General features: G+C 52.5%; 1 protein-coding gene across 1 annotated transcript; it reads right to left on the reverse strand.

Annotated features, from left to right (window-relative positions):
- On the reverse strand, positions 5,679-59,506 carry APCDD1L (APC down-regulated 1 like). The gene is made up of 4 exons (XM_021077840.1): positions 56,162-59,506; positions 16,490-16,628; positions 13,247-13,799; positions 5,679-8,494 (listed from the first exon to the last, which is right to left on the reverse strand). The coding sequence occupies exons 1-4, from the start codon at positions 56,208-56,210 to the stop codon at positions 7,724-7,726; spliced, it is 1,512 nt and encodes a 503-aa protein (XP_020933499.1). The 5' UTR covers positions 56,211-59,506; the 3' UTR covers positions 5,679-7,723.

Consider the following 70,433-nt stretch of genomic DNA (forward strand, 5'->3'; position numbering starts at 1 on the left):
GAGGGACTGAGAATGGTGGTGATCCTGAAAGGGTTAAAAGCCAAGCCTCGAAATAGAGGCCCTTCTACACCACAGCAAAAGGTGCTGTTGTGAGGAAGTAAGGACACCAATTCACCATCATCTGTCATTCGTGCTTTAGAAGATAGATCTGCTCCCTCAGGGTTTGCCAGGGTCCTGTCACGGGAGTACCAGCAACTGAGGGTACCCCCGGGAAAGTGCACGTGCAGTAGAGACCCGTTTTCTTTTGTCGTTGTTGCTGTTTTGAGTTTTTAAGAACCGTCTGTTTTCTTAGTAATGTTTGACCACTGTGATCACTCCAGAGGGGAAAAGAAATAGGAAAACTTTGGAGAAACACAGAATTAGTGTTATGGGCTTTCTGACAAATAGACCTTGGTGTTACTTCAGAAATGCCAGGAAGGTGTGCACGGAACCAGGAGGCTTTGCAGAGCGAGGCCAAGACCCGCTGCTGTATTTGAAGCTCCTCCTTGCGGGGGCTCCAGGACAGAAGACAGGACCTCCCTTTAGTTTATGTGATAAAACCATCAAAGAGTAGCTGTGTGTCCCTGTGGTCCTGTCCTACTCTGGGTGGTTTCCCCTCCGTCCCAGCCATTGAGGAAAGCCTGGTTTGCAGGCTGAAGATGTTACCATTGTCCACCAGCTGGGACTGGCCGCCCTAGGGCCACCCCACCCCCCACCCCCGTCCCGTAATGCATTTGAAACCCTTCAGCCAGCCCTTTACTGGAGTAAAAGCAATTTGAGGAGGAAGTTCTAGGTTTTGCTCTTGGATTTGGTCTTGTGGTATTTTTAGTTTTATTGTTTAACCCCAGTGTTTCATGTCTGTGGTATAAAAAGCCGGAGGTCTAACAGGCTCATAATGAAAACCAGCAGACCCCCAGCACTAAGGCTTCCCCTGCCTAGAGGCAGCCGTTTTAGCATTAATTTCTTCTGGGTATTAACCTCTATATTTCTGAATAATGTGCTTAAATTACTTTTTCTTGATTTTTTCACGTCTAGATATTATCTATTGATTTCCTTCTGAGGAAGATAAGGATTGAGCGCCAGTAACCCTTCCGCCCCTATCTGAAGCACCTCTCCTTCCTTCTCCCTCTCAGAGTGTTCTGTCATCATTTCTGGCGATGTCAGCATCCTTTTGCCTGATTAAGACTGCTTATAATTGGGAGTTCCCTGGTAGCCTAGCGGTTAAAGGATCTGGTGTTGTCACTGCTGTGGTGCAGGTTTAACCTCCAGCCCCGGAACTTCTGCATGCTGCAAGTGCATAAATATCACTCACAGCTCTGCCTTGTGTATTCTTTGGTTATATTTCCCTTTGATCCCTCATGCTTCTCCCCCGGAGCAACTAAATCACAGTGTTTTGTTGGTTTAGTTTAATATGGAGCTATTACCGATCCAGCCCCAGACTGACAGCATTGCCACTCTCTTCTGTACATTTACACATCTGGTAGCCTGTGATTTTGACATCTTTTTTTGCAGAAAGGCCACTCCTTGGAGCTCTGCCTTCTCTTGCAACTCCCTGGACTGATTGCTCCCCAGACCAGCTGTGTGGTTTTCATTCTAGGAGGGCCTTTCGCTCACTTTCGTCTTGGGAATCCCTTTGTTCTCTCCTGGGTTAGGTTTCTTCTCTTCTGGGATCTCTAGCTTTCTCTTTCCTGCTTTATGACCTCATTTTGGGGGTGCACAGCCTTTAGCGGGTTTCTGATGGAGGAGTGTGTGGGAGGAAATTTACAAATCTGGATTCCGCCCTCCCACTTGGTTGACAGTTGTACTGGGTATAAAAATCAAGGTTGGAAATCATTCAGAGGATTTTGAAGCATCGTTCACTGATTGCCAGTTTCCACTGTTGCCCATGAGAAGTCTAAGGCCATTTTAATTCCTGATCCTTTTTTTCTATTTCTGGTGAAATTCTTCAGCTTTATAATTTCCCTCTTTCTTTCTTTCCTTCTTTCCTTTCCTTTCCTCTTTCTTTCTTTCTTTTCTTTCTTTCTTTCTTTCTTTCTTTTTTTCTCTTTCTTTCTTTCCTTCCTTCCTTCCTTCCTTCCTTCCTTCCTTCCTTCCTTCCTTCCTTCCTTCCTTCCTCTCTCCCTCCCTTGCTCCCTTCCTTCTTTCTTTCTTTCCTAGCATATTTATCACTTTGAAGAATTCTTTTTTTCCCCCTGGTACTATCACTTGTTTGCAGCAACCTGCTCTTGCTAGATGTGTATATTATTTTCTTTTCACAGAGGATGTTAGAATCCTCTAGGGGTTGTTCTAGAAAGGCTTGTTTTGTTCAGAAAGAGGGACTAAAAGGTGATGATGGTCTCTTAAAGGTTAACATTCTCTTCACTGAGGATAGTGTATTTCTGTTGTTCTGTCACCTGTGTCATCTGCTGCCTACTAGCCGATTTGTCCTAGGTTTGTGTCTCCATATTTTAAAGGCTTTCCTCAGAGGCCTGGTGATCCTTGACTGTCCTTAGGTATTTATCAGTGAAGCACCTTAAAGGTGATGGGAAGCTGTAGGTTGGGTTTGTTGACTGGTGGCTTTCTTGAAAGCTAACTGGGTGGGGACCTAAGGGACATTTCCTTGGAGAATTTTCTAGCTTTCAGTATCTGTGGTTGGTTTAGCTTGGCCTCCAATCTTCCGGTCTCCCACCTAGTAACCTAAGTCTAAGTCTTATCTCTCAGGAAGGAGGAGACTTTGCAACCTCACTGTTTCAGACCTAGTGTTGTCTTCACTACCTCTTTCTTCAGCTTGATAACCTTGCCCTGGATGATCTCCACATGCAAAGGTCCCTTATTCAACTGCTGATTGTTGGAGGGATTAGAGAGAGGATCTGGGGCTAAAACTCCTTTTATAGACTTGCAAACGGTCCTCCTGTTTCCACCCTAATGCTCTCCCACCCCGGAGGGGCTGTGGGCCGCAGATTCTAAGCCCTCAGGGCACGAGTGGACTTGCCTCTGAGCTCTTCCCCTTGACCCACCTGCAAGCCCTTTCCTTCCCTCTCTCTGTAGCCTGCTGTCAGTGCTAAGGTGCCCATCAGCTTTCCAGATTCCAGAATTTTGCTGACATCTCCTATTGGCTGTGTCCTCTTTCCCTTTTTTGTTTATCCGTATGGTTTTATGCCTGTTTATTCTCTTCCCACTCCCAGAAGGGAGTGGAGGTAAAAGCATGTATTTTACCTGGACATCTTAGCCAGAAGTTTGGAAGATCTTCCTCCCAAGGCACCCAAGATAGTCCTTGGCTCATGGTGTGTGTGCTAAGTCGTTATATGTCAGTCTTATTAAACTGACATGGCTGGGAGTTCCCATTGTGCCTCAGTGGTGATGAACCCAACTAGAGTCCATGAGATTGTGGATTCAGTCCCTGGCCCCACTCAGTGGTTTAAGGATTGCTTGTTGCTGTGAGCTGTGGTGTAGGCCACAGACGCAGCTTGGATATGGCATTGCTGTGGCGTAGGCCTATAAGATCTCTAGCCTGGGGACGTCCATTGCTGCAGGTGCAGCCTTAAAAAAGCAAACAAAACAAAACAAATGTGAGAGGAAGAGTCATGGGTTATTCACGAATAACCATTAGGAAATAAACACGACACCACTGAGAAAAGACCCATCCTCTCAAGAGATTCCTGGTTCAAAGCCATTGCTCTTAGGATATGTCCTTGGTTCCTCTTGAATCACGTGCCAGTTCGGCCTTTCTGGGTGTGGATGCTGGACGGCTCCAGGAGTCATCAGGTGGTGGGGACTCTGAAGCTGGGGCTTCCATAGCGAGAGGGTAGAGAGACCTGGTGTCTGTGTGAGGCTGCGGGTCCCCGTCTCCCTGACCTCTGTTAAGTGTGAGAAACCTGAGACGGCCTCGGGGGCCCCGCGGCCCCCTTCCTGGGATGGCACTTGTCCCTAGTGTCCGAGAGAGCCTGGCCAGTAGGCAGCAGGCATCAAGTTCACGGTTCTGGGTCTGCTCTGCCATCTGATGGAAAGGAACATCAACATTCCAAGCTGGCACTGGGTTATTATCATCTTGCTGCTTGAGTTCAGAGCCATCCCAGCCAGTTCTCAGAGCATTCATTCATCTAATCCGTGTTTACTGAGCCCCTACTCTGTGCCAGGCTCCGTTCCACACCCAGGGGCACAGGGGGAGCCAGGCGGACATCAAGGGACCCATGATCTAGAGGACAAGGGCCGACAAGGAAGAGGGAAACGGACGAAGAGGGCGTTTGAGACCCTGAAAACTGAAGTGGAAAAACAACAAGGAGGCTGCCGTGGGCACTGGGCCTGGGGTGGGCAGAGAGCGGCGGGCAGGGGCCCTGGGAGGAACCAAGTTCGTGTGATTTCCAACTGCAGGGGGGCCTCCTGGCTGGGGAGGACGGCAGGTGGGGGCTTCTGGGCATCGGGGTTTGCAGGAGGGCCCGCCCGGAAGCTGAGCAGGCGAGCCTGGCAGGTCAATTACTCTATCTGATGGGGGTTATGTGCGACGAGGAAGCAGCTGTCTGTCACCTAAGGCCATCACGGGCGGATTGGAGGTCGCACGCTGGGGCCCAGGTTCCCCCCCCCCGCCACCCCCCGTGAGCCAAGCAGCCCCTCCCCGTCGGGCTCCACGAGTGGCCGAGAGGAGGCCCAGGCCACAGCCCTTGTGCCCGGCCTCCAGCGACAGGAGGCTCTGCCCCTCCCCCACCTCCGGCCTGAGTCACCAGCCCCAGGGACCAGAGCCAGGGTGGCACAGCCCACGACACCTGGAGCCGCTGTCGCTCAGGCCAGCAGCACTGCTGGGAGATTGAACAGGTTCACTTAGAGAAAGCAAAGAAATAACTTCTTTTGATAACCAGCATCTGTTAGTTAATGGGCCTCTGAGAGCTGTATACAATTTAAACTTTTTATTAAAAAAAAAAAAAAAGCTCATTTACCCTCCTGGGAGCCTGCGCTATGAAATTATAAACTGTGCGAGGTTCTTTTTCTTCCCCTTCTAAACGTGACTGAACATACAATGGAGAACATTAATTTTGTTTTGTTTTGTTTTGCACGAGGACCGTGGGGTTTCCTCTCCTCTTCTGATTAAAGCTGTCTTGGGTTTTCTGCGGAGATAAGGAGCTTCTCCATCCCTGCGGCAGCCCGTCAGTCCTTTGGCCCCAGACCCACCCTTCACGGGAGCCCAGGACCTGGGCAGCGTGGCTTCCTGCCTGGGAGAAGGGACCTGATGTTTTCTGCAGCATCGCCTGCTCCAGGACCAAGAAGCCCAGGATGGGGGGCACCTGGTCCTGTCAGTGGTGCCAGGCAGTGTCTTTCTTCTTCAGCGTCGACCTCCTAATTCACAGAGGCTCAGCCACGTTCCAGAAAGCAGCTCTGAATGGCTTTCCCCAAATACAGCCACGAATCCCACCCCTGCCAGGGGACCAGGCCCTGGAGGGAGTGCCCACGACTGAGGCTCAGCTGGCCCCTCGCCCGCACTGAGCCCTCTGTTCTCTCTGCACGTTGCAAGGTCACACCCTACACGGCGGGGCCGCCTCACAGGGCACCACACCTGGCACATGGCAGCGACTTCTTCGTTGGCGAAGGTTCACCGGGATCACGAACCCTGGTTTACCCGGCCGTACTCACAGGCCTGGCTGAACTTGCTGGAAAAACCAGCAGAGAAAAAACGTGAATAAGTCCATGATCCGTAAGCATGAGCAAGAAGTTAAAGCAGAGTGGTGGGATGGAGAGACAGGAGGGGGGGTGCAGATGGTGGGGCTCCTTGAGGAGGTGACACTGGGTCTGAGGCTTGAATGGAAAGAAAGAGCCAGGCCTCTGGAGATCTGGGGGAAGTGGGGTTGGGCAGCAGCAATGGCATGTGCAAACGTCCTGAGGCAGGAGAGAGCTTGGTGTGATCAAGCAAAGGAAGGCAGGTCAGTGCAGCCGGGGCAAGGAGGGGGCTGGACCTGATGGACGCGTGACCGGGGGCAGGGATCTCACCCCCTGTGCACCTGACGCCCCCAGAGACTCTTCAGCTGAGCTGCAGGTGTGTCGCAGAGACAGCGGGCTTTACCTCCACCGGTCTGCTCTCCCTCACACATTCTCTGCAAGACACTTCAGTTCCTTTCTTTAGAACCATAATCCCCTCGGTTGACTTTAATAACCAGCGGGAACGTTTCTCAGGCTGTTTAATTTTATTAAAAGATTCAAATTTGATGATAAACGGTGGTATGGTTGCCTCGAGCCTCAGATACAAGACTTGCTCAGCCATGGACGCCTTCTCGCCACCCACCCTCGTTCATCCCCACCGGGAACACGCCCCCCCGCCCCCCCCTCCTTGCAGTCGCAGCCCGTAAATAATCTAATTATTTCTTGTACTTTGGTAAATATGCCAGGAACACTCATAGCTCTCTGAGACCTACAGAGAATAGTAACTTGGTGATTTTTTTGTTTTTAAGAATGGGAAGATAAGCTCGGGCAATTTCAGCGGGCGGATCGAACCCCACACAGTCTAAGGGAGGACAAGGACTTCCCTCTGAAAAAGCATCATTAGCTTCCCAGACAGTTGTGGGTCAAGATCTGTGAGAAGAGGCAGAGACAGGACTCGGGCGGAGGAGGGCGCGGTGGGGGAGGCAGTTTGAATCATCGGCACCGTGGCCCGGAAACCTGTGAGCCCACCAGGGTGCCAGTTAATTTCACAGCGCACAGACACGGCCCTGGGAACACCGGCAGGGTTCCCTGGGGAGGCACCGCCTGTGCCCACCTGAGCCCCTCTGCGCGGAGACCTCAGCACGTCGGCATGGTGGCCAGCAGGCCGGGCCAGGCGAGGCCGTCTCCTCCGCCAGACGTCCGGTGTAGCCAGTGACCTGACCTCCCTGGACGATGGTCCCAAAGATGCACCAGCGGTTCCTCTTCCTCCTTGTCAGCCAAGTACTGGGAGTATTGAAAAGCCAGGGCACCCGTGTAGGGCTAATTACAGAGCACGTTAGTATCACGCCGTCCTTAGTGTGAATTACCGTCCAAGGCTGGAAATGCCGCTTTCCCCCACAGACGTGTCCCCAGCCCCGCGCACTGGTGTTTGGTGTGGGCCAGGGAGGCCGAGCTCCTCGGCGCGGGTGGGGCCGCCTTTATGCGCGTGCGGGCCCCAAAGGGCTGGATTTACCCGCACGAGGAGTTGACAGCTTGAGGCCCAACTTGCAGAAGCGCAGGCAGGCGCAGACACACGCCGGCAGTCACAACTCAAGAAAGCCGAGCTGCCCCCAAAGAGCCGAGCCCCTTCCAGAGAGCTGAGGCGCGCAGAAAGCCCGAAGCAGCATCTTTAATTCATGGCTCTGCTTTGAGCTCGTATTGCTAAATTCGAATTAATAATCTTTAAACAACAACCCCCAGACTCGGGGGAGCCGTGGCAGCATATGCCTGTGCAGACCCGCGTTCCCATGTCGCTGAACCCCAAGAGCGTAGGAAGAGAACTGGGGCGCAGCCAGGCGGGGAGGCTGTGTGGTCTCTTCCCCAGCACTGATGCTCAGACGACCCGGGGAAAAGAGGGGCGAGCATCAGGAAACTCAGAACCTTGGACGCTGCTGCGATGCCCAAGTTCACGGTCATGATGCGAATTTGCTGGCCTTGGTGTGGATCTGGAGGGTGCCAAGCCACGGGGACCCGGGCCGAGCGGGCACAGCCGGGCTGTGGAACCGGCCAGGACAGAGGCCTGGGTGGAGGAGGCCGTGCCGGGGGGAGTCCATGGGGTGGGCAGGGTCCCAAGGCGCCGTCCAGGAATCAAAGGCCAGTTTCAGAGCCACTGGAGGATGGCCAGCCCTAGAGCCAGGAGCAGAGGGCAGAGAGGGGCCTCTTGGGGACATGGCCCCTTGGCACGGACAGGCTTGTGTGGCAGAGGCTGGTGCTGAGGGGCCCTGGAGAGGCCCCAGGCCACCCCGTCACAGGGCACCAGGGGCGCTTGGTAGGACGTGGGCCGCTTCTCGGGGGTGTCTGGACTTGACCCGTCGCTGGGCCTCTGCCCGATGAAGAGCAGGTTCCGCCCAAGGGGGTCTCGCTCCATCTTGAAGAGCTCGTACTCCACGTGGGGGAGCCTGATGCCCAGCGGCAGGCACCCGTTGGTGGCCGTGACATCCCGCTCTGCTCCCAGGGACCAGAGCCCTGGGCCCCCGCAGCTGCTCGGCTCAGAGAAGTTGAGCATGGCCGTGGTGACCTGGTCCCTAGGGGTCACACGGGCGCGGGTGACCTGGAACACCAGCTCGGTGCCGCCCCGAACCTTGGCCGACGGCGTGCCCTTGGTGTAGCGGCCGGCGGCGTAGACGGTGAAGGTGGGCTGCTGGCAGGTGGGGTCAGAGAAGTGGTGGTAATACCCTTCCCAGGAGCGGTTGTGCCCGTGGAAGGTGAAGAGCCTGGTGAGGAAGAGCACGGCGGGGCGCACCTCGCACCCGGGGCTGACCCACCGGCCCCCCAGGCGCAGGGGCAGGGCCACCTGGGGGGGCAGCACGGGCGGGTGGTGCTCGTCGGAGCGGGCGATGAGGCTGCAGGCCGGGCAGGGCCGAGCGTGGTGCTGGCGAGACAAAGAGAGGGGGTGACTGCCCGAGGTGGACAGGTGGCCTACAGCCCCCCCGGGCACCGTCACTTCCTTCACTCCTGCCTCCAGCCCCAGTGGCCACTTGACTCTTCCTGGGCCTCAGTCGGCTCCATCCTCCAGCCTCTGCACCTGCCTCTCCCTGCAGCCACCTCCCCCTACCCCCACGTCACCTGGCCATCTCCTTCCTAGGGGCCACGTGGCCCCTCAGAGCCGGGCCTTAGCGAGGCTTTTCCTGACCTTCCGGCATCCCGCTATCTTTGCCCGTCCCCCCCCCGCCCCCGGGCCAACATGGGATAGAAAGCTCCAGAAAGCCCAACTGCCCGTCCCTCTGGGGCTGCCCATCTCCAGGGCCAGGTTGCAGCAGGTGTGCCGGGTGAAGGGAGGAGAGACCAAACGTGTCTCCTGGGAGTTGAATGATGCTGCCCGTTCCCCGCCCGGCCTGCTTGGTCCTGAAGCTGCACCACGGACATTTTCTGTCTTTCTCCTTGCGTGCCGTTAACGCCCCCACCCCCAGCCCACCCCCCCAAGTGCTTCCCAAGGACGGGGGCTGGGCTGGGCACTCCTCGGGCACTGAGAAGCTGAGGCTGAAACGGAGCCCGCCAGGCTCTCCACTCTGGACATGGCAGACTCGAGCCGAAACCACTGACCCCCGGGGTCAAAAGCCTCCCTCTGCCCACATCGGCCTGCGTCTCCACGGTGGGTCAACAAGAGAGGCTTTTGTCTTCAGAAATTGCGCCTTGGGGAGGTCCCGTTGTGGCTCAGGGGAGAAGAACCTGACTCATATCCATGAGGATGCAGGTTCGATCCCTGGCCTTGCGCAGTGGGTTAAAGGATCCAGCGTTGCCGTGAGCCGTGGTGTAGGTCGCAGATGTGGCTCGGATCTGGCGTGGCTGTGGCTGTGGCCGGCAGCTGTAGCTCTGATTCGACCCCTAGCCCGGGAACCTCCATATGCTGCGGGTGTAGCCCTAAGAAAGAAAGAAAGAATTTCACCTGGGAGGGCACGCGTCACCCCCTCCACTCCTGCAAGTGGATGTGGAACCGGGGTGAAGAGCCACGACACTTCTCACGCCTTGGGAACCCTGGGCTCAGGGTCTGTGCTGAGGAGCCGCTGGAAAAAGCTGCAGAGAGATTCTGCACAGAGATGTTCACTCGTGTGTTATTTAAAGTCGGGAACCCAGCCCGCGCTGCCGTGTCAGGTGCGGCCACGTCCTCACTTGCCCCGGCTGTGGTCTTGTTTTCCTCTCGCTTTGGCCTTATTTACAGGTGCCACTGCCTTATAAATTCTCATGAGCTAGGTTTACAGCAAAACACGTCAACAGGAAGCAGATGCTAAACCAAATTGCGTGGGAGCAGTCGGTCTGCATTTTGGAGTGAAAAAGCTCAGTCCAGGCCAAAAAGAAACCAGATACACACATCTTGGCTTTTTTTTTTTTTTTCCTCTCTCTTTTTTTCTTTTTTTCTTTTTTTTTTTTTTTAAGGGAGACGCTGCCCAGAATTTAGTTCAGAGCATCATTCTGAAAGATAAATATCCTGGAACAGCCACTTGTCAAAGCAAGCAGCCCAGGTTCTGCCATTCCAGAAGGAAATTGGGGGCCAGGGATGCACACAGGACAGGCAGGGGGAGAAGCATCGTGAGGGCCCAGCTGGGGGAAAAAAAAAAACAACAAAAAAAAACAGCTCTGATTTTTTTTCTTGCAAAAAACAAAAGATTTCCACAGATTGCTGATGGATGAGTTTCATGCCAAACAAGGGGCGTTTGGGAGTTCTGGTTTAGAAAGAAAATATTGGATGACTGAGAACAGTTTTTTCCTTCTTCTTTCTATTTTGTATTGCTACACTAAAAGCTCTTATCTCTATGATGCACCTAAGTCGTCCTGATTTCCATACCATAGAAAATGAAATTATTTTTTGGTTTGGGGGACTCTGACCCAGAGAGCTCGAAGGCGCTTGCAAATAAATGCGAATAAATGGCTACAGAAATGTTTGTGATGGGAAGAGGCAAGAAATCGGCATGGTTAGCTGGAGTGCCAGTAATGGGAATGCTGGCTGATAAGAGTCTTCTCTAATTTAGGCATTTTAACCCACGTTCCAACTGTCGTCACGCTAATGCGTATTGACAGGCCATGATGCATCACAGCAAAATAATCTCGGGGCTGCCTTTCTTCCTCAAAGGAGGTGCCTTCTGCGGACAGAAGGACCTCAGGGGTGCTGGCCGGGGACCTGGGGCCGGCAGTTTGCTGCCTGGTGGAAAACAAATGGAGAGCTGGCCACATGTTAAGGCGAGAGAGGGAAGAGAAACAAGCATTTCCTTCTCCGATGCTTTGGGAGGGATGAAGGACCCGCCTCTCTGAGAAAAGCTTCCAGGCCTCATTCGAGCACGGGTCCAGAGCTGCACGTGTTCCTAAACAAGGCCCCGGCCAGCAGAATTCACACTTGTGCGCAAGCCAAGCCCTTGCTGGTTCAAGCCTGTTACATAAAGTTGTTTCTCAAACAGCACATAACCGTTTCTAATTAACCCCCAGAGGTGACACCAGCCTTAGATGATTTTGGTCGAGTGTTGGCTGATTGATGAGGAGTCTATGTCCAGGCAGTGAATTTGGGGATCAAATTGGTTTTAAATTAACTTCCAACAACGCTCATGTTTTTACCATCTGGTTCGGATTGTGGGCAAGGCTTGGGCCCCGAGAGCATGAGGCAGTGACTGAGCCCTTACTGGGGGGTCATCTGCAGCGCTGCCTCCGTTGAAATTATTGTCCTTTTTCTTTTTTTCGGAGGAGGGGCAGTTGGTGAGCGGACATTTAATTTAACATCCGTACACGTGGCCCCGCCGGTCCAGGCTCACATTTCTGTGTGTCCTGCTTGGCGACTGCACTGCCGGTTGTCCCGGCCGCCCTGGCTGCTCAGACAGCAGGAGGCCGTGGCCCCAGAGTCCTTCCCTGGGGAGACATGACCTTGTCACCGTCAGAGCAGGGTGCCCTCCTAATGAGGTAGTGGGTGCCAGGGATCACCCCACCGCCAGCGCCTTCTCTGCCGTGAGAATGAACATCAGACCAGCCTAGGGATTGGCAGCCAAGAGGGAATTGTTTCGAGGTCACTGAAAGAACTCGGGCTGATTTTCTGATGAGAATGTCTTGCCGTGCTGCTTCTCTGCTGCCCAGATCCTGGGTTGGGAGGAGGGCAGTGGGAGAAGGAGAGAGAGCAGATGGGCTCAAACCTAGTGCCCCCCCCCACCCCCGCCACACACACTGGGGGTGCTTCGATAAGCGGCTGCTCTCGGGTGAGATTTGCCCTAGGCTGGTTTAATTCCTTGAGGGTCTCATATACAGCAGGTACTTAATACATGCTGAACTCCTCCGTCCTCCATTCATTCATTCTCCCTTTTGAAAACCGTTCCTTGCGCGTCCCTTACAGGCATCCTTAACCTGGGGTCCTAACCTCGACTTCACCTTGACTAATCTCTATCCGAAGGTGAAAGTTTCTTCTCACTGTGAAGAGCGGCGACAAACCCCAGTAGCTTCTCTGGAACCTTCTGCTTTGTGGCTGATCTCACGTCTTTTATATGTAGATATAATATCTACAATATCTATATCGTAATATATACCTTGACGCATATCTATTCACATGTAGGTAAGTATTGTTGACACACGTCGCTACTTTGAAACTAGGGAGAGTAAAGCAATTCACATTCGCAGTGTTCCTGTGTCACAAATGAGTGTTTAAAGACTTGGGTAACTGTTTTCATTGAGCTGGTTTCTGTTTAAATCCCACATATATTTTATTTCGTGCTTCTATGAACATTTTTCTGACGTGAGGTCCTGGGGTTTCACCAGCCTCAGTGGAGAGGTCGCCGGGCCCTAGCAGTGGCTGGCAGACTCTGTGCTTGGTGCCAGGAGAGTACTGCACACATCAAGTTCAGTTTCTTCCTGCCTGAGTGCTCATCGGACCAAAAAGGGCTGTGAGATCTTCCTCCACCTGGGGAAGTGTGTCTGTGGTGTCGTTAATGTAAAGTCTATAGGTTAATCAGCTTAAGTGAAATTCACCCCGGGGCGGGGTAGGCGGTGCATCTCAAAGAGGCCAGCTCCCTTTGGACTGCGGCCTCCTGCTCAGAGAGAGGTCCGTGGACCCCCCGGGAGCCTGTTAGAGATGCAGAATTCCAGGCCAGACTGTGCCTGCTAGAAGATGCCCAGGTGGTGACATCTTGAGAGCGCTCGGAGTCGGAGCAGGCGCTGCGCTGCGCTGCCTGGTGTCAGCATGGAGGGGCAGGCCCAGTGCCTCTGGCCCCGGGTTGGCAGTGGGGTCCGCATAGAGCTTCTAAGTGGGCCTCCAAGGGCCACCGCTGCCTGGCAGGGGCCTGGCAGGGGCTGTGCTCCCTCGTTCATTCAGCGTCTCCTGGCCCTGCCCGAGTGCCAGACCCTGGGCCAGGTGTGGGGACACAGAGAGGGGTCTAGGGTTAGTGGGAGAAGGCAACAAAGCAGTCATCAGTGCAGACCAGGGGTGCCACGGGCTGGAGCTATGCAGGGTGGGGGCTGGAGGGGGCTCTGAGCTGAGAACTGAGGGAGGAGGACGCCGGGGCCCGCTGGGATGTCAGAGGGCTCACCGGGAGTTCCTCCTGGAAAAAACCGGTCCTGGCCAGACCCAAGGAAAGATGTCTCCAGCAGGTGCAAGTGTCCTGAGGCCAGCAGGCCAGAGTGGGGGGGAGGGGGGCGGGGGCCCGGGCCCCAGACTCACCAGGGCGCTCTGCAGCGGGCGCTGGTAGCCGGTGGGCCGGTAGTGGCGCCTCTCGGCCCAGTCGGTGTGGATGTCGCCCAGGTAGAGCTCCTCCACCAGGCGCGGCGCGGCCTGGGGCTTGGGCTGCAGGCGGCGCTGCACGCGGACCAGGCTGAGCTCGTGCATGGTGAAGCCCAGGGCGGCCGCGCAGTCCCGCTCAGCCCGGGCGCTCAGCAGCTCGTACAGGGCCCCGGGCAGCCAGGCCCGGGCGGGGGGCAGCCGGCGCGCGCAGGCCCGGCCGGCCCGGCTCTGGTCCAGGCGCGCGGCCACGTCGAGCAGGGCGCGGCGGCTGTGGAAGACGACGCCCACCTTGTGCAGGTGGTAGTCGGCCTCGGTGGCGCCCCGGGTGACCCAGGAGGCGCGGCGCAGGCGCACCTTGCCCTTGATGAGCAGCGAGTGGGCCGGCTCCCGGCAGGCGGCGTCGCGGTAGTAGAACTGGTAGGCGCGGAAGAGGCGGTTGGGGAAGAAGGTGTAGGAGCGCGTCAGGAACTCGGGGCCCGGGCGCACCTCGCAGCTGCGGGGAAGGTGGGTGGGCAGCGCGGTGAGCACCTGCGTGGGGAGCCCCCCCCCACCCCCCCCCTGCTGCGGGCTCCCGGCCGCCTCCGTTGATGCCTTTGGGGGCTGGGGGCTTTCCCCCGCCCCGGGGCCTGGTGGCAGCAACAGAGGCCTTGCCTCCGTTCAACCCCAGTTGCCTTCTTCACCCGGCATCTCGCCCCCAGGCGTCAGTCCCTGTGGGTCCCGTGGCTCCCAGGCTTTGCAGCGAGAGCACCCTGGTGCAGATGCCATTTCAGGGTGCCCAGGAAGCAGCAGCCCAGGGGTGGCGCCTGGGAGGCGCTTAAGAAGCGGGGACTCCCTCGCAGCCTTTGGGGAGCCCTGTGCCCGGGGTCTGGGAGGCCGCGTCCTGCCTGTTCTCACTCCCTGTTGGATTCTTGGCACCCGGCCCAGGGCCTGGCACACACCGAGCTCCCTGACCTCGGTCCTCGCGAAGTCAGTTGCGGATGATGGGCGCGTACATTCTGCCTCTCTCTTTGCTAAGCGCGGCCCTCTGACCACCTGTCACCCGCCTCTGTGACAGGTCTGCTGTGGAACCCAGGGGTCAGCGAGCTTTTCCTGTAAAGGCTCAGATAATAAATACTGTTGTCTTTGTGGCCAGGTGAACTTTGTTGCAGTGACTCAAGGTTGTGGTTCTGGAGCTGAGGTACCGGGAGACAGTATGCACGTGGTGGGCGTGATTGTGTGCCAATAAAACTTTATTTATAAAATCAGGCATCAGGCTAACCCTGGCCCCCAGGCCCTATTCTGCTGCTGATGAAAACACTCCCAGGGTAGGGCTGGGGTATAGGGAAGCCACACGACTCCTAGACCCACAGTCACACCCTGGGCTGGGGGCAAGGAGCCTCTGGGCCTTTCCCACGGGGGCTCAGATGGTCAGATGGGGTGGATGGTGGACAAATTCTGGGGGGAAGAAAGAGCAGGCAGCACAGTGCCCGAACGATGTTACTCTGACCCGGCACCACCTGTACTGTATTTTCTTGCCATTTTTCTTACCGGGGCTGCTGGAGCAGGAGAAGCAGGTTCTCCCTCACCCTCTTCTACCACCTTTCGCTTATGTCAAGGAGAACATCTGTGTTGGAATTAATGTGTCCTTAACGCCAACGTCTGTTTTCTCCCAGGGAGAACAGACTCAGGTCTGTAGGCAGGCACGGAGGCAGGTAAGAATTTAATGATGCGGTTGTGTCTTCATTGACTTTCTTTGTAAGGTCCCTCCTATGTATGGCAAGGGGCTCAGCTCGCCTCATCCATAGAGACATTACACTTCTGCAAAAACAGTCCTCGTGCTGGAAATGCGTACTAGTCTACCAGTTATCCACCAATAAAGCCGTAAAAATACATGGATATATTTACACCAACGAATGCAAGTTGGCTTAAAGAAAAAACCGCAAGGAAACAGCAGTACAGACAGTAGTTTAAAAAGGAGGGAAGTGACTCCCAGGCCCGAGGGTGGGGAGATTTGCCCAAGGGGACACAGAAGGTCACAGTCTCAGTGGTTCCCAGACGTTGGGTCCTTCCCTAAACTACTCCCAGAAAGCTGCAAAGCCCTGTCTGAGGAGCACGATGGGGGACACTCTAGGAAGAAAATTCTAGACGTTTCTAGAACTCTCTGGAATGCTGTGTCTTGGGGCAGGAACAGCCTGCAACCAGTCTCCGTCCTTCCCATGTCCAGTTCTGTCTCCAAGGGACCCCCAGCCAGGATGCCTGGATCCCCCGCCCCGGCCTGTGGCGTTGATGTGGGGGCAGAGGCTAGAGATGCAGAAAGAGTGGCTTCGCTGACTCAGGCCCCTCCCGCCCCCAGTGCACTAGCAGATGTTTGGCTGTTCCCCTGACCTGGGGAGGTATGTGGAGGACGGGAAGGTCTAGTCCCTGACCCTCTAGTGGCCTGGCCTAAGGGACCGGCGGGAAGGAGGGGAGGCAGGGGAGGGGCGGATGCTGCCTCCTCCTCCCCGGCCATGTGAGGAAGACTCTGTGGGCTGCTGTCTGTCTGTGCCCCGCAGGTGAGAGCAGAGCACAAAGCCCGTTCGTCGCCCTCGAGCAGCAAGGGGGCCTCTGCAATGTCGGGTGAGCCTGTCAGGCCAGGAGATGAGGTGGGCAGGCCGGACCCTGGGCCCTCCTTGGCCTGTTCCTTCCGGCCTCAGAACCTCTGCACCCGCGCTGGTTTGGCCAGCGCCCCCCACCCCGCCGCCCCGCTCTCTGGATGGAGGTCCCTGTGTCCGAGAAGCCCTCTCTGACCACCCTCCAAAGAGTCTCCCCGATGGCCCCTCCCACATCCTCCACTTTCTTTCATCACAGAGCGTAGCGCCATCTCAAGTTTACTTCTTATTTCTCCGTTTAGGGCTTGTCCCCACCGCAGCTCCCGCTGCCCCTAGCTCACAGCAGCTACTTGATAGGTATTTATACGGCAGGTGCTCAGTCGATGTGCCAAGTGGATTTCATCTGTCTGCTGTCTGTGGCCAGAGCAGGTGCCTGGCAGTCTACCTCCCAGGTCCGCCCTGGAAGGGGGGACAAGCGAGCACATGCCTGGCAGGGAGCAGGCCTCTGGACACATGACCAAACTGTGCCCCTTTCACAGATGTGGACACTGAGGCTCAGAGAGGGTGAGGTCTCCCAGCCCAAAGGCCTGTGGTCAGGGTGACCTCGGGGTCTTACCCAGTGGAGATCCAGGGCCCGTCCAGGCGTGGGGGCAGCAATGTCGTGACGGGCGCTCTGTTGAGCAGGGGCTGCTGGCAGCGTGGTTCCCAGCGCAGGTGGCCAACCCCTGCCGTGTCGGCCGCCTCTGCGGTGTGGGCTGCAAAGCAGATGGACCCCGGTTAGTGATCTCAGACACTTGGAGCTCCCAAGCCAGGCTGGGCCACAGCCCTGGAGGCAGCCGAGAGCCGGGCGGGGTCTGCCCTCCCCACCCCCACCTTGGCTCTTCTCCGGACAGCCATGGGCCCTCAGGTTGGGGAATGAGCCTCTGAGGCATCGCCCTTACCCGCACTTGCCTGCTGGGGCTGAGTGCCGCCGGGCGGTAGCAGAGGGGCCCTACGCTCTAGGGCAGGAGGCCCCATGGACTCAGCCGGGGCGCTGGGCAGCGGGACTCGCCCCACTTCCCGGAGGAGCCCAGGTTCTGCTTGACCTCTGCCCCGTGGAGCAGGCCAGACCTGCACCTGCACCCGGCCCTCGTGGCCACTCCCTTCATGGTCCCTCCTCGGTGCCAGGCCCGTGTGCCGCCCATCCCCGCATCCGTGGGAGCGTGCTAGCCGGCCACGTGGTGGTGCTCGGTGAGCGTGCGCTGGGGCTCCGGCTTCGGGGAGGGTGGGTGTGAACAGCACGGGCAGGGCCCAGACCCTGGCCCTCTCCGGTGACACTCCCCCACCCCCTGCCCCAGATGGGCTCGTCTTATGGAGACGAGCCAGGCCTGGCCGTGGGGTCTTCACTCAGAGGAGCAGCTCAGTGGTGAGAGCACTGGGGCCTTCAGCTGCTGAAGGCAGCAGTTCCCCCTGGAAACTGATGTCCCCACTCAGAGGGGCGGCCCTGACACAGCCCAGATGGCGGGATGTTGAGGGGAACATGGCCACGAGCAGCGTCCAAATGTTACAGCCACAGGCTGCGCCCACAGGGCGGCCGGCCTCCATCTGCTGGCCGGGCTCCAGCAACAGGCCCTTCCGAGGGAACCTCCTCCCGCTGAGCCGGTGGTCCCCCCCCGGGGGGGCCTGGTGCTGCTGCCTATCCCCGCACCTGTGGGACCGGGCTAGCCGGGCACGTCGCGGTGCTCCGTAAGGGCACAGTGGGGCTCAGGCCTGGCGGTGATGCTGGGGAGACCAGCTGTGCTGGTCCAGGAGGCCTGGGTGGGCGGGGCGAGGGGTGAACCAATGGTCCCTCTGTCCTGTTCCCATCGCACCTTCACGCGGTCTTCGCGTGAGGTTAAGGAAAGGCGGCTCGGCTAGGGCGCCTCGGGTCCCCACCCACCCCCTCACGACTGGCTGATGGGGCACTTGGCCCCCCAGTTCTCTGCCCACCCAGTGGCCTCTGAGTGATCCCTCACTTTCCTGGAGGTCGGGGGTCTGATCGGGAGACTCGGGTCCCCAGGGATGGGTGCAGAAAGCTGGACAGTCCCTGGTGGGGGCGGACAATGACGGCACAGCGGTTCCTGATAACTGAGCGCCGACCCCGTGCGTTCTTATTATATCCCTTGGTCCACATTTTTGTGCGCTGGCTCGCCGTCGCAACAGATCCCAGCAGCCGGTGTTAGGTGGGCAGAGCGACGGGCTTGGCGACCTGGGCCCAGCTTACCGGCGCCTTGAGCTGCCTCACGACACAGAGCTGGGGTTCGAGCCAGCCCGGGGACTCTGGCCTGATGGCTTCCCCATCGCAGGCAGGGGACGGGGCTGAGCGAGGGAGTGAATGAGCCTTATCCAGCCCAACGAGATGACTGAAGGTAGACACAGCTGGACAGTGGGCGCTTGGCTGCCACTCTGCGGGGCAAGTCCATGCCAAAGGCTCCGGGTTAACTTGGGCTCATCTCGTCTCTCAGGGACTAGAGCCAGGATGTTGGGGTGCAGGGGAAGGCACCCAGGTTGGGCCAAATGCCCAGCATGGCCCCATTTCTAACCCTGACTGGCAACGCGCACGTTGGCATCTGCACCTCACACCGTCCCCTGCAATCAGCTTCCCCTGGAAACACCGGGTCCCCAGCATCGCATTTGTAGGTTCACGTTCACGTGAACATCCCTGGTTGTCAGTGAAACCTGTCCAAACGTGTCGACTTGGAGAGCGGACGGATCAAAGCGAGAAACAAGATCAAAAGGGACCGGGTGCTGCTGGCCTGGCGGGAAAATCAAGCTCACGTCTCAGAGCAAAACAGAATGGGCCCCGAAAATGACATTGGCTGCTTCCACAAAGCTGGCTTTCTTGAGGAAGTGTTTTCTCCAAAGGAAGTGAGGCTTCGTACTCTCTCCAAAGGCATCGTGATGGGACGTTGCCTTCATGGTGTTGTATTTTCTTTCTTTTCTTTTCTTTTTTTTGATCTTTTGTCATTTTAGGGCTGCACCCAAGGCATATGGAGGTTCCCAGGTTAGGGAGCTGTAGCCACTAGTCTACACCACAGCCACAGCAATACAGGATCTGAGCCATGTCTGCAATCTACACCACAGCTTATGGCAACGCTGGATCCTTAACCCACTGAGCGAGGCCAGGGATCGAACCTGCAACCTCATGGTTCCCAGTCGGATTCGTTTCCGCCACGCCACAATGGGACCTCCAACAGCATCGTATTTTGACACGAATCCTCAGATGGCGCATTCCTGCTCAGTGTGTTCTAGCCTGTTTTGTTTTTCTGAAAAAAGTTGGGATTTAATTAAGTCAGGGGACACAAGGTACCGTGCAACCTCACCATATTCCGAGCACGCACACACAAAACACACAACACAACTGGAGCCCGTCTTTGTAAAGATGCCCGCGTGGAGCCTAACGTTGCCTCTCGGCCATTCGTGAAGCTTTGACTTCAAGGTTGCAAAATGAAACCAGCTGCTCAGAAATGCACACGTGAAGGGCCTCCAGCCGCCGCTTTGGAGGCGCTTGTGGGTCTTCTCCTCCCCTCTCTGTCTCCCTTCCTCTTCCCTGGGGAAGTCGGAGCTCGGGGAGCCACAGCCGAAAGCAGCTGGGGCTGCAGGCCGCTCGCCCAACTTTTCGCGAGGACCTGATAGACGGAGTTAAATGCGTGGGCCAAATTGATTTTTATCATCCATGGATTTTTAATTAACAGTGGTGTCCACTTACCACCATCCATTATTTACTGTTTCCCCACTAATTAAAAATTATGCTGCTTTCGCACTCATAAGAGCAGGACATTTGAAATTAGATCACATCGTTCAAATTACCTGCAGAATTAAATCCAGAGCCTCCAGTTACTCAGACCAGGCTACTGGGGTTTAAAATATGATCTGCTCCAGCCTGATGTGTGGTCACGAGTCCGAATGCCAGGAGTGGGCACCTCGACAAGCATCGTGCCCAACCCGCGGGGGGCCTTAAGGGGAAGGACACTGCGATGTCCCTTGGGTGCAGATGCTTGGCTGAGGCTGTCTCATGACAGCGGCTCTGTCTGCGTTCCGGTGGTGAGTCCACCGGGCCACCCCGGGGGAGGCAGCCTGTCAGCGCGCCGAGGTCCGAGCGCCCGCCACTCCTACGGACCAGCAGGTGTGACCTGCACAACCTCCCACGGCCTCGGTGCTGTCGATGCCCGCGCTTTGCAGACGAGAAAAGGGGTGTGGAGAGGAGAGCTGGCCCCCGTCACTCTAACCCAGGCAGATGCTTCTTATCCACTTAAAAAGCAAAATATGGTAAAATACAGCCAACATAAAAGTCATCCTTGTAACGATTCTAAAGCCTACCATGAAATTTCAGTGGCACTTCTGATGCTAAGTAAAGCAGTCAGAGAAGGATAAACTTGTGTGCTCTCTCGCTTACAGGTGGGATCTTAAAAAATACAACAACCAACAAGATCACATAAACGAAGCTACTCAGATGCAGAAAACGGACCGGTGACCAGCCAGGGGCAAGAGGTGGGAAGGGGCTATGTTGGGGTGGGGTGTGGGCGGCACGCTGTTGGGTGCAGACAGGCTCGGGGATGTATTTTACACCCCGGGGAAGAGAGCCAGTGTTCGGTAATAAGTGGAAATGGAAAGTAACCTTTAAAATTTGCGTAAAAATGAAAACGCTTTAAGCAACAACCCAAAATTCAGTGGCCCTCAAGACCGTCCTTGGGCTGTGCGAACAAACCCGAGGACTGTCTGCTTCCAGAAGGTTTTCACCGCCCGGGGGGAGCCCTGTGCGATCGCAGTCACTCTCCACTGCTCTCTCCTCTCAAACCCTAGCAGCCAGGCACCCGCCTTCTGTCCCAGTGGAACAGCCTCTTGGGATGCTGAGATAAATGGAATAAGAACTATGTGCCCTCCTCGCTGTCATCTGCCTTCACGACGCTTCTGTCGGGTGGAGGCAATTATCCTTTTTCCAGATTTAACCCCCCCCCAAAACAAAGACGCCTTGGAGAGGTGTGACAGCTGGTCCAAAATCCATGTTTTCTTCAAAGAGGGTGAAAAGAGTAGATGTGAACCAGTTGGGGGCGGGGGTGGGGGGGCTGGGGGTGAGATGTGGGTTTGTAGCCAGAACAGATGGAGAAACATCAAGTCTTCAGATACCCTTCTTTGGGGGCAAAAAGCAAGAGAAAAGCACTGTTTCCTCCTAATTGGCTTGTTGCGAGGTTCTGGGAGGCGTGCCAGGTGAGCTGAGGTGCGGTGGGGGGCATCTCTTATTCCAGTGGTTATGCATGGATTTTACAGGGCGTTGAAAAGCAGCGGCCGCTCTGGTAGCAAAGCTGTGCTTTCGGAGCGCACATGGCCAAGGATGAGCCTGAGTTTTCAAGGGGGCTTGGCCGGAACTGGATTTTAAACGGCTGGGTCGCACTTTAAGTGATATTGAGTGAGTAAATGTGGTCGGTGGCCCAAGGGGGTGCACAGCATGAGGCGACTGAGGGTAACCCCTCACCTCTGCTCTTGCTCTGTGTCCTGGAGCCACCACAACAAAGGACTTCAAAGGGAGAAACTGATTCTCTCACAGCCTGGGATCCAGCTGTGGGTGGGGTGCAAGGCTTTCGGGGTGCGTCTTCCCTGCCTCTTTCAGCTTGTGTGTGTGTGTGTTGACGGGGGTGGGGTGGGGGGTGGAGGATCCCGCCAGCCTCCCCCTCCGTCTTCACAGCCGGCTTTCCTCGTGCCTTGATTACATCTGCAAAGAACCTATTCCTCAATGAGGTATCGGGTTAGGATCTGAACCTATCTTTGGGGGATGTCGATTCAACTCACCACAGACGCCGAGGGCTGCCTGGAGCCCAGGTCTCCCAGCATTTCTGACTTTGCGAGTTGAGATCATTTCAGACCTTCGACAACGTTGCTAAAGCAGCACAAAGAGCTCTAGGATAACCCCTTTCCCGAAGGCTGACGTCTCGCGTAGACGTAGTACAGTGATCAAACCCTGGGAATTAATGACATCCATGTCATGCTAGAACCTACTCTGCAGACCCTACGGTGACCTCGCCAGTGGTCCAAGACACCTCCTTCCTGGTCCAGGAGCCAATCCAGGATCACACATCACATGTAGTTGCTGCATCTCTTTGGTCACCTTCAATCAGAGAGATGCTGCTTTGGTCTTTGTCCTTCACGACCCTGACACTTTAGAAGAGTACGGGCCAATTATTATTATTTTAAAAAATTTATTGAGGTACCGTCGATGGGCAATGTTAATTTCTGCTGTACAGCAAAGCGATTCAGTTATCCAGAGCTATGTAGATTCTTTTTCAAATCTTCTTTCCCATCACGGGTTAGCCCAGGACATGAATCTAGTTCCCTGTGCTGTACAGCAGAACCTTGCTTATCTATTCTCTACGTGATAGTTTGCATCTGTTCTCCCCAAACTCTCAATCCATCCATCCCTCCTCTGGCGACCGCAAGTGTGTTCTCTGTGTCTGTGAGTCTGTTTCATAGGTGCGTTCACCTGTGTCATATTTTAGGTTCCATATACAAGTGATAGCAGATGGTATTTGCCTGACTTATTTCACTGAGTATGAGAATCTCTAGGTCCACACATGTTGCTGCAAAGTGACCAACTCTCTTGGCGTGTGTTCTTCAAGTTGGGATTTTCTGATGTTTCCTCAGGATTGAATTCAGCATGTGCATTTGGGGACGGACCCCAAAGAAGCCATGTTGTGTCCTTCTTGGTGCAGCATCTCTGAGGCACACAGTGTCAGCGTGTCCCAGCACCGGTGACCTTAACCAGGATCATTTGCTGAAGGGGGCATCCGCCAGGCTCCTTGACTGTTAAACGACCACTTTCCTCTCTGTAATTAATAATTATCTCAGTGGGAGTTCCCGTCGTGGCTCAGCGGAAACGAATCTGACTGGCATCCATGAGGACGCAGGGTCAAACCCTGGCCTTGCTCGGTGGGTTAAGGATCCAGCATTGCCATGCGCTGTGGTATAGGTCACAGATGTGGCTCAGATCCCATGTTGCTGTGGCTGTGGTGTAGACCGGTGGCTACAGCTCCGATTCGACCCTTAGCCTGGGAACCTCCGTATGCCGCGGGTGTAGCACTAAAAAGAAAAAAAAAAATTATCTTATGGGAATATACTTACAGATCATGAAAATATCTTGCTTTTCATTTTACTTTTCCTCACCCGTTTCAGCATCTATTGCAGATCACTGAAGATTCTTACTTTAAGCAATTATTACTGTGGTGTTTTTCCCTTGGTCATTCTCTGGCGCCATCATTCTTTTGAATTTGTGGATTGGAATTGAGCTATAAGGATGCATAGTCCCTTCTCCCTAGTTATTTCTTTATTCAATTATTATTTGTATTAGTAGAGACTCAGGGATATTTATTGTATAGGTTACAATCCATTGCTATCATTATTTAGTCTGTTGCTCAAATTGCCCTGATTTGGCCCTTGGGCACTCCTGCTTAGTTTCTGGGGCTTTTTTTTTTTTCCTGAGTACTAGTACTTTCCTCATTTTCTGGCACCAGAAGACCTTCCAGGCTTATCTTGTGCTTTCCTGGCCCAGCCCTGGAATCAGCCATTTCTCCAAGGAGTCGTGGTTCCTTTTCTTGGAGAAAGGTGTTTAGAAACCAAGATCTGGGTGCTGGGTGCTCACTGCTCCTGAGCTGTCACTCTAGGCTCCTCACCTTCCTTCCTCCCCTCTTCTCCCGCCCTCTCTCTCTTTCTCCCTCTGCCTTCTTTTCTTCCTCCCTTTCTTTTCTTTCCCTTCTCTTCTTCCCTCCTTTCCTTTCCTCATCTCTCTTGCTCCCTGCTGATTCCCCAGCTCCCTGCACAATGCCCCGTGGATACTATTTGTTGTGTCAAGCACTTCCTAACACTTAGAACAATGCCTTCACAAGGTCGGTGCTCAATAAATGCTAGTCGTGGTCGCCACTTTGCACCGAATGGATGGCTGAATGACTTGCGCCCGTGAGACCAGTGCAGACGAGTTCCCTGTTGACACGTCCCCCACCCCTTTGGGTTTCCCTTCCTAAAAATGAGCTGGTGATTTCCATCGAGTGTGGCTATTAGGGGTCAGGCTTGAAATGAAAGTGGAGAAAGAGAAGGCGTGCAGCTTTTGGAATCACTGAGAAGCTGGCTCTGCGTGAAAGGATGGTTGGTGAGGGCGCTGTCAACAGGCTGGGGACCCTGGTTGATCCAAGCAAGTGGAGGAGGAGCGAGAAGTGGGCAAAGGGAGATTTAAGTGTGAGCATCAGGTCCTGCTGAGCACTTGGAGGATGGGCTGGATCTGGCCTGAGATCCTGACATTCAGAGCTTGGCTTTAAAGTCTCTGCTGACCCTTGGCGCTGCCCCAGCCAAACTAGGACCCAGATGTGTTTCTCGATCCCCAGGGAAGGCGCCACGACAGTGACCAGTCGTCACAGAATGTGAGTCACAGCTGTAAGCCAGGACATGATTTGACATTTTCTAGTAGCCACATTAAAAAAAAAAAAGGAAAAGTGTAGCAAGTGAAATTAATTTTAATGATACTTTATCCAGCCACAGGATTATATCTCAACATGTAATAAATATGAAAACTGTTAATGAGATGTTTTATATGCCTTTAAAAATACGAGTCTTTGAAATCAGGTGGGTGTTCACACTCAGAGGACAGCTACGTTTAGATGGGTTACATTTCTAGGACCTGGGGCCGCGTGTGGCTGGTGGTGGCCCTGTTGGGCAGCACGGCCCCGCTCGAGAGCAGGATGTGCGTGTCGCGTTTCACCGCATCACAAGTTCTCAAGCTGGTTTCTCAAGACCTCGGGTGTTTTTTTTTTTTAGCAGAAAAAGGGAGGTCCAGGGAGGAGGTTTGGCCTCCTGCCCTCAGTGGAGCCCCCAGAGCCCTCACCGTTCGTTCTGGCTTATGTCCTAGGATGCTAATTAGAGTTCGCTTTGAAAAAAGTGTTCTCCTGCTGAAAAGCAGGTCTGAACCCTCTGGTTTATTTCCAAATCCTCGGCTTGAGGTAATTCACCTCGAATGTTTGTACTGGGACGTTTATGCACATTTTAAATAAAATCCCCCCCCCCAAATAATCTCTCCTGAGGAGAGGCGGCCGCCTTTTACAAATTGCCATGTGCTGGCACACACGGGTCTCAGCGGATGTTTCGCCAACAAGCTTCAGACACCGGCTGTTGCAATGGCAGCCGTCAGCGCGTTGCTACAGCAAAAGATGTGGTTTGTGATGAAGTCATTGCACAAAAGGCACGCAGCGTTTCCATTTTCGCTCCCCCGAGAAGGTTGCAGATTGGCATGCTGTGACAGTCCCGGTACCTCACAGAAATATGAAGACAGACTTTGAATTCTAAGGAGCCTACACGTCCCCTCAGATTCCTCATATGGGCCTTATTTGGCCATGAGTGAATCTCATTATCCATGTAATCCCAGGGCCTTTGCAGTCAAGGCCGGGGCGGGGTGGCTGGGAGGTCAAGTGGACTTTACGTTCTTGGGAAACTCAGAAATGGAGTGCTGGAGGAAAATCACACCCCCTCCCCGCCCCTCCAGCATCCCAGGGCTCTGCCCCGCGCCCTCCTTTGCGCGGTGAGACTTTAAAGATGCCCTGAGGACGTCTGGAGGGATGGCGTGTCTGGAAAAAGTGGATCCCGAGCTGGTGACATCCAGGAGGGCATCGGACCCAGACGTCCGTGGGTTGAAACGCCCGCGAAGGGACCTGCTTTGACCGGCCCCCGTTTCCCCAGTTCTCCATGAAAAGTCCCAGTGGGCTGAGCCAAGGGATCCGCCGATGCCATGGGCCTTGCTGACCGCACTAGGGAAGGTGGCTGTTCCACGACTGCGTTTCCAACACTGAAAGCATCTGTCAAGGGGAGCGGCGGACTCTGCCTGGGGCCTGTGTGGAGCGTTTGCTGCTCAGGGAAGAGCAAACCACTGGCTCCAGCGATGGGAAGGAACCCAGCGACAACAGTCTGGCCACCCAGGCCTGACTCCTCAGCCGGTTTCTCCTTTCTGTTTGCTTAGGAATGACCCAGCCCAGCAAAACCCCCTCAGCCCCATGAATAATTGATGCTAATCACTCCTCGATCTGGCTGGGGCTTCCACCCAGATGAACACTGGAAATTCCAGCCAAAGCCCAGCTGTTCCCACAGAGCCAAGGCATCAGGGTGATGGATGAGCGGGTCTCCCTGTTCACCCAGATGTTTTGGTGTCTTGGAGATGAGGCCTCCTCAGCTCCACTTGCGCGCCTATGTCCCCAGCCTGCGCGATGGCCCCTTGGATGGTCGTAGTTTATGCCAAATTTGGTCCACGCTCGCCACCCGTGACACCAGCGTTGGGTCCTGTGCTTTGAGGGGTGGGCCAAGGCGGCGGGGGGGGGGGGGACGTGGAGAGGGAGCGTGTGGGGTCTCTCCCTGCTTCCGAATGGCTCCGGGGGAACATTCTGGGGCGCCTGCCCTGCGGGGTGCAGTGCCAAGTCCGTGTTTGCTCAACAGAACGCGTTTCTAGAAGACTCCCGTTGGATTGAGTCCTTGTTCGCTCTCTTGGCAGAAGACCGAAGCTTCCATTGTTCTGTAGAACAGGAATTTGGCAAGATGATGGCAAGGTTTTGACACACTCAATAAGACGACGCGGGCGTGAGCTCGGTGAAGCCGCCGGCAGAGCGCGCAGGCCGAGGGGTCTTGGGGACGCCCTTGAGCCGCTTCCCTCCGCAGGGGGCCCTTGGGAGCTGGGTCTCCCGCAGGTCTTCCCCGAAGGGCCACGCATCTCCTCGTCGCACGGAAACACCTGGGTTTCGAGGCGATGACAGCGGATCCCGTCGGTGGCGGTTGAGCGCCTTCAGGTCTGAGACGCGCGGGGAGGCGCGGGGGTCGCGGGTCGGGGGCACGCACGCCTCTTACGGGGCTGTTCTTGGGAGCCTCCACAAGGGGGCCCTCTTGAGCTTTGGTTGGGGCGGTTGGGCGGCCCCGGGTGAAACCCGGCACCACCTCCTCCGGCCTCAGCGTCCAGCCCAGCGCCGCCAGGCTCGCTCCATCCGTCCGCTCTGGCCAAGGTGAAGAGGGAGCCCATCCAAGGCCAGCGCCGGGGCCCATGCCTTCTTCCGCGTGGGCGATCTTGGTTTCTGCTCGCTCGGAGCGCGCATGGCGAGACCCAAGGGCCAGGGTCATGGGGTCACCAGGCCTCGCCTCCTTTAGCAGAACTTTGCAACACAGAACAAACCCACCAGTTGGAACCTCAAGAGAATGGATCTGGGAGGCCTCATAAACAATGAAACAAACCATCTTGGGTCCTGGGCCTCTCCCCAAAGACATACATAGGGGAGCCCTGGGGTCAGCCGCCACAGGAAGCATGGAAATTTTAAATGCAAGAAAATTATTGCAATTTAACAAGTCAATTTTTCTTACATTGTGTTGAGATTAAGTTCATGGTCGCGTCCATACATTCAAAATAAGGAATTTCCCTCGAGTGCAATTTTGTGAGAAAACCTACATCATGTTTCGAAAAAGCTATTTTGTTATGAGCTACCAGATTTTATTTGAAAAGAAATGGTAATATTTAATTACGGCATTATTTTACTGTCTGGAAAATTAATGTGCTTTCGGAGTTTCAGGAGAAAGGCCGGCCGTAAGTCCGAACCCTATTTGTAAATTACCATACAAATAGAATCCCAAAGACGCAAATATTGGCTTAAGTGTTGCAGACAAGGTGCAGGAAAATGCACTGGCTTCGTAAATGTTAAATAAACAGGCCTGTAATTCTTGCCTTCCCTGGCGACCCTGGAGGGCGGCGTTCTTCTTCCGGGGAGAGTGGACGCAGCCCGCCACGGGGACAGCGTTGACGCTCACTGGCTGACCGCAGCGGATTAATCATCGGGCGTCTTGTCACCGTCCCAATAATAAGTCGCGCATTTCAGTGAAGGTCTAACGTCTGCAGAGCCCGCGTTTACTGTTCGCTGGGCCTTCTGGAGAAGCTTTGGGGTAGGGATTGGGGTTGTCCCCCACTTATGCACCAGGGAATAGAGGCTCAGAAGAGGCGTGTCTAAGGGGGTCCGGGTGTCTGTCACCCAAGTCGGTTGGTGGAAAGGCCCAAACTCCAAACCAGCTCTGTTCCCTGTAAAATCCACTCTCCTTCCGATTGCACACACAGCCCCTGGCCTCTGCTCCACATCCGCTGAGCACCTGTGGTGGGCCAGGCCTCAGCATGGCAGAGGCGCTCAGGGTCTGATGTTCTGAGCCAGCGCAACAGAAGCTTGCAGGTGTTCTGCCGCATGCTGGTCTGATTTGCTGGAAGGAGGCCCGAGGAGGGGGTGGCGCTAGGAGGGGCCTGGCCGCCTTGGTGTTCCTCAAGCATCTTGGAGGGGGACAAGGAGCTGCTTGACAGGTGGCTGAGAGCTGTAATGGGCACTCGGCAGAGGCTGGGCAGGTAGCAGGGACGGGAAACGGCCGCCAGGGCTGAGGGAGCGTAATTAGCCCTGGAGAGCGGAGAGGCGGGAGCCCTGTTAGTGGGTGTGCCGAGTGTGCTTCAGGCCACGGGTGAGAGCTGGGGGCCTTTTGAAAGGCAGTGCTTTCCCAGGGGCCCCTGAGCCTAGCTGGGTGGCTCTGGCCTTGATCCTAGGGGTCCCAGGTGGACAGTTTGTGTTTGCCTGGTTAGTTACGTGTCTATTTTGACCCGTTCGATACCTGACACATCCAGCCTGGGATTCTGTTAGCATGAGGCTAAAGCATACAGGGATGGGTTATTTTTAAAAACAAGTGAAAATGAGTTAGTTGATGTGGAGAGAAGCGTTGACCCAGTTAGAGGAGAGTAGCAATCAGATGTGGCCAAATCGCTGTTGGTGGGACACGGTGACAGGCGGTCGGGGGCCACGGCGCCAAGGCCCTGCTGGCTTGTGCTAACGATGATCTTGTGGGGGTGGGGTGGGAGCTCACGGCGACCCGGGAGACCACCTGAGATCCGGGCGTGGAGGCCAGGCTGGGGCAGCGGGGCGCTGGAGTTGGCAAAGGCGCCCCGGCTGCTGGGATGTCGGGGAAAGGTGGGGCGGGGGGGCGGCATGGCTGGGCCGGTCTCTGCTGGGAGACTGGGGGGCTGGTGGTGCCGCCCCTGAGATGGGACCTGGGGAGAGTTACTCTCGGGGCGGGGCGGAGGGGGGTTGTCTGCAATTTGAGGACATCCAGCAAGAGCCAGTGGTGAGGAGCTGGCTGGGGCCCCATGTCCGTCCACACTGCACCCCAGGGGCAAGGACTGAGGGTGAAGTTAGCCAGAGGCAGAACTCTGAGGAAGCAGCCCTGGGAAGGGCCAGCCAGAGGCCAGGGGGACCTCAGGAAGCCGCAGAAGTGCTGGGGGCAGGTTGTACCCAAGCAGGGCTGCAGAAGCCGCCTGAGACGCCCACTGACGCTGGATACCCAGGTACAGAGCGAAGGATGTTTTAGCATCAGTGTCTGTTTCAGTATCAGTGTCTCAACTATTGCACGGAGCAGCGTAGGAGTTGGGGAAGGCAGACAAAACCGGAGGGCTAGAGAGAGTATGTTTTATAGCTTAATTATTATTTTTATGTAAGTTCTTTCATGCCGTACACAGAGGGAAAAAAATGAATCAGAAGACAGAGGAAAGCACAACGATGCTATCAGGCGCACCCACATCGCCTCACCCAAGAGTGCATGCCATTAACCTGCTGGCCCCCCTGCCCTCTGGATGCCGGAGGCTGGCTTGCCAGGAGGGGGCCCTTTGAACTGCCATCTCCACGACAATATCTGGCCTGTGGCAGGCGCACCATACATTTTTGGCGAATGAATGAGTAAATCTTTGCAGACTTTTTTTTTTCTTTTCACACATACATACGTGCATTGATTCAATTATTATTATTATTATTTTTTTTTTTTAGAAAAATGGGGTCACCTTATGCACATGACTTGAAATCTGTTTTAAGTTAACAATGGATTTTGGAAATCCTTGAGGAAGGTTGGCTTTTTAGGACTGGAGGGACCGGGCATGTTCAGGGTCTTTGAAGGAAGCACCAGAGGGAAAATGATGAAGTGGCAGAAACAGGAGCTGTAATCACGAGGGTAAGCAGGTGCCCTCATCAAAAAGAGTCCCATAAAAACACGCTGAACTCATCAAACAAAAGCAATATGTGGCTTGCAGTGGAATGTTCAAAATGTATAAAAAAGGTGTAAAATGAAAAGTGAAAGTTGCTTTCTACCCTCGAGCCTTAGTTGCTCCTCCAGAGTGAATCATTTTCACAGTTTCTTGGGCATCCTCCTAGAAAATGCTCTCATGCTGATCTCTGCATATAAATGTGTATGTTTTTTATTTGGCTATTAAAATTTTTTATGAATGCAGTCTTTCTATACATATCGTTCTGCATTTTGCCTTTTACGCTTAAATTATCAGGGATATCTTTCCCTCTCAGACTTATCTTTTTTGTGGAAGAGACAAAACCGTATTCTATGATGTAGCTGAATCTTGACTGAGTGAACCAGCCCTCTGTGGATGGTCAAGTAGACTGGTCAGTTCTTTTATATACAACAGGATGTCGGACATGCTTTTAATGTATCTCGGTGTAAATTCAGTGTGTGCCCTTTAGAGAAATTCTTAAGAAAGTAATTGTTCATGCATTTAACATGTTGATAGCGTTGACCAAAGGCCCTTCAGAAATGCTGTCTCAATTTACCCTCTACCAGCGGTATATGAGACTATTTCTGTCCCTACGCATCTGGCCACACTGGGTATCATCAAATTTTCTTTTTGCAAATTTAACATATGAACAATGGAAGCGAAATGACAAGCTGAAAGTCACACAAGCTGAAACACACATTTTTGTATGCTTATAAAATATGTATAAATAAAGGGGCATAAGTTAAGAAGCCGATACTCCATGAACTTGGATTCATACTCTTCTGCTTATTTTCACTGCCACCATTCTGGGTAAAGCCACCGTCGTTTCTTCCCTGAAAGACTGACCCTGGCCCCTCACTGTTTCTCCAGATTCCACTCTGCCCCCTGTAGTCCACTCTCCATGGAGCAGCAAGTGTGATCTTAAAAATAATGTACATCGGTGTCTTGATTCTTCAGGGTGACTCTGAGTATTCTCAGGGACACTCTTCCTCTGCACAACTAGATTTGAGGTAAAGTGTAATTTTCCAGAAACTAGGGAAGCCTCTGAGTTCCCTCGCCCCCAAAGGGAGCTGAACTGGAATCTGTGGAGACCCTCTTGAGGGCAGAAGTCAGTGATGGCCTCGCCTGTGGTCAGAGGCTGGGAAGACCAGGGTTTAAGGGACCCCCTGGTTGCTGGTGCCTCTTGACTCCTTGGAGAAGCAAATATGAATGTTCTCTTGAGGAAAGCATGATCATTTTAAGTTCCAAAGTTTTCCATGAGTTCCCCATCAAAAACCACCAAATACATAGAGAAACAACCAACTGTAGAGTAAGAGTAGCAGAAAGGAAAAGCTTATATCCCAAGAGCCTCAGATATTGGAATTACTATCACAGGATAAAGAAATGTATGAAATGTTTAATAAAATAAAATATGAAATTAAAAAATGAACCACAAACATAAGCCTATAAAAAGGAGCAGATTTGAAAAAGAATCAAATACAAATTAAAAAAAATAAAAATATATAATTGTGGATATAAAAACTTAGTGTTTAGATCACAGGGTAGATTAGATACTGTTGAAAAGGGAATTAATGGACTGGAAAATAGATGTAAAGAAATTATCCAAAATTCAAGAAAGAAAGAGGGGGGCTGAAAAGTAAGAAAAAGGGGCAAAGAGACATAGCATATATCTTGAGAAAAACCAAAAGGAGAGAATGGCCCAAAAGGAGAGCAAAGAAAGTTATAGGATAAGCAGTAGGTGAAGGAAAAAATGTCTGATAATTTTCAAGAAGTGATAAAAGATGCCAAACCATTGGTACCAGGAAAGACAATGAATACTAAGCAGGATTAAAAATAATAAACCAACACTTGAACCTGCAGAATATCAAAGAGAAAAAGAAGAGAAAAGAGCCATCAACCTAGATTTTTTTTTTTTTTTTTTTTTTTTGTACCCAGCCAAACAACCTTTTAAGATCAAGGACATTTTCAGATAAATGATACTGAGAGTGTTAACCTGTACGAAATGACCTTCTCTGTGAAGGAATTTATGATGAAGGAGGGTCTGGTTTTTAAGAAGAATATAATGAGCAAAAATTTGAAAATGTAAATCTGAAAAATATTGAACAAACTGATGATCTATAATTTTGTGGAGTTTAAAAAATGGACATTGACTCAAATATTGGAAAACAGTTGCATGTCATTTGGAAGAGGGACAATTAGGATAATGTTTTAAATTCTTTTGCATTATCAGGAAGAGGGTTAAGAAAGATATGAAGATATTAAGATGCTATAATTTCAGAAGTAACCACTAAAATAATAGAAGTATCATATAACTACTAAACCAGAAGAAATAAGAAAAAGTAATAAGAATAAATATAACTGAACTAATCCCTCATTTTTAAAAAAAACACAATAAAGTAGGAAAAAGGAAAAGAAAGCTTGGGTTATAGAAAACAGAAAAATGATGGAAACAAATCTTATTTATTTGCCAGTTAACAGACATTATCAAAGTGGATTTTTTTTTAAAAAATTTTAAATTATAGTTGATTTACAAGGTTGTACCAATTTCTGCTATAGAGCAAAGTGATTCAGACATTCTTTTTTTAATATTCTTTTTCATCATGGCCTATCCCAGGAGACAGAATAGTTCCCTGTGCTATGCAGTAGGACCCGTTGTTGATCCAGTCTAAATGTAATCGTTTGCATCTACTCACCCCAAACTCCCCATCCATCCCTCCCTCTCCCCCCTTGGCAATCAAAAGTCTGTTCTCTATGTCTGTGGGTCTGTTTCTGTATCATAGACAGGTTCGTTTATGCCGTATTTTAGATTCCACACATAAGTGATATTATGTAGTATCAAATTGGATTTTTAAAACTCCTGCTACATGTTACTTACATACTTGAAGTGTAAAGACACAGAAAGCTTGAAAGTAAAAGGATGAAAGATCCTTACCAAATACTGAATCAGATAAAATAGAAGCTGCTATAAAGAAGCATTATTGGGAGTTCCTGTCGTGGCGCAGTGGTTAACGAATCCGACTAGGAACCATGAGGTTGCGGGTTCGGTCCCTGGCCATGCTCAGTGGGTTAACGATCCGGTGTTACCGTGAGCTGTGGTGTAGGTTGCAGACGCAGCTCGGATCCCGCGTTGCTGTGGCTCTGGCATAGGCCGGTGGCTATGGCTCCGATTCGACCCCTAGCCTGGGAACCTCCATATGCCGCAGGGGCGGCCCAAGAAATAGCAAAAAAGACAAAAAAAAAAAAAAAAAAAAAGCATTATTGAGGAGCGCGGTCACGCCGCAGGGGGCCCCGTATGCCCAGAAGATAACCATAAGGTAGCATCGAAACATGCAAGGCAAAAATTGCTATAGCTATAGGGAGACATTGATAAATCCATCATCATAATGAGAGATTCGAGCACAGCTCTTCCAGGTAGTTATAGGTCAATCATCCAGAAGATTTAAAAAACACAATGAACAAAGGTAATTTTTTTTATAGACATATGGGCACACATATGCCTGTGGGTGTGCCCCTGTACTTGTTTAAATATATACACAATTATATATAAATACATTACTATATCCAACACTTAGAGAATGCACATTTTTTTGAGTCCACCTGCAACATTTAAAAAAAATTGAGGAGTTCCCGTTGTGGCGTAGAGGTTAACAAATCCGACTAGGAACCATGAGGTTGTGGGTTCGGTCCCTGCCCTTGCTCAGTGGGTTAACGATCCGGCGTTGCCGTGAGCTGTGGTGTAGGTTGCAGATGCGGCTCGGATCCCGCGTTGCTGTGGCTCTGGCGTAGGCCGGTGGCTACAGCTCCGATTCGACCCCTAGCCTGGGAACCTCCATATGCCGCAGGAGTGGCCCAAGAAATAGCAACAATAACAACAACAACAACAACAAAAAGACAAAAGACAAAAAATAAATAAATAAAAATTTAAAAAAATTTAAAAATAAAAAAAATTGACCCTATATGAGGCCGTAGAATGAGGCTCAGCAAACTTAAAGAGTTGGTCTCACACAGGTGGCACTTCTGACCAAGACGCAGCTAAATTAAAAGTCAGGAATAGAACTGACTTTAATAATTTTCTGTGTTTGGAAATTTAAAATATTTCCAGAGTTCCCTTGTGGCACAGTGGGTTAAGGATCCAGCATCATCACTGCAGGGGCTCAGGTCACTGCTGTGGTGCGGGTTCGATCCCTGGCCAGGGAAATTCCACATGCCCTGGGACCGGCCAAAAAAAAATTTCTGAAACACTCAGGCATTAAGGAAGAAATCACAATAAAAGAAAAGAAAATAGAAACTTGGAGCTAAGCAAAAAGTGAAAATAGCCCATGTGAAGACAGGTGAAACATGGAGGAAGTGAGACTTCTAGGTAAGCTTATAGGCTTATATTTAAAAGGAGATAATCTGAAAATTAAAGTTATTTATCCAACCTAAAAAGTTAGAACAAGAAAAAGAGTAGGAATAAAGTAAAAAGAAAGAGCTAATCATAAGAATAAAAAAAAGCAGACGTTTCTAAAATAGAAAACAAAGCTACGAAGACAGACTTAACAGGACCCAAGTTGGTTCTCTGAAATCCTTAATAAACTGGATAAGCCTTTGATAAGACTGATCAGAAAAATAAAGAATTGGATAAACCTTTGGTGAGACTGATCAGGAAAATAAAGTATTGGATAAACTTTTAGTGAGATTGATCGGAAAAATAAAGGACAGAACAGCAGAGTGGGTGGGTTGGGGCCAGGGGAGAAGAGAAGAGAAATAAATGAATAATATTGGGAATGAAAAGGAGACACAGCTACAGACCCAGAAGAAAGTTTTGTTTTTTGTGGGGTTTTTTTTGTCTTTTGTCTTTTTAGGGCCGCACCCTGTGGCATATGGAGCTTCCTAGGCTTGGAGTCTAATCGAAGCTGTAGCCACTGGCCTACACCACAGCCACAGCAACACTAGATCCAAGCAGCGTCTGCAACCCACACCACAGCTCACGGCAACACCGGGTCCTTAACCCAGTGAGCGAGGCCCGGGATCAAACCCACAACCTCATGGTTCCTAGTGGGATTTGTTTCCCCTGTGCCACGACAGGAGCTCCAGAAAGATTTTTTTTAAAAGAAAAGAAGTTTATGATCCAACCACATTATAAAGCAACTATATTTCAATAAGCAAAGAAGTTTATAATCTAGTATATATACATACTGGTATATATATGTGGATAGTTCTCTAACTGAGAAATTGAGCAGTAACCTTGCACCACCACCCAAATAAAACAAACAAACAGACAAACCCAGACCAGGGTGTTTTACAGATGAGCTCCACTAAGCTCTAAAGAAACAGATGATCCCAACTTTACGTGAACTCCCCCACAGAGCGGGGGTGGAAGGGGACCCTCCCCAGCTTCTCTGGGAATCCTTTGTGACCACGTCACGTCCGGGTTTTGCGGAGCCTGAAGTTTATTCAACTGGGGAGACCATCCGAAAAAAGGATGCAAATTTTATACGAAAATTCAAAATTGGCCTCAAAGTAGATTTTTTTTTTTTTTGTCTTTTGTCTTTTTGTTGTTGTTGTTGTCGTTGTTGCTATTTCTTGGGCCGTTGAGAACGAGACACAAAATCACAGGAAATGACAAATCGTATACAGCTGACACATATTATGCACATTACAAAATCCAGAAAGTACTGTTTTTTATTAATCAACTGCTTGAATCTTCTGCAGCAGTTTCTCCCTGCATCTTTTGATTGACTGTATCTGTGGTTGTTGATCATTTAGAAATGTCTCTTTTTAGTGCCGCACCTCCTTAGAATGTCAGGCATTTTTCGGAAGTCAAAGCTCTGGAAAACCTGGCTGGAGCTTCTTTCTCAGAGAAGCGATGTGCCGAGAAGCAACCGCCACTAGGCTGCCCCACCTCTGGGCATCTCGGGCCTGGCCTCTCCTCCATCCCCGCGGTTTTGGTGACCGGTGCCAGAGGACAAATTCACGTCCCTTCATGTCCTGATGGCAGGAAGGGAGTCCAGCCAGAAGCGAGTCTTTCCTGAAGCCAGCCCCCCACCTGCTCAGCCAGCGATAACCACATGGGACCTGGCTGCGGGACACACAAACACATCTCACTAAGTGAAAGAATTCTCAGCTCAGCTTCTGCTTAAGCCGGACCCCTGCGTGCCTGTGGTCGCTCTGACACATCACAACAAGAGGCAGTGACAGGGAGTTCCCGCTGTGGCTCAGCTGTCATGAACCCGATTGTATCCATGAGGATGTGGTTTGATCCTTGGCCTCGCTCAGCAGGTTAGGGATCTGGCGTGGCTGTGAGCTGTGGTGTAGAGGGGCAGCTGCAGCTCCAATTTGACCCTTAGTCTGGGAACTTCCATGTGCCTTAGGTGCACCATTAAAAGAAGGGGAAAAAAAAAAAAAGAGGCAGTGATGGAAGGTCGTCGGGGGGTGGGGGGGGAGGGCCGGGGAACAACGAAAGAGACCGTGTCCTAAAGAACCACTGCTAACATAGCTTACACTTCCGTGTCCTCAAAAATCAGTGGCCTGTGAGGACATTGCTGGGCTCCTGCTCCCGTCTGGGTTTTGAAAGGGACCCTCACAAGACAGTGACCCTAAAGCCTTTGAGGACAAGTGTGAGGAAGGGAAGTCGAGGGCGACGTGAGACAGGAACGTTGCCGAACAGCCTCATTTAGGGACACGGTTGCAAAGGTCCTAAATAAAATAGCAGCAGGTGGGACACACGGGTCTGCGGCGATAACGCAAAAGCGGTTAATATTGGAAGAAGCTGTAAACGTCATTCACCATGTTCCGTCTGGTGAGAAACACTATGTGATGCGTGACTCATAGAAGCAGAAAAAGCCTTTGGTAAAATTCCACCCCCGTTCACGATCTGAAAAAAAACCTCATCAAAAGAAATCGTTTGAAATATTCGTATGCTGATTAAGGGTATTACTGCAATCTGACATTAAATGATATTTCTTAGGGTGAAATACTGAACCATTGAGATCAGAAATAAGAGACGCTGCCATCACAATGGGTGCCAATTACTTAAAACGTTCACTGAAGGTCCTAGCGGGGAGAGAGGAAAAAGGAATCAAAGCTTTAAGGATTAAAAAAGAAATACAATGATTACGATTTGTACTGATATGATTATCTTTGAACAGAATTCAAAATCTACAGAACAAATTATTAGAAACAATGAGTGTTTAGCAAGGTGGCTGGATAAAAGAAATCAGTGTTAAAAAGCCGACTAGATTCTCTAACAGCCACAAATAGGTCGGGGGTGGGGTGGGGAGATACTGTTTACAATAGGAGTAAAAGGTATAAGGGACTTGGGATAAACCTCACAAAAATAAGCAAGACGTATGTGGAGAAAAGTGCAAAAACGTATTGAAAGACGTTAAAGAAGATGTAGATAAATGAAGCCATAAATTCGTGGGTAGGAAATCGCAGGTCTGTTCTCTGCAAACTGAGCCAGAGACACAATGGATTCGATTTCTTTTCTTTTTTAGGATCTTGACAAGATGGTTCTAAAATTTCTATGAAAGAGCAAAGGTGTCAGAAACTGAAGAAACATAAGAGTTGGGGGCGTGTGGTAGCAGACATCAAGATTTATAGAAAGCTGGAGTCATTGTAGCATTACATACTCAGTGACGAGATAAACAAATTGACCAGAAAGGTAGAATTGAGAGCTGGGATAGGATCTCATGAAGCTTATGAGCTTGATGTGTGGCAGGACTGCTGATCTCGGGAAAGGGAAGGCTATTCAATGCAGGGGGCTGGGATGATGGGTGAGCCACACGGAAAATGGAAGGAAATTCTACCCCCTCCTCAACACCACCCCCCGAGCCAAGCCCAGTCTGGATAAAAGTGTACATTGCAAAGTGCTGCAACTTTGAGCAGAAAATGTGGACGCCCATCTCGATACCTCAGGACAGAGAAGGGTTTCCTAAACAAGATGCAGGAAGCATTACCCCTGGAAGCCCCGATAATCAATGCATTAGCATTAGGAACTTCCGTTACTCGAAAGACCCCATCAAGGGAATGAGAAGGAAAACCACAAACCGGGGGCACCTGCAGCCCACATAACCGGCCAAAGATTCATGTTCATGATATGTAAAGAAGCCCCACACATCTTAGGGAAGAGACAGCATCATGGGAAAACAGGCACAAGACACAGCCAGTATCTTACAGAAGAGGAGACAGCACGGTAAATGAAACCAGGGGGAGACATTCACACCCATCCATCGTCAGGACCAGGGACATCAGGCCCAGCAAGGTAACACTGACACTCCCGAGATGAGCCGAACGTGCAGATTCCCAAAACAGCAAGTACGGGGGATGGTGAGCGGGGACTTTGCCGGGGGAGCGTGATGGGGATAACTGCTGTCTAAGACAGCCCTTGTAAATGAACGCTATAAAATGTACAGCACGAGACCCGGGGCCTCAGACCTTTTCTGTGACTCACAGCTAGAAATCCGTCTCACCTCAACACCCAGGGTGTCCAAACGCACACACGTGCACACGCCCATGCACGTAATGGAAGCAGAGGCTTCAGGAAACAGCGTGGGTTCTCGCCCTGAGATATCCTTGCTCTTCTGGCTGGTGCTCTCTTGTAGAATGGGGAACAATGTTGACAGTTTAAGGAGGAGGCTTATATCCCCCCCAGCATTTATGGCACGCAGAGTTCCCGGGCCAGGGATCAAACCTGCACCACAATAGCAACCCAAGCTGCTGCCATGACCATGCTGGATCCTTAACCCACTGAGCCACTGGGGAACTCCAGTAGGTTTTTTTTTTTAAATCCAGTTTAAAAAAAATCTCAGACTTGTATTTTTATGTTTTAACACTTCTATATATATATATATGGTAACCAGAGCTATATAACAGGTATGGGGAGACATTGTGCCTTGTTTCAACACTTTAGCTCATTTCAGGCTGAAAGATAATGGCTTTACCTTATTATGTTAAAGTAAAATCAGGATTTCTCTAACAACAACAGCAAAAGAATACACGGATGACAACTCACAGATAGGGGCCTCTAATGTGATTGCCTAACCCATTAATAGACCACAACTCAGATTTTATAACTCTTGCACATGTGCCCCCAGTGACAAGGATGAGAATGCTTGTAAAAGCCTTGCCTGAAATATACCAAAACTGAAAACAAATGGAAGAGACCAAAGAATAGAGAAGTATTTTACTTCTGGAATTTTACATGTTGGAATATTACACAGCTATAAAAAATGCATGCACTGCGGCCAAGGACATGCACACACAACTTAGAAACATACTGAGTGACAAAAGTGCAGAAGAACAAGAACAGCACATGATAACTTTTCTGGAACTCAGGAATAAGCACCAAAAGGAGTTCCCTTCGTGGCGCAGCGGTTAACGAACCTGATTAGGATCCATGAGGATGTGGGTTCAATTTCTGGCCTTGCTCAGTGGGTTAAGGACCTGGTGTTGTCGTGAGTTGTGGTGTAGGCTCGGATCCTGGCATTGCTGTGACTGTGGTATAGGCTGGCAACTGTACCTCCGATTTGACCCCTAGCCTGGGAACTTCCTTATGCTGCAGGGGGGCGGCCCTAAAAAGCAAAAAATTTTTAAAAAAGTAAGCACCAAAAAATACATTCAGGGCAGGCATACCCTGAAAAAAGTAAGGAACAGATGAACACAAAATTTAGGAAGGGAAGGGATATAGGCAGATAAAGACACTGGCAGTGCTCTGGTTCCTGGAGTGAGTGATGGATTCAGAGGTGTCCCTTTTACGTTACACTTCAGAGGATACATATTTTGTAGTTATCAACGACTATGTGATTAAAATGTACATTTGAGTAAGTCACTCTCCTATTTAAAACCGTTTCCATCTCCAAGTCCTACAAAATCCAGCCTTTGCCTCTGTTTCTCCTCTCATTGCCTCTCCGCACCGAGCATTTCGCACCCACCACCCCACGGTCCAGTTTCCATCGTGCCAGTGCTGCAGGCTGATGTGCGCCTTCCCCCTACTCATGCTCCCCAGTGCAGTGGCCTCTGCAGATGAGGTCGTGAGGGTGGGGCCCCCAGGATGGGGTTAGTGCCCTCAGAGGAAGAGAAAGCCTTCCGCCCCCTCTCTTGCTGATGCGAGGATACAGCAAGACGGCAAACAGGGAACGGCCCTCAGCAGACATGCCATTTACTGGCGCCTTGATCCTGGGCCTCCAGGCTCCAGAAGTGTGAGAAGTACGGGTCCATGGTTTCGGCTGCCCGGTCAGTGGTATCTGTTCCAGCAGACTAAGACTCCCAGCTTGTGCTCGCCCCAGGACCTTTGCACGGCAGTTCCGCATCCCAGGAATGCTCTTTTTGGACCTTCCAGCTCCTCCCCATCCTTCAGCTCCAGGGTCCCCTCTTTAGTGAGAACTCCCCTGCCCCGATATTGTCTCAAGTTGGGCCCTGCAGTGCCCCCTGGAGCCGGCTGCCCCCTTCACTGCCTCCTTAGAGAATAATGGAGGTTCTGGGCACCACCTCCCTAGCACTGACCGAAGCCCACGCAGATCGGGGCACTTGGCCATTGCACACCTCTTCTGTGAACTCTGGGAGGGCTGGGACACCTCCGTCTTGCTCAGCTTATCTGCTGACCTGGTGCCATTCCTGCCAGGGTCACACACCAACACTGGCCCCCGGGACCAGCCACATAAACTGCAGGGCCCAGCGCGTATGGAAAAGCAGGGCCCCGTTCACAGAGTGCCAAGAATTTCAGGCCAGTGAGAGCATCTTTACACCCCAGGCAGGGCCCTTCTGAGCACAGGGCCCTGTGTAAACACCCAGCCCGCAGCCCACAGGCCCCCCCACAGACTGTGCGTGAAGGAGCTGCAGCCTCGGGAAGACACGGCAGGGCCCCCGAAGTCCCACTGTGTGGCCTAACCACACATGTGCCAGCCGCCGTGCAGAAGGCGTGCCTCTGGGGGGGGGGCAGGCGGGGGCCTCTGTGCTTCCCCAACACCCGGCACACACCTTTTCTCAGCCCCCTCTGCCAGGGCTCCTTGAAGGCGGGACCCTGGCCATCCTGCCCATGGCTGCAGCCCACGCTGGACCTGGCAGATGCAGGTGGAATCGGGTGAGGTGGCTTTGGGTGGGATGCTGGTGCTTCACCCTAGAAGCTTAGTTTCTGCATCTGAGCAATGGGTTCGGAGGCCTGCTGGGTGGAGGTCCTGCCTGTGTCAGACATGCAGAAAAAGCTCCAGCCCCGTGTGTGCTTCCTGCTGTGACACCAAACAGGAAATGCAGGGCTGTGGTGCCACACACAGCCAAGGGGGCCCCAGGTGCCTCGGCACTGACGGGGCCTGCAGCCGAGCAGGGGTGCTGCCTCCCTGGCCTCCCCTAGCCTCAGCAGAAACCAGGATGCCCAGCTCGGGGGTCAGTGCTTGTGTGACCGTGGGCACTTCTGTTTCCCATTCCGGGGCCAGAGGCTGAAGCAGCCACATGGCTCATCCCCGGGGCTGGGGGAGGAGGTGGGGGTGGTGGCGAGCTGAGCACGGGGCCGGCCACGCTGCGGGCTGCAGCCAGGCTCGTGCTTTATGAATATTTTTATGAGTGGATGAGGGCGAGGGGCATTTCTATTCAGTCCTGCGGGCCCCGAGGTTAATGAGTTCAGGTTGGTTTTCTGAATCCTGAAAAGAGATGTTGGTAGATACAATTACTGCTTTTATTTAGCAATAATCTGTTCCCAACCCCGGGTCAGACGTGGGAGGGGGTGCGGGGAGGAAAAAACCTATTGTGTCCCCGAGGGGTTCACAGCCCTGGCTGGGAGCCAGAGCCCAGACACATGGTCATTGTCGGCGGGGAGGGGAGGTGGGTGCGGTGGGGGGGGACACACGGGGCAGGTGCTCTGCTGGGTGCAGCGGACAGCCGGTCCTGCCCTCTGACGGTGGATGGGGACAGCGTTCACATAAGCTCAGGGATGAAATTGCTCAACACGTGCCGAGAGCATGAGGGGTGAAGAGGCAAACAGGCGAGGAGGGCTCCCCGAGGCTGGGGGTCCAGGGGCATGTGGGGAAGCAAGAGGCGGGGGGAGTAAACTGAGGCAGGAGAACAGCATGTGCAAAGGCCCTGAGCGTGACTGAGCTGGCCCCAGGCAGGAGAAGACAGAAAAGAGCTGGGGCAGGAGCGCTGCCTCTGGGACAGGGTGTGGGGGCGCCCACAGGCCAGGGACGCTGCCTGGGTGGAGCAGGCCCCAAGGGAACATATCCAGGGACATAGGGGCCCCAGAGGTGCTGTGAGCAGATGCAGCTGAGGGAGCGCGGGGTTTGCTAGGGAGGGAGGGTTGGAGAGGCAGGGGACCCCTCGGCCGGCTGGGTAAGGATGGGTTACGCCTGAGTTGCATGGGGCAGGGGTGCAGGCGGGAGCTTCGTATGCATCATTAATAAGCTCTTATCTGCTGCTGAGGGACGAAAATGTAGGCTATATGAACTCTGTGAAAAACAGAAGTCACTATGGGAATTTGCAAGTGTGTGTTATGACGTCTGAACTCGAAGACCTGGTTGCTCGGAGGTCCTCTGGGGAGTGAGACTGCAGGGGAGTTCCAGGAAGGTCGAGGAGAGTTTTAAATTCACAGAAGAGTTGGGGAGATAGTGCCAGGAGCCACAATCCCCACCATCCCTGCCATCCCCCCATCCCCCCACCCCCCATCCCCCATCTCCCACCCCCCCATCCCCCCATCTAGACCGTCTTCGCTGGCCACATTTCCCGTTGTTAGCGTTTAACTCCAGCGCGGTACGCTTATTGCAATTACTGAACCAATCTTGGTATATCGTTATTCACTAAAGTCCACACTTTATTCCAATTTTCTTAGTTTTTAGCAGAAGTCCCTTTTCTGAGAAATGGGATTTAAAATTAAATTGAAAAACTAAAATTCGGTGTAGTTATTAGAAAACTTTTGGGTTTTGGAATAACCTGAGTCAGCGCCTGTCTTTTGCAACTGTAAACTTTATAAACCCCAATACGGATTGAGTAGTTCTTTCTCTTTCTTTCTTCTTCTTTTTTTTTTTTTTAATGGCTGCACCTGAGGCATATGGAAGTTTCCCAGGCCAGGGATTGAACCCGAGACTCCACAGCAACCCAAGGGGCTGCAGTCAGATTTTTAACTCTAGGCTGAGTGTTTCTGATGGAAATTTTATGTCCAAAATGGGATGTGCTCTCCGGGTATAGCACACGCCAGATTTTGAATATTATCGCACATTGCTTCAAAAATAATGTGAACTCAATAATTTTAAAATATTGATTGATAACATTTTGGATCTCTTGGGTTAAATAAATATATCCTTAAATATGAATCAAAGTACATAGTTATATAATTTCACCTCACTCTCTTTACTTTTTAAAAGTGTGGCTACTAGAAAATTTAGAATCACGTATGTGTTTGGCATGTAATTTCCATTGGCTGGTGCTGATTTGAGCGGCAGAACCCTGTGGAAAGACGAGGGGGGATGTTTGGTGAGGAAGGAGGGTGTCTGGAGGGGGGAGAGGCTGGCTGGGCTGGGTTGACGGGACCTCCGGGAAGCTGGCAGGGAGGAGGGGAGGGTGGCATGGGCTTGGAGGCGGGCAGGCCCAGAAGGAGCCCCCGAGCCTGGATGTCCTGGAGAGGCGGGTGGTGGGCAGGGGCCAGCAGCGGCCCACCCCGAGGGGGTTGTCGGATCCCGGTGGGGACACGGGAGGCCTGGCCAGCAGTGCCGACAGCTCAGGGGGCCTCTGGAGGGTGGAACAAGGGAACTCGGGGGCCGAGCCTGGCCGGTGTGCGATCCGATGGCCATAGTCCCTCCCAAATCGCCGCCAATCCAGAGCAGATGGGGGGACCCATCAGGGGCCAGTGGGGGTGGGGGTGGGGGCTGCTGGCGGAGGCAGGCGGGGAGCAGGGCTGGGTGTCCAGCTCTGGGCGGCCCTGAGGACACTGGACCCGTTGTGACTCGCTCTGTGCGGTTCCTGGGGTGGCTGAAACAACAGAAATGGGTCCTCTTAGGCTCTGGAAGCTGGATGTCCCAGAGCAAGGTGCGGGCAGGGTCGGTTCCTTCTGAGGCCGCTCCCCTTGGCCTGCAGACAGCCGTCTTCCCCGTGAGCCTGTCTTCAAGTTTGTCCTTTTCACGAGGACCCCGGTCACGCTGGATCAGGATCCCCCCAGTGACCCCATCTTAACGCCATCTCTCTGTAAAGACCCTTTTTCTACCAATAAGGTCACGTTTCAAGGTTCTGGGGGTTATGCCTGCATCGTACGAATTTTTTTGGAGGGGGGTGGGGTGGGGGATCCCATTTAACTTTAACATGCCGGAGCTCCTGCTATGGCACAATCGGATCGGTGTCGTCTTGGGAGCCCCTGGGACGCGGGTTTGATCCCCAGCCCTGCACAGTGGATTAGGAATCTGGTGTTGCCACAGCTGTGGCTTAGGTCGCAACTGTGGCTCTGATCTGATCCCTGGCCCGGGAGCTCCAGATGCCACGAGGCATCTCCTCAAAAAAAAAACCAAGACAAAAACAACCCAAAAACCTGCCCAAGCTCACATCGCTGGCAGAGGCAGAGCCCTGTCCAACCTCTATTAATATATTCTCAATAGTAAGAAATAATGCAGGGGAGCAAATTCCCCTTTGGTCCACACTCCAGTCCTTCCCCCTTCTCAGTAGCCATCCTTACTAGCAGTCTGTGCTGTCTTTTCAGACTTTTTTTTTTTTTAATCGGTGGAATATACATAAATACGTGTTGGTGGTGGTGGCGGGGGGGGCGGAGGGTTTTTAAAATAAAATGTTAAGTCCCCTTTATGGTGACAAACCCAGCTAATGAACATGATGTTTCGAAATAGAGGCGGCCTTTGTGCTAATATGGTGTCCTTTGTCTCATCTGCAATGGAAAAGTCCCTTGTTTCAAAAAAAAAAAAAATACATTATTAAGAGGCCTTACAACACCAACCGCATTTTCCAGTTCAATAGTGTCCAAAACCAGCCAAGCAGAGACAATGGAAACCGGCTTGCAAAGTGTGCAGCTCAGTAATGAAATTTGTTCGGGGCTGCATGATCATCAGGCCTCGTGTAGGCTGGGGGTGGCGCTGCTGAAATTTCAGCCCCTGAAATGAACCCCTTCGGTAATTGGGGCCCTATTAGAGGATGCTTAAGTGCGGCTTCAGATATTGCGTTCCTGATTACCAAGGATGTAATTTCTCGAAGGGAAAAAGGACTCTGTTAATATCCTTGGTTATCCTGCATCAGCCCTTGTGGAAGAGGACCGGCCTCTGGTCTAGTGGGGGCTGACAGGACACACGGGAAGAGGGCCTCGAGGGGCCAGCAGGGATGGAGATGGGGGGATTTTAAGGGGGTGCGGCTGAACTGGCCCCCCGAGTTCCGTCTGGGTGTGGAGACCGGCCACGCCCACCTTCTGCCCCGGGTGGACCTGACCTCCACCTGCATGTAGCCTCGCTGGTGGCAGGTCCTAAGCTGGTGCTGCTTTTAGATCATGCCTCCCCCTCCCCAGCTGAAGCCCTTGTTCCTGGGCGCCTCCCCACACACCTGGCGCCTCCTGCTGGATGGTCGCCTCCAGCCAGCGGCCGTGGCCCTGTCCTGGCTGAGGCTGTGGCCCATCTCACAGGTCTGTCCCTTTTGGGGGGGTCTCCTCTTCATCGCCTGTCCACTGGGGAGGCCGGGCCCCCCTCGGCTGCAGAGCCCTCGACCCCTCATCTCCTCCATCTGCTTGACTGCTCAGGACCACTTTTGGGTGCTGGTCACCAAGCCAGGAGGATGTTTGTCTGTCTCCCACGGTCTGGGCCGGGATGTCTGCCCTGCGCGGCAGAGTCCCCCAGGCCCGGGCCTGGTGCCTGGTGGCTCGGCCCCCGCCTCGGCTGCGAGCTCTGTCTACACAGCTCAGGTGGGCCTGCCTTTCCACCAGGGAGGGAGGGACAGGCGTGCCCTTTCTGAAAGTCACACATCACTTCTGCTCCCAAGCCGGGGGGCCACGCCAGCTGCCGGGGAAGCTGGGGGAGGCTGTGCCGTCCTGGCGCGGCCACGCGCCCAGGGGGGGGTAAGGGTTCTGGAACCGAGAGGAGGGAGATGAGGACTGCGAGGTGTCCTGGCTGACCACAGCCTGGCCACACCCGCCGCCGCTGTCTGGAGGGCTTTTCTCCCGCAAAAGCCCCGGCCCTCTGCTTCCTCCGTCTGTCTGTCGTGCTGCCAGCCTTCCAGGAGGCTAGACCTCGGAAATTTGGCTTCTTAAGGGTCCGTTGCCGGGCCCACCTGCCTTGACCTTGCGAGCTGCTGGAGGCAAGTCCCCAGACATGCATGGGGACCAGCTCTGCCCCCGGACAAGCTGGGTCCCCTCCTCCTGGGTTTCCCTGCTGAGCCTTCGCTGGCCCGGCCCCAACCTCTCCCGCTCCGGGGGTGACAGCCCAGCCCCGCCTCCTCCATCACTGAGTCAGTGGGCCCCCACGTTCTCAGCATACACAACCCGGGTGCGTGGGGTCCCTTTAGGCTCCAGCGCACCCCTCCCCTGGCCCAGACCCCCCCCCCGCCGCCGCCGCTAGCTCCTCTCCCAAGTTCCATCCCCTCTCTGCTTCTCTGGTACCTTCTCCGGCTCCCTTTCTCTGGCCTTCTCTGAAATAGCCAAGCCATCTCGACGCGCTCTCCCAGCCTCCCATGCCAACTGGCTAGACCTCAATTCCCCATCTATCCTTTCAACACATGTCTTGCTACTATGGACCCATCATTTCCATCTCACACCAACATTTTAAAAAAAAAAAAAATCTAATATTTTAGCTTTTAAATAAAGATGGCGCCTAGTTAAAAAACAGCAACAAACACAACCCCCGGCCCCACCAACACGTGGTCCTTGCAGGCTGTCAGAGGGATCTTGGTGTGACGTGGATCCAAGTGTGTCCCTCCTGGGCGGGGCTCCAAGCTCCCCACTGGCTTCAGGACAGAGCCCAGGCTCAGGGCCAGGCTGGAGGCCATGTGCCCTTGTCCATCTGTCTCCCTCTTACTCAGCCTCGCGGAGCACGGATAGCATTTGTCTCTTGTAGAGTGAACAACCTACCCAACGGTACATGGTGACATGACCCGCCGGTCTCCACCCCCGCCCAGGTCCCGTCTCCCCCTAATGTCAGACCACACCTGCAGGAGTCATCTCTCTACCCCCTGTGGTGAGATGAACTGTGGCCTCCCTAAATATACCGTCAAGTCCTAACTCCTGGTGCCTGTGAGAGTGATCTTGGAAATGGGTTTGGCAGAGGTCATCGGGTTGAGACGAGGTCATACGGTGAAGGTGGGCCCCCATCTCATGACGGAGTCCTTAGAAGAAGGGAGAAACTTGGACACAGACACAGGGGACACAGGGAAGATGCCGTGTAAAGATGGAGTCAGAGGCTGGAGGGATGTGGCCACAGGCCAAGGATACCTGGAGCCACCAGAGGCTGGAAGAGGCAGGCAGCTCTGGTGGAGCCTTGGAGGTGCCCGTACATTGATTGGCCTTGCGGCTTCCAGGACTATGAAAGAATACATTTCTGCTGTTTTAAGCCCCCCATTTTGTGGTGTTTTGTATGGCAGCCACCAGAGACCCCTGCAGCCCCACGTCCGGCCCACTGACAGGTCCTGACCCTTCTGCCTCCAGGCATATCCGGAAATAGTGCCCCCTCGCTCCAGCCCCACCAGTGCCACCCAGCTTTCCTTGCTGCCTCCCTATGATCCATGCTCCATCCAGCAGCCAGAGAGCCTCTCTGAACCCTGAGCCGGCCCCTGGCTCCCCAGAGCCCTCAGACTTGACCACAGCCTCCCCCCTCCCCGAGCTCTCCACGAGAGAGCTCCCTCCTCTGCCGGCCTCTCTGACCATCTTCTGCACCAGACATCCTGCTTTTCCTCCAGTTTCTTCAAAGCAGCTTCTGTCTTAGGGTCCGCATGCCCGCCGAGCCCCTGCTCAGGTCCCTTTCACCCCAGATCGTCACATGGCTGGCGCCTTTCCATCGTTTACATGCAAGCGTCAGTGTCACCTTCCGGGGGGGGTATGTGTGTGACATCTCTAGGGACATCTCATCTGGCCACCCCACCTCCCTAGTCACTCTTCACCTCACAGCGCTCTAGCTACCAGTCGTTTTCTCATTTATTTACTTGTTTCTTATTTGTCTCTGCCCCCCACCCCAACTCTACCACCCAACTGGAATACAGGCCCCACGAGGGCCAGGCCAGGCGCATCTTGGTCCTTAACGATGTCCCCGAGATGTAGCACAGCGCCTGGCACATCGTGGGCACCCACGGACCACCCCTCCAAGAATTGGGTACTTGAATGGAGAAATGTTTCCATCATTGAACTGAAATGGTATGAAGTTATCTGAAAACATAGTCAACGCCTGCTCATTCATTTCGTTCTTCCAAATTAGAATTTAGAGGAGAGAGCGCGAAGTTTATATTTAAGTGGTAAAAGAAGAATGTACTGAGCAAATTAGCTATGTAAACAGGGCGTCTGTTCACCCTCTTAATCACCAACTCCAGCAGCTCTGGCCCCAAACACTTTGAGAAGCACTCTGGTGGTGAATATGCAAATCCCAAGTGGTCCCCTGTTGAAGCCCTTCCAGGATGCTGGAAGCGCAGGATCCTAGCCTCTCCTCTCCCCCGGGCTCCTGTCTGCAGGGATAACGGATGCCCAGGATGGGCCTGAGCTTAGCTCGTCATGTCTAACCTGGCACTCAGACTTTGCTGGAAGTTGGACCTCCCCTAACCACCACTGGTGGCAGATATGGCTAATAAATTCCTGAATTGCCTCCAACAGGTGTTTACAGCCCCTGAAAGTGTGAGATGGGTTACTAGGGAAATGCAGCCAGTTAGTCACAAGCTTATAAACGTCTCTGAGATTTCAATGGCTCCTTTTGGTTGATGCCCACCCCCCCCCCGCCCCCCGCCTCCGCAAAAGGCGGATGAAATGCAACAGTATCGCAAGAGCGTAGGAGAAAAAACACAAGTCCAAACATTAGCTGTAAAGGCCTAGGTGCTCTCACTCCCTGGCAGGTTGGTTTTCCTCTCAGTAACTGCGGGCTGCTGTTCGGGAAGCCAGAGCCCATCAGAATTTGGTTAAAGCTGATGGGCCAAACAGTAGACTTAAGTTTCAAACTATCTAGAAACCACACCCAACCACGAAGAACACATGTGAAAACCACTCTAATTGTACATTTTAAGGAACAAGTACTTTCATTTTGCTGTGGTCCCTGGTAATTCCAAGCTAAATAAGTCTATGTCTTGCTCTCTGTTTTTGCACGTATTTGGGGGAAAGGGGAGGGTTGGGTGTGAGTTAATGCTTTGCTTCCTCTTTTCTGTGTAATTTGATATTGAGGCTTGGGGAGGGCTGCTCAGATTTTATAATGCCCGTTGAGCACTGGGGGTACAGCTATTTGCCTGGCCTGAGATTCACCCCCCAGGTGGAGGGGAGGCACCTGATTAACAAGTGCTCCAGGATGAGAGTCAATAAGGGAAACTTTGCTGTTTGCAGAGAAAGGGCGCATGGAGCCTAGGAGGGCAAGCCCAGCACCGTCCATGGAAGTCTTGCTTCAAGCCAAAGAGGACTTGAGAAGGGGGTGGGGGGGCAGGGATGCCTCAGGGCAGAGGCTCCCCTGCTAATGGGACCAACAGGTGGCACAGTGAAGCTCCCTGGCATTGGTGAAGGATCCATCCTCCCCAGTCCCTCCATGTGATGGGCAGAGGGTCTCCGGGCCCCTGGGCTCATGTGGAGACACTCTTGGTATGTTAGGATCCCCAGGAGCTGTGCGTTCTGGGCTTACTGGGCCCAATATCTCGCATGCTGAGCAAACAAGAGCCCACCAGGGTGCACCCTCCCAGGCCCCTGCCGCTTCAGAAGCATCCTGGTTCGGTGGCCTCCATGTCCTCGGGTGTGAAATGGCAATAACAGCAGTACCCAAATCACAAGGCAATTGTAAAGAAATAACATCATGCTCCCATGGCGCTTAACAAAAGCAGGTTTCCGGAGGACGTTGGCTATGGCTGGTATCAAGCCAGCCACAGCTGTGGGTCTGGCTTCAGCTATTAGGACTCCAGTTCCCTCTTCTCAAGTCTGGCCTGCTTGACTGGAGACAGGGCACCTTGGGCATCCCCTTCTCGTTGTAGTAGGGAGGGTGCAGGACCCTGTCTAAAGATCTGAATGGCTGGGACACTGTTATTCCTCAAATCAATACCGGAACACCAGCCGGCCTAAGCGCATCTCTGCTGCCCAGGAGAGATGGTGCCTTTGGGGGGCCAATCCCACTTTTGACACCAGAACCCAACCCTGCAACCCAGCCCCAGCCTCCATGACTTCTCCAAGCAGCCTCTCCTGCTGAGATCCTAGTAAGCCTGGGGGAGTGCAAATCTGGAGACTGCAAACCCAGCCCCATTCCTTGGAATCCCCAGCCCCCGATGGAATGGAGTGGGCCCTTCAGATACAGCGGTAGGTGTTATGGGCTCAGCTGCATCGTCCAGAAAGATATGCTCAAGTCCTAACCCCCCTGCCCCCCGCCCCGTACCTTAGAGCCTGAGCCTTTTTTAGAAGTAGGCGCATTACAGGTGTAAACAGTTAAAATGAGGTCGTAGTGGAATAGAGTGGGCCCTACTCCAAGATGTCCAGTCACCTTATAAGAAGAGGAGAAGACGGCCACAAGAGGCAGAGACGGCGGCGATGCGTTGAAAGTTAAGGAACGCGTGGACTGTCAGCAAACGCCAGAAGCTACAGGAGGCAAGGAAGCTTGTCCGCTATAGGCTTCAGAGAAAGCACGGCCCTGTTGACACCTCGATTTCTGATTTCTAGAACAGTGGGATGGTAGCTTTCTGCTGTCTGAAGGCACCTGGTTGGTGGTACCTTGTACAATAGGCCTGGGAAACAAATGCAGGCATCCCTAAGCCCTACTGCCTGAAATGCAGGCACCGCCCACCCTCCAGATGGGCCCTTTGGATACGCGGCCAGGCAGAGGCTGCCCAAGGTCCCACAGGCCTTTGCCGGCAGGAACCCGGGCCTCTGCCTCCCCTCCGACCACTGACTCTGTGCAACCGCCCCTTCTGACCCTTCCTCCCCAGCCACATTCCTGATGTCCCAGAATGCCCTGCAGCCTCCCCCGCCTCCAAGGAGCATCCTCCCAAGATTGGACCCTCAGGGTTGTGTCCTGTTGCCTTAGTTACATTGTGGGTGACATCACCAGGCCCTTGTGACACGCCTGGTGCTGTGCTGAACTTCCCACAGGGACAGTAAGACCTGCTTCTCACAGCAGCCCCCTGGGGCTCGTTTCACAGAGGAGGAAACTGAGGCAGGGAAGGAATCAATGTTTGCAGAGCGGCGGAGCAGCTGGAATTTGAATGTGGGAAGCGGAATTCCGGAGCCCTGGCCAGCCCTGCAGTCTTTGCAGATGAACTATTAGAGCCTTCTCTCCTCAAGAGTTCGCAGATTGACATTTAGTTGGGGGCCGAAACAGCTCTTCTTGTTGGCAGGTCTGAGGTCCCGGCCTGTATCTTCCTTGCAAGATGCCCAGGCCCTGCTCTAAACCCCACTTCCTTCAAACAGGCAGCAGGGCAGGGAGGGCTTTCCTGATGGGGCACTCGAGGCATGAGGCCTGGGGGGCCCACAAATCTCAGCCCCTGGGCCTGCCGGCTGGCTGCCCTCGGGTGTGTGGTCTTGCCTTCTGAAAAGGGCGCCCGTCACCTAGGTAGTCGCCAGAATCAAAAGGCGCATCCCGGATGATGTGTTTGGCACAGCGCGTGGGCTGTGTCTCTCTCACACTTGGGCCCCATATGTGGTCATTTGTGGTGAGAATATCCAGCCACCTGGGCTCCTCTTGGGTAAAAAAATGCACATGAGCTTAAAACTCATAGCAAATGTTTCCACAGAATAAGTGTGAGGGAGACAAGGAAAAATTAGTAATCCCCCCCTTTTTTTAATTTTTAGGGTCACAACCATGGCATATGGAATTTCCCAGGCCAGCAGTCCATTCGGAGCCACAGTTGCTGGCCTACACCACAGCCACAGCAACACCAGATCCTTAACCCGGGGAGGCCAGGGATCGAACCTGCAACCTCATGGTTCCTAGTCAGATTCGTTTCCTCTGTGCCACAACAGGAATTCCAGTAAATCCTTTTTTAGGAAGTTTGGGTGAACAAACAGCAAGCTGGGAAAATTTGCAGTGCAACCAGGAGACAGCTCCTTCTGTCTATATAAAGAGCACGAATGAATCAATACGAAGAAAAGATTTGGTAAAAAGTCCAACATAAAAATGGGCAAAAGATATGACCAGACACTTCACAGGAAAATCAGTGAAAGGAGGATTACAAATAGAAGTTCCTCTTTGCTGATAATTAAAAGAATGCAAATCTAAACAACGAAGTGTTGCCAAGGTTTTAAAAGAATGATAACGACAAGGGTTCTCGAGGATATAGGAAACCATTGCTCTCATAGGCCGTGCGGGGGTGGGGGGGTGACCGGTGCAACCCGTTCAGAAGGACGGCGAGTGAACAAGAAGGTGGCAGGGCTAGGATGGGACCCGGATCTGCTCAGTTCCTAAGATGCTGCTTCAAGCCCTCTGCAGCATACCAAACCTGTTCTGGATGCAGCCAAGCCCAGCTGACCTCCCTGCGCACAGGTGGAGGTCCTGGCTGGGCATCAGCCCTGCTCCCCCTTGTCTGGGTGCCCAGGGGACCACTGGCCGCCCTTCCCGCTGGGAGGACTGCCATTCTCTGGGACATCCCGTTCACCGTGGCGCCTGCACTCCCCGCTCGGTTGTGCTCTCAGGTTTCACCCACTTTCCCTTATCAGAGTCTCTTAGACACTCAATATGCTCAGGGGCTGGCTTTGCCCAAAGAGCTTGTGAAACCCATTCTTGTTGGAGGAACAATCACCCCTGCCACCGCCCCTTCTCATGGCCACCGCCAGCGCCAACTTCAAAGTCGGTCGCTTCCCTGGGGTCCCCCAGCTCAGCTTCGTGGTCCTCAAGTTCAAATTGGCTCGGTGGCCTCCCTTCCTCTGCCCTGGACGGTTGATCTTCATTTTCCAGACTGACTTGGGCAGCGAAGGACTCAGTCGAGGAGGTCTTATCAGGGGCTCATTCTGGCTTACAGCTTCCATGAACATAGTGAACCTGCAAGCCACGCCCACACGGCTCTTCATGTGTAGCTTCTTCTTACTGGTTTGCCATCCAGATGGTTTTGAAATCAAGGTTATGAGCCGGTTATTTTGAATGTGGCGCTTATAGCCGCATTTAGAACATAAGAGGAACAGCTGGTCACGAGGATCCGTCGACAACAGGTGCCTCGCCAAGCGGCGAGTTGTTTCTGTTCAAAATTTTCTTTGTTTTAAACTAACAAATACAACGAACTTCTTTGCAGAACAGATCCTGACTCACAGACTTTGAAAAACTTAGGGTTTCCAAATGAGACAGCTTGGGGGCTGGGGAGATGCTTGGAGGGTTTGGGATGAAGATGCTATAAAATTGGGTTGTGATGATTGTTGTACAACTATAAATGTAATAAAATTCATTGAGCAATTTTTTAAAAAAGAAAATAAAATAACTAATACAATTACTGAGCTCTATTCACATTTGATTTCCAGATGAGTGTACTTAAGTTAATTTTCTCCCCAGTTTTTAGCCTCAGTTTTGAAACAGAGCCCCACATCAACAACTCATTTATCATGGAATGGCCTGTGATTTTGTCCTAGTTAATCTGTCGCTAAATGGTAACTTGCCATTGCAAAGTATATGGCTCAAGATAAAAGCAGGACTGAAATTAGAAAAAAAAAAAAATACAAATGAGAGAGAGAGGGGAAAAAAAAGAAGCCGTGGTTTCTCATTTTCCCCCTCAAGCATAAATTGTTGAGTAAGGAGATTTTTAAAAGCCAGAAATTGCTGTGGAGCAAACCAAAGCTGGAAGCCGCCACACTGGCGCAAGACACAGCTGGCGCTGGAGGGTTCGCTGCCACAGGAAGCTAACCGCGCTCACCCACCGCCTGGCTCCTGTCACCCCCAAAGGGACATTTTCCGAGGCAAGAGGGAAGGAGGACAAAATGGGAAAGATCAGCGTCCAAATTGGAAACTACCCCAACTGAGCTGCTTTTCTTGGGGCGCCACCATGCCTTTGATTTCCTGAGGGCTCAGAGCACGAATAACAAAATCCCTCTAGACCTGGTGATTTTGACGGATGCATCAGAAAAGCTACCCGTTGAATATGATCTGTCCACACCCGTGGACCTCGAGGGGGGGATCTGGCAGGAACCGGAGACATTTGGGACTGTTGTAACTGGGAGGTGGTGTTGATACTGGCACGTGGTGGGGGAGGCCAGGGAGCTGTGAAACATCCCACAGAGCCCCGCGCAGCCCCCTGGCCGAGAAGGACCTGGACCACAACATCCACCGCGCTGAGGCTGAAACGCCTGGGGTGTGTGTGTGTGTGTGTGTGTGTGTGTGTGTGTGTGTCGTGGTGGAGCCACTGGTGTGCCTTCTATGCTGACGTTTCCTGGACCCGGAGACACGGAGTCCAGGCTTGCCTGGGCTCGGCTGCCTACATGATCTCAGGATCTGCAGGATTATCAGGATTCTGGTCCTTCTTTAAAGCGACGGGATCTTGCTGCCTGGTGATGCAGCCCAGGGTGAAAAGGACTTTTGACAAAAGGTTCCAGGGACATGGTGCCCGGCTTAGAGCGGGACCTCTCTGGCAGCCGGAACGGGCTGTCACCCCGAGGAGCGTGTGTCTGAATGAGGCCCCCATGCCTGGACCCAATCCTGGCTTTTCTCCTGAGGTCTCCTGGGTGAAGCGGCAGGGCTCTGGAGAGTGAGCCTGAGGCTGCCCTTGCAGTGATTTTACTGGCAGGACGAGGGCCGTGGGGCCTGCCAAGGACAACAGCTCCACGCTGGGCCCGAGCCTGCAGCTTTCGGGGTGATGTGTTTACTGCCCTGGGCTGCCCCAGCCCCGCAGGGTGGACCGGCGAGGAGGGGTGGGGACAGCGCCCTCTTTCTCCCCTTCCCAGCGCCGTGCCCCCCAGGGAAAGTGCACAGACTTGTTGCTCAGCCACCCCCCCCTTTCCTTACACTCTTACTGGCCCCTCTCACCACGGGCAAGGATGCCGTGGCCAATCTGGGCCCTGAGGGAGGCCCCCTGGGCAGTGCCCCACCAAGCGACCTCTCACCCGAGCCCCGAGACAGATGCCCCTCTTGGCGGATGTCTCTGCGGCCTTTCAAGCAACTAACACACCCTCCCTCGACCTCCCTACAACCCCGTTCATCTCTTCCCCGCACAAATTGCTTTGAAATGTGGGCTCGTGGGGAAGAGGGTGGTTGAAGAGCATCTGTAGGCAGACCCGTTCGCAGAGCGTGGCGGGGCCTGGGCAGCACGCTGGCTTCTCCTGCTCTCCTTGTAATCCTCAGACAGAGGTGGGGAGCAGGCGAGCCCATCTGACAGATGAGGAAGTTGAGGCCAAGGGAGCTGATGGACATGCTTGGCCAAGGCCACCCGGGCTGCGGGGAAGCTGATCTGGGCTTCTGAGCCCGTGGTCTGACTTCAGGGCCAGGATGTGTCACCCTTTACACGTGAAGGTGCTTGGGGCTGGGTCCGGGGCTGGGCACACGTCCACCACTGTGGCTCTCGTTGTCATTTTTGCCAGCAGTGGCACAGAGTGATCGCCTGTCTTTGTGGAGAGTTTTGTCCATACCCACCCCTAAGAAGAGTTAGTCCTGGAGGCGGCACTGGCTCCTCTCCCAGGGGATCCCTGGTTCCTTGACTCCCCGCCCCAGGCCTGCTGCAGCAGTTAGGGCACCAGAAGTTAGGGGAGGGCCTCAGAACACCAGCTCTGAGGACCAACAGGTCTAGGATTCCGTGGGCAGGACCAGATTCTGCAGCCTTGGTCTGAGTGACCTGGAATGTGGCCGTTGCCAAGAGGGTCTCAATGGGCCCGGGATGGTCCTGCATCTTTTTGCAGGTCCCAGCCACCCCAAAAGCTGGCGTCCGTGGGGCTCCATCCCAGTAGCTGGTAGTCAGGCGCCCACACAGGCCCCTGCTCCCTGCCCTTCCCACAGGGCCTGGGAGGAGCAGGAGGAGTGGCAGGTGCCGGCCAGGTAAGCCTGGAGAAGAGCGCACAGAGCGCGCAGGACCGCTGGCCTAGTGCAGAGGCCCATCCAGCAAAATCCCCAAGAAGCCCCGAGGAACCTCAGACGGCAGTTCCCTCCCCTCCGGCGTCAGGCGGCCAGCCGGTGGGGGCAGGGTGGCACCTACCTCCCAAAAGCACCAGGACGCAAGCGTAGGGGAGCATGGCCGCGGGCATCCCGGCGGGGCGGCGGGACGGTCCCCAAGGCGCCTCCGCGCTGCGCGGACAGGAGGCGCGGGCGCGGGGCTCTCAGGCGGCGTCTGCCCGCGGTCCGGCTGGGGTTCTGCGAAGAAGTTGCAAGGGTCCGGCGCCCCCCTCGGCGCTCGCACGCGCTCACCCTCCTGGGCTGTTGAGAGTTGTAAGTCGAGCTGCGCACTCATAGGTCCAACTTGCCAGAAGAGGTGGAGACAGCGCCCGGCGTTGCTCGCACACCAGCGCCCCGTGCGCCCAGCCCTCTGGCGCAGCTCCTCCTGCCATTCAGAACCCCCAGCTGACCCCCTCTCCGTGCCCAGGTTCTGAGCCCCCACCCCCACACCAATATTTGCAGGGAGCTAGGAGATCTCCTTCAAAGTCCTGTCTCGGCCAAGCCAGACGATGCTGTGCGCTCCGCCCGCCAAAGCGCACCCCTATCCAGGCTGTTCCCTAGGAGGACAAGGGAGTCAGGGGAAGCTCTTCTGTGCACCGCCAGCTCTCAGACCCTCAAGGCTTCTATTCAGGCCTTCCAGATACTCCTGGAAAAGTTGTGTCAACTTGGAGCCAGGGCTGCAGGACCGCAGTGAAAGTGGGCAGTCTGGGGCGCCCGGCAGCCCGCAGCCGCTTTCTGTAATTAGCTCGTTGCCACTGCAGAGAGCATCTGGGCAAACTGTGCAGAGCCGACCAGGGCGGCTTCCCCCACCCCCAACTCCTCCTCCTCCTGCCCCCACCCCCCAATCTCCATCTGAGTGAGTCAGTTTAGGGTAGCAGCTCAGAGGCCAGGCGGCTGGGAGGAGAAGGAGGGGGCCGGCCAACCAGCAGGGATGCCCCCAAACCCATCACCTCTGGCTCCCTGTCCCCAGGCCCTGGGCCTCCCCAGGCAGCTCCCGAGGGGCAGGCAGGCCATGGAGAAGAGGAGTTAGCCTGTGGGCAGGAAGACCTCCCAAGTCACCGGATTTGTGAATGGAGAAGAGGTGGAGAATCACGCGCAGGTTGCAGACGTTGAGCTGGATTGTCCCCGTGTGCCCGGACAACTGGAGTAAAGCCGGGGTGGGGGCTGAGAAGCGGAGACGGGGGGGGGGCCCTTTTCTTTGTGGTGTCCTTATCTTAGGGAGAGACAGAGACAGAGAGAGGGGGGATAGAGCCAAGAAGAGAGAGAGAGAGAATTAATGGGAAAGGCTGGGGGGACGAGCCAGCGAAGGAGGGAAGGGGCGAGCGAAAGGCAAAACCAAAGAAATGAGGAGAGGAGAGAGACAGAGGGGAGGATGGGAAAGCGAGGAGGAATCAAAGAATGGGGGGGGGGAGCAGAGAGCTGGAGGTTGTCCCCTTGGGGTGGTGGACACCTGGGGACAGGTCCGTGCTCACGGTGCAGGTCCAGACCTCCAAAGGGCTCCCCGACCCACCCGTCCACGTCTGTGGGCTGCTCGGTGGCAGCACCCACCGTTTGATTCCTTCCCAGAAGCTTGGCTGAGGCTCCCAGGGGCCTCCGGAGCCCTGAGACTTGAACCTCAACCCGAGGCCCCCGACCGGGGACCGCCCAGGCTGTCCTCAGCTTTCCTCGTCTCCTGAGACCAGAGTAGCAGAAAGTGCAGAATGAGGCCACAGCGTGATCTTACACAAATGGAAATGTGAGAGAAACGATCAATTCCTTTCCTGAAAATGACATTTTTTTCCTGGTCTCTATGGATTGCTGAGAACAGCGTGAGACGCGAGGTGGCCTTGCTGAAGCTGAGATGTCAGCCTCCTGGCAGACGCGCGCCACATATTAAGTTTCTGTGAAAGGCGTGTCTTGGGGGCAGGAGGAGGGTTGCGAGGGGTGATTATTTATAATGGCATAATTGTGATTATATGTGGCAATTATGTTTCTTTGAATTTTCAAAATTTACAATTATGGCTAGTTTGAAAAACTGCATCTTCTTCTGTCCAGGACTGTCAGCGGCTGTACCCTCTGGGCTTCTGAATGTGGGCATTTGGCCGCCCCAGGTCGCCGATGGGGGTTGAGTTTTCATGGCTTGGGCGTTACATTGAAGTCTCAGGTAGGGCTATGGTGCGGTACTTTCAGAACGTAACTGTATTGCTCCTAGAAGTGGGAACCTCACCTCAGAGCACTGGCACACTCGTGTATGAATTGTTGTTCTGGCTTATTTGTAAATAAGAGGAATTTCTGATTATTACAGAGGCCTTGGTGTGGGCTGGGTGCCTTAGATGCGTATCCTTTTTATCCGGACAGCCTGGTGAGAAGTAGGAAATATTGTTGGCCGCGTTTCAGAGAATGGGGAAACTGAGTTCAGAGAGGTTGGGCCACTGCCCCAAGGCCACACAGCAGGAAGGTGGCTCCCCCTGAGTCCCTGCTTGTGCCTGGGGTGCTCCATGTCTCCGTGGGGTCTGCTGGCGCTGTTGGCTCCATTCTGAATCTGGAGCCTAACTGGAAACGCCTGTCCTGTAATAACGGCCTTTCTTCCAAGAGGCTTGGGAGTGACAGGAAAGCATGTGCAAAGTGCTAAGTCTTAGCTAAACCCACTGCTGAGACTTCGAGTTGCTGGTGGGACCTGTGCCTGCCCATCCGCACGCTGACGGCTTCTGGTGCTTGAGGCGGGACGGGGGTGGGGTGGGGTGTCGGGGGAGCTGGAAAGGGCCCTCGAGGCCAACTGGTCCTGTCCTGGTTTTACAGGTGAGAAAATGGAAACACGGGGCAGATAAGCTCCCTGTTCAGTGCAGATTTTACGCCAAAACAATGAAAAAGCAAAGAAAAGGAACAAATTGTGTTGGAACAAGACTCCCCTCTGGCCACAAGGAGAGTAAACAAGAGAGGGAGAAGGAACCAAAGCTAAGACTTATTTGGCTTCAGACGTAGATATTTATTTCTTTCGGCTGCTCCTGCAGCATATGGAAGTTCCTGGGTCAAGGATTAAACCCGCGCCACAGCATTGACCCCAGCTGCTGCAGTGATACCAGGTCCTTAGCCCCCATGGCCACCAGGGAACTCCACGCAGATATTTCTATTTCAAAGCCAAAAAGTTATATTGTTCAGACCTTGCATTTTGTTGGAGGGAGGGTGGTATAGGCACGATTCCTGACCCCTTTCTTACCTACAGAACCGTCATCTGAGAACAGTTGAAATGGAGGTAATTATAAGATTGTTTGGGGGAGAAGCAAATTATTTCTTGAGCCCCGGCTCTGCTGGCCAGGAGACCTGTTCAGGGGCATTACCGCATTTTGGCCTCTGGAGCTGGGCTTTTCTGGGTTGTTAGCCTCGAGGGCCTTCCCGACGGTCAGAGCTGCAGAGGGGAGTGAGGGTGGGGACCAGGGTGGGCTTTTCTGGGGCCGTGCAGGGCCGAGGTCCAAGATGGGGGGGCCGTCTTCCGTGCTCTGTGTTTCTCTCCCACCCCACCCTCCCCCTGAATCAAAATCTCGGGGTGGGCTGCTAGGAACACATTGCAGAATGGGCTTCTTTTTCCCTCCCCACCAAACACCTACCTCCTCATCCTTGGCCCCATTAAAACACCACGGGAAGATAAGATCTCCTGTGAAATCTTGCTGTAAAAGGGTCTGTTTCCTCTGCTTGTTATCAGGGGTGTCTGATCAAAGAAGTGGTGCCCAGGCCTGGTTATCTAATAACCAAATAAACATGCAGGTCGGCCGCTCTGGCTGGGAAAGGCAGGCGGGGGCTGCTCTGGATGAAGCGGGGGACAGATCAGAGCAGGCTGAATGCCCCATGGTGCCCATTCCTGCCTACAGAGCATCACGTCGGCTGGCCCTGGAGTCACCTAGACTCTCCCTACCACCCCTGTGGTCCAGATGGGGACGTGGAGGCATGGAGCCCAGGTCTTGCCCTCCCTCTGGGAGAGCCCACGGCCAGAGGGCAGTGACACTCTTTGTCCCCTCCGGTGATTGCCATGGAGTTGGTCTTGTCCCCTTTGCGCTGGTGCCTGCACTTCCCTGCCCACCGTGCCTCTCTCATGCCTTGTGTGTCATGGGACTTTGCTATATTTTGTTGAATGAATGAATGATTAAGAGAATTGGCACAGAATGAGCCCTGGGTTCATCTCAGGAGACTTGATGTCAAATCTTAATGCTCCCATGTAGCCACTCCCCAGGGCTGGGGCACACAGGCTGCAATGCTGGGGGGTGCTCTCAGGCTATGGAGGTGCAGGGCGGGGGCCTGAGAGCGAGTGCTTCCTTACATCTTGAGCCCTGGACACATCACTCGCCTCCTAGAGTCCCAGCCCTGCATCTCACGCTGTCTCAGTGTCCTCCTCTGTGAAATGGGGATAAGGCCCATGGTGGCCTGTGGGACTAGGAAGACAGTGTCTGCCAAAGTGGGCATTGGGGGCAGGATCCAGTCTTCTCAGGCTCTGAGACCCCCTGGAGGGAAGTCAAAGGTCACACAGCTGGTGTGCAATGGAGCCTGGATGGGAACCTGCTCTGTGGCTTGAAGGCCTTACTCCTGAGCCTGAGCCTACACCGCCTGGGTCTTGGATAACTTTTGGTTCACCTGCCCCAAGAAGAGGCAGATTGTGAGCATGCTCTGAGGTGCCCAGAAATTTCCTCCACCACCCCTCACACCAGTCTCAGTCTTCTTGCCCCATCAGGCGATAGTGGGGGTAGCCGGGCACTGGAGGGCTCAACCCAGCACCTGACACAGAGGTGTTCAGTGGACATATTTTGGATAGAAGGATGGATGGATGGATGAGTAGATGGGTGGATGGATGAGCAGGTGTACGTATGGGCGGATGGATGGATGGGTGGATGGATGGATGGGTGGATGGATGGATGGGTGGATGAGTAGAATGGGTAGATGGATGGGCAGATGTACGTATGGGCGGATGGATGGATGGGTGGATGGATGGATGGGTCAATGGATGAGCAGGTGTATGTATGGGTGGATGGATGGATGAGTAGAACGACTAGCATTACAGTTGTCATGGTTGTTGTTCTGGGTGGTACCCAAGCTGAATGGTTTGTTGATTTTATCCTCACAATTTATTAATTTATTAGTAATAATTCACTAATATACTAACTCGCCCCTGGATTGCCAGTCCCCAAACTGTGGTGACACATCATAGTCCCTGCACTCAACTGTTCTCATTCACACAGGTGGGGCCAGATGGTCCCCCTGAGTAGCCACAGAACCAGCATAGGGGGTCGTGCTTACACGCTTTCCTGAGTGAGGAGCAAACACTCTTCTTATGTCACCCGGCTTGCTTGCCTGGGAAGTGTGGGGCTGGTTTTCTTTTCAAATCTCTGGGTCCCCAGCCCAGCCCAGCGTCTCTGATTGATGCCAGGGCTGCTCATGGTTGGCTGTGGAGTAACCAGATGGGCAGCCAGCAGCCAATTAACACAACACGCCAAGGGTCAGTTACCACTGTCGGTGGGGTTGATGGACACGTTGGAGCTATTCGGACACACCGGGGCTCGCAGGCAGACTGAGGCAAGACGGGTGGGTTCAGTCCACTTTACCCCAGGAGCACAAAAATTCGGTGTGAGAGGGGGCTTCTGCGGATGCCGCCTTAAGGCGAGGCTGCCTGGCCCCGGGGAGGAGGCAGGCTTTGGCGTCTGGTGGAGTTCAGGACTTGGTGCGTGGCCTTGGGCAACCTCTCTAAGCCCTTCTGCTCAGCTGAAAAGTGAGACTCCTCTGGGGAGGGTCCTGGGAGGTGATACTCGTAAAGCTGTCAGCCTGGGGCCTGCGGGGTTGTCGGTCCTTGGCGAGATGGCGAGTCGCCTGAACACGGAGACACGTGACGCCCGTGTGCCTGGGACCCGTGCTGGGCTCAGTACTCAGGGTATTGAATGGTTCCTTGGGGGTGTCCTTGGGAGGAGAGCCTGGAGGTGGCCTTCCCGCTGCCCAGCCCAGGCTGTCTCGGCCTCACCCTGGTGTCTTTGTGGGGTGGGGGGTGGGGAACGTGGTGGCCCCGAGGTATCTGTCAAACATGGGGACTGCATCGGGGAGGGGGGTCCTTGATGCTGTCGGCAAAACCCATGGGGTACACACACGGCCACACAGAGAGATCTAGAAAACGTTGTGTCTCAGGAAAGAAATCGGAAGCAGAAGGGCTCATTCATGTCACTCCAGACACAGACCTGCAGCCACAGGTCTTTGTGTATGTGTGTGTGTGTGTGTGTGTGTGTGTGTGTGTGTGAGGCAATACGTCCAACAGATTCGAGAGGCTGCCTTTAGGAAGGAGAGGAGGTGGGTGGATATGGAGATGGGGGAAGGGGAGGGAAAAAATGGGAAAATACTGCGAATGCACGTCCTTATACTGACCCAGGCTCTTGGCCCGCCACGAACCCAGCCGTGCTACGGCAACCTTCTGCTCAGAGTGCGGCAAGTAAGATGAGCAAAAGAGACAGGAAACCACGGAATGTGAGAGGCAGCAGCAGCTCAGTGAGGGCAGGAGGGTCTCAGTGCCCCCCCCCCCCGCACCTCTCTACTCAGACCACCTGCTGGACAGGTGTTTGCAGACAGCTGCCCAGAGCAAAGCCTCATCTTTCCACAGCTGTCGGCCCGCCTGCCACCTACCAACGGGGTGGCAAGAAGGCACACCTATTGTGACAATTCCTCTGTTTTGAGTGGCTTTTGTTGGAAGGGGAAAATGATTTTTTTTTTTTAACAAAGTTTATGGTTGTTGGAGTTCATCATGTCTCAGTGGTTAACGAACCCCACGAGTATCCATGAGGATGCAGGTTCGATCCCTGGCCTCGCTCAGGGGGTTAAGGATCCAGTGTTGCCATGAGCTGTGGTGTAGGTCACAGATGAGGCTTGAAGCCTGTGGTGTAGGCTGGCAGCTGCAGCTCCGATTTGACCCCTAGCCTGGGAACTCCTGTATGCCATGGGTGCGGCCCTAAAAAACAAAACAAAACAAAAAAAGTTTATGGTTGGCCTCCAATTAGAGAAATCAATATCCACTCCAACATAGCATTTAAAAGACAGATTTTATTCTCTCTCTCCCATGATAACATCAGAAGCGTTCCTAGTATGTTTTTTGGAAAATACAAAGTAGGAAGAATAAAGATGAAAGTCACTGGACGTCTGACCACAGCGAGGACAAGCCCGGCTGGCGTTGGGAAGTATGACTTTCCTCTCCATTTATATATCTTTTTTCCCACCTGTGGTCAAATCAAATAATTTGAATGTCTAAATAAACCACTAATTCCCCAACTTCATCTTTTGGCTGAATTTTCCAGTTTTTAAGGAACTGTCAGCTGCAAGGCCACGGGGCCAAGGTGGGGGGTGGGTGAGGAGAGATGAGGGGACAGAAAGCAAAGGCATATTTTTCTGGCTCACGTATCCTGAATGTTTGCTCTTATTTTTGTTTTGTTGGAGCCTTTCTAAACTTCCCTCTGCTTCTGATTTCAGTCCAGAAGCAGCAAATTGATTTTAAATAGAAATACCTCGAAGGTGGTGGTGTTTAGGGGTTAAAAAATCCATTCATAGGGGCCTTGCTATCAGCTGCCAAATGGGGTCTTTATGGCTGGTTTCTCACATCAATAGAAGCAATTCGGTGCATCGTTGGGCGGGTGGGGGTGAGCTCCAGGCCAGGGGAACAGACAGAAACTTGGGGATGGGGGAGGCTTACAGTGGCTCAGGGCACAACCGCAATAGAAAATCTTACTTTTTCTTTCCTTGTTTCCCCCCCTCCCCCAGTTTACAATTAACATTCAGAATTCAGTCTCCACCCTCCCTCTTGAAATGGAATTTTTATCTCTTGATTCATGCTACAAGATACAATCCCTGCTTATCCACTTGCATGAATAATTGATAAGCGCCTTCCCACTTGCCAGAAGGAACTTCGCAGTCTCGCCCTGCGGCCTGGAACCCCTGGAGAGATCTTCGCACGCTTTCTGGTTGGGGTCCGCTGACTCCCTGTCTCAGGGGTGGGACTTATCTCCTGATCCAGATTCGGGAATCACAGATGAGGCACCTAGGGTTCCAGCACGGGGGACGCGGGAGGAGGGGAGGGCCCGCCAGTGTCTCCTTCGAGTTCCTGAAATCGGGTCCGTTTCAGGTGCGGATTCCGCCGGGAGCCTCCCGGCTGGCGGTTTCCGAGTTCCTGGCATTAATTAACCCTAATCTGTTCTCTGATAGTTTAAACCAGACCCAAGATGGGAAGGTATTTTCTTTCGTAATATCGAATGGGCTTCATGCGATGGCAACGAGGGCCTGCGTCTCGCCTCTTTCATGCACTTGCGGCTCTGTGGCCGTGTGGGTGGGATAAAAGCAGTGGGGTGTTATTTATGCGCCTTTTTCAACAGGTCTGGGCAGCTTACCTGTTCCACTGGGCTCAAGGTAGCTTGAAAAAGAATTCAGAGAGTGCGCAGCAGCGCGTCCCGATTGTGCAGGGCCAAGGTGACCCGGACTCGGGGTGAGGGTGCGCCTGCCCCGCCCCGCCCCCACCCTGAGAATCTCACCCCCGAGTGTCAAGGTGGTGAGCGCCTGGGTCCGATGTGGCTGGCGTGGCTTGTGCCTTGGGGCTGGTGGGGTCTCATGTTGAACGCTGTTGAAAGGAGCCCGGCTTCCAGGTCTCTGGGGAGCTGTGCAGTCCCATGTCGCCGCAGGGGCCGTGCGGCTTTGGTTTCATCCGCTCTCATTCATCAGCTCCACCATTCATTCCGTCTTCTCTTTCATTTGCAGAAGGTGGAGAGAAAATGAATCAGAAGCCAATTTTTTTTTTTTTTTTTTTTTTTTTTTTTTTTTTTTGCCCGCTTCCCCCAAACTGCAGGAAATTAAGACACATGCTATTAGTTTTAGCAAACAGTTTCAGCAAATGAAAACCAGAGGTCCCACCAAAGGACTCGCATCTGCTTTTTTGTTTGTTTTTTTAAAGCCGAACCTGTGGCCTGTGGCGGTTCCCAGGCTAGGCGTCACATCAGAGCAACAGCTGCCGGTCTACACCACAGCCATGGCAACGCGGGATCCAAGCCGCGTCTGCCACCTACACCATAGCTCACAGCAATGCTGGGTCCCTAAGCCACTGAGCGAGGCCAGGGATCGAACCCTCATCCTCATGGATACTAGTCAGATTCGTTTCCACTGTGCCACAACAGGAACTCCCAAATCTTAGGCTCTGGATGAGATCTGTGTGTGGTCCTGGCCCTCTTATGGATGCCGTAGGAAGCGGAGGATGAACCAGTGAAGAGAAAGAAGGGGGACTGCGGGGCATCTGCCCTCTCTGACTGACCGCTTGCAGACGCCCAGGGCCAGCGGGCCTTTCCGTGGAAGCTGGTCCCCTCTCCCAGGGGCCCGCTGCTGCCCCACCTAAGTCCATCGGTTCCTGCTTTGTCTGCAGGCTGTGTGCTTTACTGGGAAGTAGAGCATATGGTGGGTTTCAATGGTCTGTACACTAAAAACATGTAAATGGGGGACATGGTGGCACGCAGGTCCCACGGGCCTCTGCTGGTGGGGGCTGGGCCCCATCACAAGCCTGCTTCTGGTGTTGGAGACACACGTTCTGTTGGACCACACTGCGCCGTCTCCAGGGGCTATTCTGACTATGTGAGAAGATGCGGGTCAAGCCCCAACCGTGGTGTTTGGTGCTTGGATGGTGTTGATGGTGACCTTGACGATGACAACGAGCAGGAGGAGGCAGGACATGCGGAATCGGGAGTTCTGGCTCCAGCCCAGACAAACCACTCACCACCAGAGTGACCTCCACGAGTCCCTGTCTCCCTCTGGACTCAGAGTGTTCATCCAGAAAATGTTCAAGTTCCCTGGAGGGAAATGAGAAGCAAAGAGTGGTGTTTGAGCAGGAGAAACTGACACCCCACAACTTCTGGTCTCCCAGGGTACAGGTTTCTTTCTTCTCTCTCTCTCTTTTAAAATTTTTTCTCTAATTCCGTTGTACAGTATATTCCTATTCCATGGTAGGAAGAAAATTGTAAGAGGCGGAAAAGCACACCCAGGAAGACCACAGTCTACTCATCCTTCAGTCATTCATTCAACAGGTGCTTGTTGCGGGCGGGGTAGGAGAGCCCCTCCCGGGAGTGGAGCCGGGACTTGGGCTTTGGCTAAGAAATCAACAGGTCGATTCTAAAGTGTGGAGAATTGTTTGATTGGCATTGTGTTGACCCCAGAAATTCATTTTAGAAGAATTGGCATCTTCATATTTTCTCCCCATCCGTCAAGACGACGTATTTCTCCGTTTCTTGAGGTCTTTGATTTATTACCGTGTTTTGGTTTTCAGCATATGGACTTTGCGTGTATTTTGTGGGATTCGTAACTAATTATTCATGGGCTTGGTGCTATTGTAAATGACACCTTAAAATATTTCAATTTCCAATTGTTCATGGCTAGCATATTGAAACAGAGTTAATTTTTGCATGTGGACATTGTATCCTAAGACCTCACCAAACTCTCTTTTTAGTTCTAGTAATTTTTTCCTAGATTCTTTGGCGGGTTTTTTGTGTGTAGATAATCATGGAATCTATGAATACTGACAGTTTCGTTTTTTCCTTTCCAGTGAAGATGCCTCTCCCCGCCCCCCGCCCTGGACCTATTGCAATAGCACTACATGAAGTAGGACTGGCGGGCACCACCATCCTTGCGGTGCTCCTGACGCTGCCCTTGCCCTTCTCTGTTAGGTGTGATGTTGGCTGTAGGTCGTTTGCTGATCCTTCTATCAGTTTTAAATGCTTTTCTTGTTTACAGAGAGGCTTTATCATGGATGCATCTTTATAATGTCGTTTGTGATGTTCATGAATTTTCTTTCTTTACCCTTCCGATATGGTGAGTTTCATTGATTGATTTTTGAATGTTGAACCAGCTGTACCTTCCTGGGATAAACTCCAGTTGACTGTGATGAATTATCCCTTTTTATATATTTTTGGATTTGATTTACTTGTATTTAGCTAAGGATTTTTTTTTTAATCAATTCATGGAGGTTACCCCTCTGTTGTTATCTTTTGTTGTAATGTCTTTGTCTGATTTCCATATCAGGATGATGCTGGTCTCATAAAATGGGAAGTGTTCCTTCTTCTTTTGTATTCCAGGAGAACATGTGTAAAATTGGTTATTATCTCTTTCTTAAATATTTTGTAGAATTCACCGCTGAAGTCATCTGTGCCTGGGGTTTTCTTGTAAAAAGGTTTTTAAGTGTACATTTAATTAATTTAATAGATAAAGGACTATTCGTGTTATTTATTTTTTCCCGAATGAGCATTGGCAGTTTGTGTTTTTCAAGGAGTTTCTCTATTTTATCTAAGTTGTCAAATTTGGGGGCATAGAGTTGATTGAAATATTTCCTTACTATCTTTTTTTTTTTTTTTTTTAATGGCCACACTGGTGGCATATGGACATTCCCAGGCCAGGGATTGAATTCAAGCTGCAGCTGTAGCAATGCCAGACCCTTTAAACCACTGTGCTGGGCCGGGGTTGTTGAACCCCTGCCTCTGCAGTGACCCAAGCCACTGCAGTCAGGTTCTTAACCCACTGTACCACAGTGGGAACTCCTCCTCATTATCTTTTAATCTTTGCAATGTGATGTCCAGTCTTTCATTTCTGATAGTGATAATTTATGTTATTCTTTTTTTTTTTGATTAGTCTGGTTAGAGGTTTATTAACTTTATTTTTTTCAAAGAAGCAGCTTTGAGTTTCATTTATTTTGTCTAGTATTTTTCTCTTCTCAATTTCTGTAGGTTCTGCTCTTATCTTTATTATTTCCATCCTTTTGTTCATTTTATTTTATTTTATTTTTGGCCATACCCATGGCACATGGAAGTTCCCGGGCCAGGGATTGAACTCATGCCAGAGCAACAACCTGAGCTGCTGCAGCAACAACACCAAATCCTTAACCTGCTGTGCCACAAGGGAACTCCCATCCTTCTGTTTGTGATTCTATTTTATCTTCCCTTTTGGCTTGTTATTTATATCTTAAAAAATTTTTAGTGGTTGCCCTAGGGTTTATGATGTAAATCTTTAATTAAAAATTCTAACTTCGGGAGTTCCTGTCGTGGCGCAGTGGTTAACGTATCCGACTAGGAACTGTGAGGTTGCGGGTTCGATCCCTGCCCTTGCTCAGTGGGTTAACAATCCGGCGTTGCCGTGAGCTGTGGTGTAGGTTGCAGACGCGGCTCAGATCCCGCGTTGCTGTGGCTCTGGCTTAGGCCAGTGGCTACAGCTCCGATTTGACCCCTAGCCTGGAAACCTCCATGTGCCGCGGGAGCGGCCCAAAGAAATAGCAAAAAAGACAAAAAAAAAAAAAAATTCTAACTTCAGATAAAATGATGCTGGTTTATGTCTAGTCTAGGAAACTTACAAAAATATTCTAATAATTCTTCATTCACATGCTTTGTGTCATTGGTATCAAGTAATTTACTTTTGCATATGATATGAATGCACAAAAGCTTGCCACTACTTCTTTGAAAATCAGTTACCTTTTAGAGCAGGAGTTGACAGGCATTTTCTCCAAAGAGTTAACAAGCAAGTATTTTGGGTTTTACAGGCCATGAGGTTTTTGTCACACCATCCTGACTCTACCATTGTAGTATGAAAGCAGCCATAGATAATACATGAATGAATTTTATAAATTCAATACAACTTTTTTTTTTTTTTTTTTTTTAGCAAAAATAGGCATCAGGCAGTATATGGCCCACAGGCTGGGAATAAGTTTGGGATTGATGGTTTTTTCTTTTAGCACTCTCATAATGTCATTTACTTTGTCTTTTATCTTGCCTAGTTTCTGATAAGCTGTCTGATATAATTATTATTTTTTTGTTCCTCTGAATGCATTTGTTTTTCTTCTGCCTACCTTTGATTTTCTCCTTGTCTTTATTTTTTAGCAGTTTGCACATGATATACCCACCTTGATTCTGATTTTGTTTACTTTATCCTGGTTGGTATTCTCTGAGCTTCTTGGATCTGTGGTTTGATGTCTGTTATTAGTTTTGGAAAATACTTTTAATATAATGTCAGTCGTTTCAATTCTTTATTTTAAAGTACAAAATTGGTTTCATGGCCCAGAATCTGGTTTTTCTTGGTGAATGTTCCTTGGGTACTTGGGTGGAGTCTTCTATAAGTTTCAATTGGATAATTATTTCTTCAAATATTTTTTCTGCCTCATTCACTCTTCACCTTCTGGGATCCCAAATACACTTCTGTTGGACCATTTTTTACTGTCCTGTAACTCTTGGATACTTTGTATTTTTGTTGTTGTTGTTTTTAAACTCCTTTTCTCTTTGCATTTCAGTTTGAATACTTGCTATTGACCTGTCTTCAAGTTTGTTATTACCTGTGTTAAGTTTACTAATGACTCTGTTAAATCATTCTTTATCTTTGTTACTGTGGTTTTTACTTCCATTATTGCCTTTTGATTTTTTTCATATAGTTTCCACTCTTCTGTTGAAATTAACCCAGTGATGGGAGTTCCCATTGTGGCACAGTGGAAACGAATCTGACGAGGAACCATGAAGTTGCGGGTTTGATCCCTGGCCTTGCTCAGTGGGTTAAGGATCTGGCATTGCTGTGAGCTGTGGTGAAGGCTGGCAGCTGTAGCTCTGATTCAGCCCCTAGCCTGAGAACCTCCATATGCTGCAGGTGCAGCCCTAAAAATACAAAAGGCAAAAAGAAAGAAATTAACCCAGTGATAATTCATGGTGTCTTCATTTCCACTTGCCTTTACCATGTTAATTGGTTATTTTAAATTCCTGTCTCATATGCCAACATCTGTATCACATCTGAGTCTGATTCTGTTGATGCTTTTGTCTCTTGACAACTTGTTGCTTTTTCTCACTTCACTTTGAATGCCTCAAAAAAAAAAGGTTTTTATTTTATTTTATTTTTTTTATTGCAAGCCAGACCTCTTGTGTAGGATAGTCAGGACTGAGGCAAATAGATTTTATGTCTGGAAATGGAACATGTCTTTATTTCTGCTAGGTCTTCAGTATGGGGAGATGAGTCACTCTACTCAGGGGTTCAGGTGACTTTAGGTTTTGTCATTGCTATAGTTACCCTCAATGCACCACTAGCTTTTGTGAGCTTGTGTTTATGTTGGGGGGTGGTTTGCAGGAAAGCATTTACCTTAACATCTCCTCCACCTCAGCTTTAAGTCTTGCTTTGCGTTTAGCCAAAGAGAGGCTCTCTCTACATACTGTGGACCCTCTCCCAGAGGTGAGTGCTGTTACTTGTGACCCCATGCTGATTTGCCTGGTGGGGTGTGGGGAGTGTTCTCTGCTCTGAATATGCCTGAATCTCAGCCAGGCCCTATGTGATCCTGT

This window comes from Sus scrofa, chromosome 17 (assembly GCF_000003025.6).
Source record: "Sus scrofa isolate TJ Tabasco breed Duroc chromosome 17, Sscrofa11.1, whole genome shotgun sequence".
Classification (NCBI taxonomy): Eukaryota; Metazoa; Chordata; class Mammalia; order Artiodactyla; family Suidae; genus Sus; species Sus scrofa.

Bases quoted from the DNA above. Each gene is read 5' to 3' on its own strand.
- APCDD1L (XM_021077840.1), bottom strand. From the start codon at position 56,210: ATGCCCGCGGCCATGCTCCCCTACGCTTGCGTCCTGGTGCTTTTGGGA. The intron at 16,629-56,161 runs GTAGGTGCCACC...TCTGCTTTGCAG, and splicing joins CGTCCTGGTGCTTTTGGGAG to CCCACACCGCAGAGGCGGCC. The intron at 13,800-16,489 runs GTAAGACCCCGA...CCTTCCCCGCAG, and splicing joins GGGCCCTGGATCTCCACTGG to CTGCGAGGTGCGCCCGGGCC.